Raw genomic sequence first — 72,089 nt, 5'->3', positions numbered from 1 at the left:
CTTTCTGAATATTAGATATATTAATCAAATACTTACCTTCTAAATCTAGATTTTTCTTATCTTTCTTTACCTAAAGTGTTACGGTTTTTGTCATGGTTTGATATAAATGAATGTGTGCACTTTAAAACTCTGCATTGGGCGTCAAGCACTTTGGTTAATATATTCAACCAAATTACTCGGTGTTAAGAGTGATATTCAACTTTAAGATTGCCTATTTATTTTTTTTCTTACTTTCAAAATTAATGAAAACTGTTCAACCCTGGCATTTGGCAGAGATATGGTGAAACAAGCAAGCAAAGACTTGATCGTGCAATTCTTACCTTTTTTCAACATTTTCGGAAGTCATATGTGGGTGATCAGGCCATGCATTCTTCGAGGGTAATTAAGCTTTTCCTGGCATTCTTTAAAGTTAAGTTAACATTCTTCTTGAGGCTTCTCCATTTGTTGCAGCAGTTATATGCCCGCCTTTCTGAGCTTCTTGGACTCCATGATCATCTTTTAATGTTAAATGTCATTGTTGGCAAGATTGCTACAAACCTGAAATGTTACACGGAGGTGAAATCCTTTTCATGCTTTACTCACACTAAATATATATGGATATCATTTTTGCATTTTAATTCTTGCCTATTTTCAGAACGAGGAGGTCATTGGTCACACCCTAAGTTTGTTCTTGGAGCTGGCATCTGGGTTAGTTCTTTTTCTTCTGTATATCTTTTGGGGCATTGGAGTGCTTGGTGGCTTAAGAGAGCCTAGCTTCCATTATCATATTTTGCTTATTGTAAGAGTAATTATTTTGGCAGATACATGAGTGGCAAGCTACTCTTGAAGTTGGATACTGTCAAATTTATACTTGCGAATCATACTGTAAATCCATATCTGAAATATCTTTCTTTTGCATTTACACTTTTGATTTGAATATCTTGAACAGAATCCTGTATCTCGGTTGAAAAGTTCTCACTTTGAATTTCTCTTTTCAGAGGGAGCATTTCCCTTTTCTCGAAGAGTATAGATGTTCTCGCAGCAGAACAACTTTCTATTACATAATTGGCTGGTTAATATTCATGGAAGACAGCCCTGTCAAATTTAGATCTTCCATGGCTCCACTTTTGCAAGTACTCTCTCTCTCTCTCTCTATCTCTCTCTCTCTCTCTTTCTTTCTCTCTCTCTCACACACATACAAACACAAACATGCAATAAAAAATGTTTCATATGTGCATGCTGCAGAATCTGCACAGATATTCCTGTGTGCTCTTTAAAATGCTTAACTACACACACTAGATACTGTCTACTTTGGTATTGTATGGATTGTTACTCTTGTACTATATGTGGTACTTCAGGTTTTTGTCAATCTGGAATCAACTCCTGATTCAATGTTTCGTACTGATGCTGTAAAGTATGGATTAATTGCGTTGACGAGAGACCTTAGAGGAATTGCCATGGCCACAAATAGGTAGGTGCTTTTTTCATTTTCTGTATCAAATTTCTAAGGCCTAACAATTTCTTATTCTTATGCTCTTCTTTGGATATCTTCAGTCGCAGAACTTATGGCTTTCTGTTTGATTGGTTGTATCCTGCACACATGCCACTTCTTTTGAAAGGCATCTTGCACTGGTCCGATACACCAGAGGTAAAGGATAACTGCTTCCTTTGTTGAAAAACCAAGGATACGTGCTTAAGCAAACAAAGCATAATCCAAAATTTCATACTTCGAAATTGAACTTTTTTACTAGTTGGAGAATTCTACATTTCAGAAGGCTTTTAAAATAAATAAATGAAAAAGTCTTTTGAAACATAAGTCTGTGTTTCTTGTTTGCACTATAGTTTTTAGCTATAAGAGATCAGGTAGGGTTAGATAATATTTCTTGATTGTTTTGAGCATTTTAGAATACAATGGAAACAGGAAGCAGATTTCTCTCGGCTACATTTGATTCCTTTCTTACTTCTTGCAAAGTTAATTGTGTTATGTTTTCTCAATATTTGCCCAATTAATGCTGCAGGTGACCACCCCTTTGTTGAAATTCATGGCTGAGTTTGCATTGAACAAAGCCCAACGCTTGACTTTTGATTCATCTTCTCCTAATGGAATACTTCTTTTTCGAGAAGTCAGTAAACTGATTGTTGCATATGGGTCAAGAATTTTGTCTCTTCCAAATGTTGCTGATATATATGGCTTCAAATACAAGGGAATTTGGATTTCTTTAACTATTCTTACAAGGGGTGAGTCCAAACTTCTTGTTTCTTGCAACAGTAATCACTTTGTTGGATCATCAATTGCATGGTTATTCACTAGGTATACTTGTATCTCTATTCAGTTCTGAATAGTAAGCTACTTTTTCGAGAATGTTTTATCAGTTTTGTATGACAGTTATCACTCTGTTTATACTGCACTTCTTGCATGTATATTCTTGAACATCTGATGTATAGCTGTGGGTTTTTTCTTTATTGTTCACTTTGGTTGGAAAAAAAATTATACTGCTCCCAAATGGTGTAATCTGTAGTCTGCAGATAGTTAGAATCACATTTCTGGGTGCAGGATAAGCAGTAAAACAACCTAGACCTAATGAAGGAAAGTCTATCAAGAGCATGAATAAATCGTAATTTATTAGTTGGCTAATGGACTGTTTAACTTTTTTGGTAATCCTTCAACTGTTTACAAACTTGGTGTTGCAAACTTGTCAATCTCAAGTTGTGAGTCTTGTGACTAATGTGGGTACACAGTGAAGGTTGTTTATGGTTTGTTGGTTTAGAACGGTGGTCAGTGTGACTAAACAATAAGATGTTTATGCTTAAAAAAAGTTAAAACTTTTGGCTCTTGAAAGGATTAATAGAATCATGTAAGGTTTTAGCGTTTGGATTGAATTTAGTGCAAAGTGTAGCAGCTGTTTGGTATGCTTGGTGGTGAGAGTATTAATTCCACATTGGGCAAAGAAGGGACATTGAATGTGCTCATAAGTAATTGGGCGACTCCCCATTTTGCCAATTGGTTTTATGGTGAACCTCGACTTTCTTCATGGTAATGGGCTACTCCTCATATTGCCAATGGTTTTATGGTGCCTCAACTTTCTTCACTTGGATCCAATTTTTGTTTTTTATGAAACTAATGAAGTAATGTACTATTTAGCTTCATTAATCATTTTCTGAAAACAAAAAATTGGATACCATAAGGATTCCAAACAGCCCCTTAAAGATGCTGAACATGTATTATTGATTAAAATATTAGAGGAAACCCATCAATTTTCTTAGTTCAACAGCCAAGCTCAAAGTGAATGAATTGGAATACTAAAAGGAAGCTGATGTTTATCTTGTGTTTTTCAATTGCCTTTTTTTTTTTTTTGGTCTGTGTTTTAGAAGAACGTCTCAAGTTGTTTTTTCTTTTCCTTATACTGTTCATCCCAAATTGAAAACATCAGACAAAAGAATAAAGTTCTTTTGCAAAGTTGTACTTTCAATTCATTTTTTGACTCTACCACAGCATTGTTGGTACTAGTTTTTAAATATCAATCCTGTAGTGGCTCTTCCCCTGCTTTCCCTATTGAACTAAAAATAAATAAATAGCTCCTTGTACAAATGTTATGTTATGAGCTGACTTTAGGATGTTTTCCAACTGATAGCTCTTGCTGGAAACTATGTCAACTTTGGGGTTTTTGAGCTATATGGTGATAGAGCGCTTGCTGATGCACTTGATATTGCACTGAAGATGACATTATCAATTCCTTTGGCTGATGTATTGGCATTCCGGAAGGTACATTTACTCATGCTTGTTAGTCTTTGCATCTATTAGTTTTGAGTACCTGGTTGGAGTTGTTTGATATGATTTCGGTGGAGAATGCAGGTGAATGTATGGAGCAAAAACTTGAAATTGAAAACAACTTCTTCTTTTTATTTTTAATTTTTTTTTTATTGGTAGTTTTCATTTTTATGCACTATTCCATATCGGTGCTTTTAGAGGCTAAAAACTGTTTTTCTTTTCAATTTCTAAGAAACAATGGGAAGTGAGAAAACGTGTGGCTCTGAACATTGAGTGTGCAATTTATGAAGTCTGAAATTTATGCTATCCTATTTTTTAGTTTGTCCCTGCTAAAAATTCTGTCATGCTGATGCTTTTTAACGCTTAAAAATCTTACTCTGTTTACTTGATTAAAATAAATTGCAGATATAAAACTCTTTAATTTTATCTTTCTTTAAGTTTTTCCTCTTGCGTAAAATTTGGAAGGTGTTCTTTATTTGGATTTCTTACCCTTTGCAGTTGTCAAAGGCCTATTTTGCATTCTTGGAGGTTTTATTCAACAGCCATATAGTTTATATACTGAATCTGGATACCAGTACTTTTCTGCATATAGTTGGATCCCTTGAATCTGGAATTAAAGGTCTAGATACGGGTATTGCATCACAGGTATGTGTTAGGTCTCTATTTGATAACAAAATCAATTCTATCATCATCCGCATGTCTCAAATTTAAGGCTTCACTTTCAAAGAACAACTTGTTACTGAGCTTCTTTTACATTTGTTTTCCTCTATTCAGTTCAGAACTAGAAGGCCAGATAGAAAAATGTGTCCAAGCAAAAGTAAAACTAACCTGAAATTTAGAAATCATCTTGTGCTATCGAGGACACAAGTCATGATTTGGAATAAACTTAAAACCTTACGTTGCCTGCATTTGTACTCCCTCAAGAGTAATTTCTTACCCATACCTTATCAGTCTTCGGAAACTTTCAATATGTTACCGTGAGGTAGTGGAAAAGCCCCAAATGATCAACAGTTGGCCATTGCTAAGTGCCAAGTGTTAAACTTCCAAACATTGAACGTTGTAGGAGTTTTATAGAAGACGACAACAACACCAACAACAAAGCCTTATCCCACTAAGTAGGGTTGGTTGTATGAATCCTAAAGCGCCACTGCGCTCGGTTTTGTGCCAAGTCTTCCGTTAGCTCCAAGCACTCCATGTCTTTTCTTAGATTCTCTCTCCAAGTCTTCCTAGGTCCTCTTTTACCTTCTTGCCCTGAGCCCCTGTCTTATAATCGCATCTTCTAACTCAAACATCTATAGGTCTTCGGTTCACATGTCCAAACCACATAAACCGATTTTCTCTCATCTTATCTTCAATTGCGGCCACTCCTATTTTATCTTAGTCCTATCTTTTCTCATGTGCCCACACATCCAATGATGTATTCTCATCTCTGCTACACTCATTTTTTGCATGTATTGATGCTTGACTGCCAACATTATGTGCCATAAAACATTGCTGGCCTTATTGTCGTCCTATAAAATTTTTCCTTGAGCTTTAGTGGCACACATCGATCGCACAACACACCTAATTACTCTTCCACTTCATTCATCGAACTTGTGTTCTATGTTTGAGATCTTCATCCAATTCTTCGTTCTTTTGCAAGATAGATCTAAGATAACGAAAGTGCTCACTCTTTGGTACTTTCTGATCTCCAATCCTCACCCCTATCTCATTTGGACCCCCATTCCCACTAAACTTGCACTCCATGTCTTTGACCTACTTAGGCGAAGAGTTTTAGATTCGAACACTTCCTACCAAAGGTTAAGCTTCGCATTACTGCCTCCCGTGTTTCATTTGTCAACATTATATCATTTGCAAAAAGCATACCCCAAGGGATCATCTTGTATATGTCTGTTAACTCATCCAATACCAATGCAAAAAGATAAGGGCTTAAAGCTGAGCCTTGGTGTAACCCAATGGTTATGGGAAAGCTTTTAGTTTGTCCTTCATAGTTTTTACTGCAGTCCTTGCTCCATCGTACATATCCTTTATTTCATGGATATATGCTATTCGTACTCCTTCCTTATCTACATCCTCCAAAACTTCTCTTAGGACTCTTCATATGTTTTTTTTCGAAATTTATGGTCTTATAAAAGACCATATGCAAATCTTTTTGCCTATCTCTATATCATTGATCTTGGTAAGAGATAGATTGCCTACACAGTCGAGCGCCCTAGCATGAACCCGTATTGATTGTATGAGACTCGTGTCTCTTGCCTCAGTCTATGCTCAATTACTCTCCCCCAAAGTTTCATTGTATGACTGATTAACTTGATACCATGTAGTTCATGCAGTTTGTATATTGCCCTTATTCTTGTAGATAGGCACCAATGTGCTTTTTCTCCTCTCATTTGACATCTTCGTTTTCAAAATCTTACTGAAAAGGATTGTGAGCCATGCCATACCCCTCTCCCAGGACCTTGCACACCTCGAATGGTATATCATCAGGACCCACTGCTTTTGTTTGTTTCATCTTTTTCAAAGTTACAACTACCTCCATTACCGAAAAAAAAAAAAAGTTACAACTTCCTCTTTCCTGATTCGGCGGTAGGAGTAATTTATACACTCTTCCGAGTTACTCAAGTCACTAAAGAAGTACTCCTTTCCTGTCCTTGAAAAGATTATGAAAATAAGCTCTCCATTTGTTTTTTACCACGTTCTCCGTAGCTAGAACATTTCCATTCTCATCTTTGATGTACCGTACTTGATTCAAGTCTCTTGTCTTCCTTTCCCTTCTCTAGTCAGTTTATAGATATCCAACTGTCCTCCTTTAGTCTCTAATCGCTTATACATACCGTCAAAAGCCACTAACTTCGCTTCTCTCACTGCTTTCTTTGCCTCTTTTTTCGCTATTTTATATCTTTCACAGTTTTCATTAGTTCTATACAAGGCTTTACAGCATTCCTTTTGTAGCCTTAACATTTTCTTGTACCTCCTCCTTCCACCACCAAAATTCCTTTCGAGGTGGAGCAAAGCCCTTGGACTCTCCTAATACCCCTTTTACAACTTTTCGGATACAACTAGTCATGGAATCCCACATTTGGCTAGCATTCCCCTCTGTATCCCAAATGTATTGGGCGAGTACTTTCTCTTTGAAAGTGACTTGTTTTCCCCTTTTAGATTCCACCATCTAGTTCTTGGACATTTCAAGGTCTTGTTCTTTCTTCTATCTCTTTTGATATGTGCATCCATCACCAACATGCGATGATGGTTAGCCAGGCTCTCTCCCAATACAATTGTGCAATTTACAAGCTATACAAATGTTAAAAATTTTGGAAAAAGTTATTGCACTGGAGAAGTTTTTTGACGACATGATCCTGTGTTACCAACTAGCACCAGTTTTTTTGTCTGCATTTGCCAATTTAATTTTACATTTTTTTCACTATTCACCTTTTGCTCCAGTCTGCATCTGCGGTTGAAAATTTGGCTGCTTTCTACTTCAACAACATAACCATGGGTGAGGCACCCACATCACCTACTGCGGTCAATCTTGCTCGTCACATTTCAGACTGCCCCAACTTGTTTCCAGAAGTAAGGATGTTTATGCTGTATTACTTTTTTGTTATTTGTCCTAGACTCTTTGTTAAGATGTGCATTTCTTATGGTTGAGTAATTATATTTTTGTTAAATATTAACATGGTTGTAACCTGAAAAAATATGGGCTCGTTTGGAAGTGCATTTAAAGAATTGAAAGAGCTTTTAGAAAAAAATGTTTATGGGTTCCAAAAGCACTTTGAAGTGCTTCCTGCAAGAAGCACCAGTTATGTGCTTCTTGCAAGAGGCACTTCAAGTGCTTCTCCAGGACAAACTTGCATTTTTATTAAGGATTGTTTTCAAAAGAATTTCTCTAAAAGTGCTTTCAGTAATTTAAAAGCACTTCCCAAATGAGCCCTAAATTAAATTATGTTATGGGTTATCTGTGTAATGTTTGTTTACTGTTATTCCATTGTAAATCAGACTCAGCTCTAAAAACCGTCAAGATCTATCTTCTGTGACGTTAACATATTGAAGATGCATGGGTTTTTGTTCACCAAAAAAGAAAACAATGTAGCTCTATTAGTATTTAGTTTTCTTTTTCAGTCAGCTATATAAGGTGACACTTCAGAACCTTGTTGGTGATTATCAGTAAACAATAAAACTGAAACTATGACAAGTGTAATGTACTCATAGTTTAATGGCATTGAACTCCTATAGTCACATAATAACCTGCGGAAATCCATAAGCCTAACCGGATTGTAAACATGTGTTGTGCATTGTTTTAGTTCAACTAGTCCCATGCTTGGACTTGTAAGCGAGAGGTCTTAGGTTTGAATCTTGTGGATGGCGAGTTTGATGCCAATTTTTCCCCCACTGCTTGGTGTAAATACTTTGTTGTATTAAGAAAAAGTGTGCCTGACCCTTGGGAGGATTAGGTAGAGATTTATATATGCTCTTCGGGACTTTGGTTTTGGTTCGCTTGAAGATATGTAAAGCTATTGAGAAAAAAAAGTTTATATGTTTACGTGTCAAATTTATGCATGAAATCATTCTCCATGCATGCAAGGTGAATTGAATTTGCTTATGCTTTCTTTATGTTGCCAAACTCTGATAATATTTTGTGGTTATTCTCCATAGTTACTAAACTGTTTTGGTTAGGTGACTAATCTGAGTTATTTTATATGTAAAGGTACTGAAGACACTGTTTGAGATTGTTTTATTCGAGGAAAGTAACAACCAGTGGAATTTTAGCAGACCAATGCTAAGCTTGATACTTATTAATGAGCAGGTAGTATTTTATTTGAGTGCATGTATATTGTAACTGGTTCAAGTCTTTTCTTTAGCCATATACACAACATGTTCGTCTGCAACATCGTTTTTTAAATGCCTCTTATTAATCAGTTCCACGGTCCACCTACACATGATTACGCTATATATTTCCTGTTCAGTCTGTACGCATGTGTTTGTGTTACTGCTTCCTGAAGCCATTTCTGTTTTAAATTATCTTACCTGCAGGAAAAGTAAACACATTCTTTATGCTTATCCCCTCTGCCAATTTTTAAAGTAAATCTTCATTTTTCTTTATGGTTTTTAGTTTTTAGCTTATATCTTTTAGAAAATATGGAAACAATGCAGCTGTCTCTCTCTATTTCTCTAACTGTAAATCTTGGTTACTGTTTGTCCTTTACATGTTTGACATTAGAATATTGTAAGTTTGCATCCTGTCTTAACAGTATACCGTCCTTTACTCTCATTTGTGTTTCAGTACAGAAGCTGCATCTTTGAATTCAGTGCTTTACGTCTTTTGTTCAACTCATTGTGGTCGGCCAACTTGTTTTTTCCTTCTTTTATCAGCGTCTTCAATTTAGCTGACAATACAAATTACTTGGGTTGTGTTTTATACCGCTTTTTATTTTTATGAGAGAGAGACAGAGAGAGAGAGAGAAATAAGTGAGGTAGAGACAAGGGAGAGTGGATAGAAACAAACCTTTAAAACTTACTGAACCATTGGATTTCTTTGCTAAAAGTTTCAAGCTTGCATTTGCTGGAAGGGAATTCTTTAATCGTCTTAAAATTTTTCACTTCTGATGGCTGTATTTGACTGAAAGATGGTATCTGACTTGCAGATATTCTCCGATTTGAAAGTTCATATCTTGGCTTCACAGGTTAGTTGTGCCTTCCATTCTTGGTTGTTTGAGTTATATAATCGAATAATAAAAGACTAAGCTAATATGATGAGTCAAACCTTAACTTTTGTGTTTGAGCAACGCTGAATTTATTGTTTAGCTGTTTTAAATTGTTACTGTCACGAGTACATGTACATGACACTTTTTGATATTGGCCTGCAGCAAGCGGATCAACATCAACGGCTTTCCGAGTGTTTTGACAAGCTTATGGTGGATGTTACTAGAAGCTTGGATACAAAGAACAGAGACAAGTTCACCCAAAACTTGACAGTATTCAGGCGTGATTTTCGCTTGAAGTAACCATGAATTGTACGTCCAGAAGATTTTAGAAGAATATTTTGCTGCATACTTGTAGCTGTAAAAAAAAAATGGATACTCTACTGGGAAAAAAAAGGGAGCTAAGTTTGTGAAGTTCTCGGGCTGGTGTAACGGGAAGGTGCATTGGACTTTTTTTGGTGGTGGCGGTGCTGTGTACTTGAAGAGGAACGTTAGCGTGGTTTGCTTTTCTGGTGGTTTGTAGCACAGATAGTTGTGGGGTTTGACATGTAGAAAATGGCCAGTTCTAATATTAGTAGTAAACCAATTCTTTTAGAAGAAAAAAAGGGTGTACATTCTCTCGTGTCTATGTTGTAAGTTGATCTCCTGTACATTAACCTTTACATATTCTTTGTATTTGTTGATAATAAGAAAGAAAAAGAGGTTTAAAGGATTGTTCCTGTCTCTTGGCTTTCGTTTTACTTTCTCGGCTCTCTTCGATTTCACTTGACGTTGAATTCGTGTCTCTTGTCAATGTTACTGGTAACATCTTGCGCATTCAGTGTGCCAAAATCATATATACCGAGGCAACATTTGATGATGTGCGGGTTTGTCATCTCCAGAGCAATGGGTGCCAACTGCTCGGCATGCACCTAGAGTTAATTCTTGTTTTTCTCTTGGGCTTGCTTATCTAATGCCTCTTGAACTATACCATAAGTATCACTCTACACTACTTTTGTAACTGAACCACTTTACCACCTGGATTTTCACTTTCTGTTTGACCTTACCTTCGTCAATTTGGTGATTGGGTTGTTTTCTTTTGATTACGGGATACTCGATTGTCGTTGATGTGTCAACCGTATAATTGATATTATGTTGCTACTGTGACGAAAAAGTAAACAATTAATAGACGAAGTTGATTGAATTGTGTTGTGTGTGGTTAATCTCTTAGTGAATATGATGTTGGGTTTTCACCTATACATCCTGCGTTCGAAACTCCTATTTCTCTAAATTATTTTCATAGTTTGTAAACTTTATCTGTTCCATTGATAATAATAAATGATGAATCGTACTAATGTGAGACACTTGTTAAAAGTTTAGGGGTGCGAAAGTGATAATTCAGGAGCCTTTTGATAATTAAGCTTTTTTTTTAATTCTTATTATGAGGGCGAGAAAGAATCTTAGGCTGTGCTTGGGTAGGGGATTTGCATGTACAAAGCAATTAATTGTAAATATTGTTAGAATAGACTATAACAATTAGAGGGAGGATTAGAAATGCACTTGATTGTTGAAAAGACATAAAAGAGGAGAAAAATATGGTACTTGTTGTGAAAATTAGATAACCAAAATTAACCTCATTAAGTCTCAAATTTGAGTATACAAATCGGAAGATTGTATAGCATATAAGCATGGATATCGTTTCACAAAGATTAATCGAATTGATTCTAAAAGTCCTAACTAAATTGAAATAAATTTTAATTGAGAAGCTTTAATGAAAAAGAATGAGATTTTGAATTAAACTGAAAACTAAATAAAGCTTGAAAATAAAATACATAAAATAATAAAATGAAAACATAAGAAAGGAAGACCTAGGGCATCCGAATTCACCGTAACCAATTCTATTTAATTCCCTTAATATATTATGCTCAAGTAAGTTCCCTAATATTGATGATCGAGTTCCCTAAATTATTCAATGGTCATGGCATTTGGTTGCATCAAAAGTATCCTTACATGTTAATTCTCTATCACATCTAGATGAATTTAAACAAGTAAGAACCCTTTAAACTCTATGGAAATCGTTGGAACATCACACATACCCATATTGCATGATATCTACAAATATTATGGTATCAATTGCAAGAAGCTAAATCCTAGTTAAGTATGGCATCTCTCTAACTTGCATCAAATCAACTCAATTAAAACCTAGATGGTGATCAAACATCTAAATAAAAATCAAGTGCATTATGAATAACAAAAGATACTCAACATGGAATAAAAACTTGATAATAACAATACCACAAGACAATTAAGTATTAATGATTAGGCTATATCGTAGCCCTAACAAATAAAGAAAAGTTCTTCCCTTTTTTGCTCTTCCTTGCCGCAGCCCCACTGGAAAAATTGTGTTTTGGTGGCTCACTTTTTTTTTTAATTAAGGAGAAAGAATCCTCCTTATAAAACCCATGGCAAAAGAAACTGCAAGAAAGAAAAATAACAAATAAAACCTCACTAAAAACCTATCACTAATGGACTTTAAGTCCTTAATAAATAAAAGAAAAATAAACGGAAATAATAATTATGACTCTCCTTAAATCCATTGAATAGCATTCCCATGTCTATTAGATATCCAAAACCGCTATGTTTCCACTTCTTATTGTAATGCATATGCCTTGACGCAGTTAATTACGTTCTTGTTCCTTCGAAATTACAGTATATACCCGAAATCGTCATTTCTTCTTCTTTTTCGCGTAAGTCCGGTATTAATGCCTATAAAATAAAACAATAGAATTTAATGTATTTAACCCATTCATATATATAAAATCCAAAGGAAATATATGATAAAAATATATGTGAATAAGACCGCATCAAATACCCCCAAACTTAGATATTTTGCTTGTCCTCGAGCAGAACCAAAGAAAACATAAAGACGCAACAAAAACAAAGTAGTAGTTAACTTCCCAAATTTTAATCTTAGAGATAACCAATCGTGAGACATTTGTCAAGAAATAACAAAGTAGTTCAAGACAATATCCAAGAGTTAACCAAATTTGAATCGAACCAACTTGGAGTGTAGTGTGTGTAATAGCCATGTCAATGCAATTCTAAGCTTCTTAAAATCATCATATGCAAACTCGTGAGCTTCTTACAAGGCATTCACCCATTCACACATATTTGCGGGTTAATGTGTTTCACTCAAATGATCTCATTATATATATATGCCGCCATATGCTTGCTTGTCCACCTAACTCGCTTTCAATATCAAGTAACTCCTTGGATCAGGATCAAAGGGTCTTTCACAGGATTATAATAGGGTTGAGTGTGACAACCCGTCTCTAATGTTATGACTTTATAGATACTAAAAGAGTGAATTGACAAAAATGCCCCTAGGGGTGAGATTGTAGACTTTCGTTGATCGTCATTTCGTGATGTATACAAGCTATTATTTCACCGTATTCTCGAAGTACTTAATGGTACGAATGCGTAGGCGCAAGCAGAATCAATTTCGGAGTTATGGTTAAAATATTACAAAACGCTGAATACCGAGGGCAAATTAGTAATTTCATGTCTAGAGATATTTTGTATTGTTTTGTGAGCCGCGTGGGGCCCACACCCCACTCATGCCCTATCCCGTATCCCTTCCTTCCAGAAACCTTGGTTTCTCTCTCTCTCTCTCTCTCTCCCTCTCTCTCTTTCTTTACTCACCCACTCTCTTACTGCTATATCACATTACTACTCAATTCTCTCTCTCTCTCTCTCTCTTCATTCTTCTCTCTTAGCTTTCTCTCTAAATAGACACTCTCTCCTTATCGGCAACCTGAGACCCCTACACACTTCACCGCTTTAGCGAGCCCCATCCACCCCATCGTACCACACTACCATCTTCCTTACTCTATACCCAAAATCAACGAGTTTATGAACCCCAACAGTGGCAGAGGCCACTGTTCATTTTTCGCCTGACAAACGCTGGTGATCTATGGACTTTCTGATGAGGTAGGGACCGCGCACCCTTAAATCACATCATTATCATCGTTTTGGGTTGTTTTCTGGATCATTTGTGTGAGTTGATGATGTTTGGTGCAAGAAATACCTCGGGGACCCTTCCTCGTGTTCTTCGGCAACAGACCCATGGGATTTCAAACCTTTTCCAGTCACTTTTTGACCACGGCTAGGTCTCGTGTCTGTAAATCTTTGATCTCCTTTCCCTTAGCTTCAAATTGACCTAAAGATCTTTGAGAATAGTTGAGTTTTGAACCCAAATCGGAGTTCGGGAAAATTTTCGGTCAAACCAAACCAGAAATCTACCTTCTTATTTGTTGGGTTCGGCAGGTGCAACCTGCGAGCCCAACGGGTTAACCCGACCCGAGAAAAAAAAAATCCAACCCGAATCCGAACCTGGGATCCGGCCCAGCCCAATTTCTAAATGGATTCTGGAATATTCCCTTTGGAATATTCCTTGAGTTAACTTTTCGAAATTTTCTCGGAAATCCTCCTAGGCTAATTTTGACGCCCTAAGTCCATTTTTTACATTCATTTAGTAAAATTCCAAAAGTTTTAACGTAGTTTATCATCAAGGTGTCTCAATTGACTTTTAGGGTTGATCGTTGAACTTTTACAAAATTTGATGGGGACTTTCCTTAGTGTATTTCTGTGACATCCCACATCGCCCAGGGGAGTGATCCTTAAATGTATATTCTCATCCCTACCTAGCACGAGGCCTTTTGGGAGCTCACTGGCTTCGGGTTCCGTAGGAACTCCGAAGTTAAGCGAGAAGAGGGCTAGAGCAATCCCATGATGGGTGACCCACTGGGAAGTTGCTCTTGAGTTCCCAAAAACAAAACCGTGAGGGAATGGTAAGCCCAAAGCAGACAATATCGTGCTACGGTAGCGGAGTCGGGCCCGGGAAGTAGATCCGCCCCGGGCCGGGATGTGACAAATTGGTATCAGAGCCTAACCCTGGCCATGGTGTGTCGACGAGGACGTCGGGCCCCTAAGGGGGGTGGATTGTGACATCCCACATCGCCCAGGGGAGTGATCCTTAAATGTATATTCCCATCCCTACCTAGCACGAGGCCTTTTGGGAGCTCACTGGCTTTGGGTTCTGTAGGAACTCCGAAGTTAAGCGAGAAGAGGGTTAGAGCGATCCCATGATGGGTGACCCACTGGGAAGTTGCTCTTGAGTTCCCAAAAACAAAACCGTGAGGGAATGGTAAGCCCAAAGCGGACAATATCGTGCTACGGTAGCGGAGTCGGGCCCGGGAAGTAGTCCCGCCCGGGCCGGGATGTGACAATTTCGATGCCCTGATTCCAAATCCGCATTCCGTTTTCCCAAAATTTAATTGTCTTATTGGAATTTTACTAATGGATCCCAATATTATACTTAGGTGCGATTACTATCAGATACTTCGGCTTTCTTAGCTCAAATGGACGTGATATTGCAAGTACCTATGAGTGGGTCTTTTCTTTTATATATATATATATATATATATATATATATATATATATATATATATAGTGTGTGTGTGTGTGTGTGTGTGTGTGTGTGTGTGTGTGTGTGTATTTGTTAGGTTCCTCTTATATATTTGATAAAGAATTTTCTACGTTACACCTAGATTAGGATAACGTATATAAAATTACCGTATTGATGAAATTCAGGCAATGATACTACATCCTACGGGATGCACAGGTATGCGTATTAGTATGGATGCTTTAATAGTACTAGCCTTTCTGCACGCACAATACGTTACACCTAGATTATGGTAACATATATAAAATTACCGTATTGACGAAATTCAGGCAATTATACTACATCCTACGAGATGCACAGGTATGCATATTAGTATGGATGCTTTAATAGCACTAGCCTTTCTGCACGCACCTTGCGCGTGCAAGAGGCCTTTTTTACATCACGACGTGTTACACGTGGCATATAGAGTTTTTATCCTTTTCACATTTGTGCATGCATAAAAACATCTTTACTTCAAAAACACTTCATACATGTTCTAAATGCATTGATTTTATATGTCCATAATTTTCCATATTAAGGGAGTGATAAAATTAATTTTGATTAGGGCCTATCAACTCTCCAACTTTTCCAGAGGTTGTTGCCAAATAAGAAATTTGTGTACTTCACGGCAGCAGAGTTGATAAGGGCCTCTTTAGCAGCCTATAAACTTCATTCCTGCATGGCTTTTATATTCTAGACAATGAAAAATGTAACTTAACAGAATATAAAATAGTAATTTTCTGCGAACATTTGTCCGAAGTATCTGAGACAGTTGGAACTTTTGGCTGCCACATCCGTTCGGTATCCAAATGCATAGTTGATTCTGTAAAACCACACAATCCCTCACGCAAAGTAAGGGAACATTATGAATTATCAAAAGAATATAAAGAGTTTTTATATGTGAAATAAGTGAAGAGAGACGAATCATGCATACTCCAATGAAAATAATGTACCATACAAATTAGTAAGCAAGTCAAGAAACTACCAATGATAATAAAATGATTCCACTTTTATCTTCCAACATTCTGAAAACCTATAAAATAGAAGATAAATTTTCAAAATTGTTAGGAATACAAACTCCCAAACTTGTACATGCTGATTGAACCAACTCACTCAAACATTCAACTCTGATCGAATTTGGATCCTCACTTCTTCCTTTTGCCGCAACAGTTTTCTCACCACGTTTTATATTCTTTCTAATTCCTTGTGCCAAAGAATTCTTCCTGCAACACATTCGTTTCTAGTTTCAAAAAGACGAATTAACATAATCAAACCACATCTCTTGGTGTTCATGCTTCAAAGGTGCCTGTGCAATAGAATAGCATTAGAAATAAGTGAAGAGACAGGTAGATTACCTATAGTCTGACAAACAAACGTAAAGAAATCCATAAAGGATCATCCCGAACCTGCACTAACCGAAATAGAATTGAAATTAAAACTATGATTCTGATCGACAGAGAACTGAGGAATAGCCAAGCTAGGAATACCATAAGTGCTCGACAGATAGTCGAATTGATGAAAACACAAACGAATAACATCAGTAACGAATCATGGTATTCTTTCGACTATCAGATCAAAAGGACAGAAGACCACTCCTGTGTGAGAAGTGCCTGAAGAGATAAGCAAATAATATAAGCAAAGGAGAATGGTCAAGTAAACCAAACTTAAGCAAAACTATAGGATGGTTAAGTAAACCAAACTTAAGCAAAACTAAAACTCACATAAAAACTTTATGGCTTCATCATCCTTCTAGTGTCGGCCAGCACAGCTCGATTCGGGATCTCGGTGGACATTCCGGATCGGAGTGTGTCATTGAGGATTAAGTAGCTAAACAATGATGGGTATGCAAAGCACAAAATTTAAATAACTTCTAGAGCATTACAATTTGTCTTTGAGAGATAGAGAAACTTTAAACCCATGAAGCACTTCAGAACTTGAGCACAAAATAGAACTTTATTTCATTTGGTTAAACCTTGAAATAACAATATCTTTTTTTTTTTTTTTTTTTTTTTTCTTCTCGTTACTTTTTCTTTTCTATTACAATATTTAAGCTCCGACATTTTGAGTTCTCTCCTCTTAAAAAAAAATTACTCTGCAAGCTTTTTAGATGGGTATGAAACTTTTTTACAAGGTCAGGTAGGAAATATTTGGGTTAAAGAAACAAAAAAAGGCTCAACGGGGTTAACTAGGGAAAATAATTATAAGGGTTGTCTAGAAAGGCTCAAATGAAAGGGAAAAAATGCCTATGTCATTTCCAATATTTTACATTAATTGATGAATGCAATGAGAGGTATAAAGCAAATTCTAAAGATACATGTAACATGAGATCAAGTGCACCAGAATAAATGAGATTGATGCTTAAAATAATGTTTTTTTTTTCTTCAATCATATAATAGGGTCAAAAACTCACAAGAGTCATAAAGTCACCATATTCACATATGACGCTTTAAATAATGCTCTAGTTTCACATCCAAAAGGCTATGTGCATATAAGTTTTCCAAATCAGGATCAACAAAATGACGGTCAAAACTAAGAGATAATGTAAAGAACTAATGTTGAGTTTAACTTTCTTGAAAGTTATGAGAAAATTAATAACGAAGCTCATTAGTGAATTGAGAAGTAGCTAATAAGAACAAGACACAAAGAAAAATAAAACATTTTGGGTTTTTCAAAATTTTCTATCTTTTTATGTATTTTCATTATATTTTTCCAAACTAAAACAAAAAGACTAAAAAATGATAATAAAAACAAATGAAAAAGGTAAGAAAAAGAAAAAAGAAATGAGTAAAGCTCTTGGACAAAGAAACTTCCCGGGTTCAGTCATAAGGACGCGAAGGTGCAAATGGCAATCCAACCCCAAACTTGAATTTTGTATTGGCAACAAGGAAAGTGTCCACTTACCTGCAAAACAAAAAAAAAAAAAAAAAAAAAAAAACACACAATACAATGGGTAAGCTAAACAAGATAGTTAGGAAATGACTTATTATTAAAAAAAAATGAATAATTAATATTAAAGCTAAACCAACTAAAAGATGTAACAATCCAATAATTAAGTAATAGAATCGAATTTGATCCCCGGCAACGGCGCCAGGAACTTGTTGCGAAAATTAGATAACCAAAATTAACCTCATTAAGTCTCAAATTTTGAGAGCTCACAAGTATACGAATAAGAGGATTGTATAGGATATAAGCACGAATATCGTTCCACAGAGATCAAATTAATTCTAAAAGTCCTGCTAACTAAATTGAAACTTTAATGAAAAAGAAATGAGATTTTGAATAAAACTGAAAACTAAATAAAGCTTGAAAACAAAATACATGAAAATAATAAAATGACAACATAAGAAAAGAAGACCTAGGACATCTGAATTTAGTGTAACCAATTCAACTTAATTCCCTTATTATATTATGCTAAAGTAGTTCCCAATATTGATGACTGATTTTCCCTAAATTATTCAACAGTCTGGCATTTATCTAGAAAAGTATCCTTACATGTTAATCTTCTATGGCATCTTAATGAATTTAAACAAATAAGAACCCATTAAACTCTAAGAAAATCATTGGAACATCACACAAACCATAATTGCATGATATCTGCAAATATGTGTTTATGGTATCAATTGCAAGATACTAAATTCAAGTTAAGTATGGCATCTACTCTAACTTGCATCATATCAACTCAATTAAAACCTAGATGGTGATCAAGCATCTAAATAAAAATCAAGCACATTACGAATAGTAAAAGATACTCAATATGGAATAAAAACTTAATAATAACAATGTCACAAGTTAATTAAGTATTCATGATTAGGCTACATATTAGTCCTAGCAAAGAAAGAAAAACTAGAAAAATTCTTCCCTTTTTTGCTCTTGCTTGCCGCAGCCCCACTGGAAAAATTGTGTTTTGGTGGCTCACTTTTTTTTTATTAAGGAGAAAGAATCCTACTTATAAAACCCACGGCAAAAGAAAGGGCAAGGAAAAAAAAAAAAAAAAAAGCAATTAAAACCCCACTAAACCGGACTTTAAGTCCTTTTTTTTTTAATAGAGAAAAGTCCTTATTAAATAAAAAGAAAATAAAGGGAAATAATAAAAACAAATAATTATGTCTCTCTTTAAATGCATTGAATAGCATTCTCATGTCCATTTGATCTTCAAATCCACTATGTTTCCACTTCTTATTGTATTCATATGCCATTGATGCAGTTAATTACACTCTTGCTCCATTGAAATTACTATATATACCCAAAATTGCCATTTTTTTCATCTTTTTTCGCATAACTCCGGCATTGAATGCCTATAAAATAAAACAATAGAATTTAGTATATTTAACCCATTCATGTATACAAAATTCAAAAGAAATATATGATAAAAATAAATATGAATATGACCACATCAATACTCCACCATCAATCAGAACTTGCCATGTATCAAACCAAATTAATTTAAAATTCTCTTTATTAAGTTTAATATAAAACTTGAAAAAAAAATTACTACATAAACTAAAATCGGAAAAAAAAAAAAAAAAACCAAAACAAAACAAAAAGATTTATTATCTCAAACTCACCTCATCCCTCTCTCTCTCTTTCCCGTCCCAACCTACCTAACCCATTCATCAGTGATTAATTCCTGCCCAAAAATACATCTTCCTCAGTTTATCACACTCCTTACCCAGAAAAGAGGTTGGAATTAATGAACCACTCATCAAACCCTTATTTTTTCCAGACACTGCTGCTATTTTGGGGGGAAGAGAGATTCCTATTCTAAAGTACATCCAAGCTAGCATAATGGATCAAAATCTCACGATTCTCAGGAGGTGAATTCGTCTATTCAAGGATGCTTTCGTAATCTAGAATAACCTCATGAGTTAACGATGGTAGGGTTTGAACTAGGTTCACTAGTTAGTGCCATGATGTTCTTCTTCTGGGTTTGTGAATCCTTTGAATCAATAGGTCTGCCACTCTTTTGGCTAGCAACAGATAATTGGCTAGCCGCCATTGTACTGGTTCGCCAATTAGGTGTGGCGAACCTACCTTTGAGGGTTGTCTGGTACATAATAATGGCATCTCGTTCTTCTGGGACAATGGTTTAATGTCCATTAGGCACGTCTATCTTTGCAGGGGTGTATGCAGCTGGTATCAACACTTTTGCAAGATTAGTAAAAGTATCTTGCATCTTCAGGGACATTGACGTTCTTATTTGCCCCTAACAACGGGAAGACTGTCTGAGAATCTGAGAAACAAGAGGTAAAGAGATCACCTGTCAAAGGTTCTAAGTATCTAATGTTAGAAGGAGGATCATAACCGATTTAGATTCCTTATCTTTTATGGGGACCCATTTTTGCACGTAAAAGCGGCACAATCGGCACATTAACCAAACAACCAAAGACGCATAAATGCGAGATGTCAGGCTAGTATCTAGTTACCAACTAAAGCGCAAAATAAGGTTGGTCCGAGAGGAGCCTCAAGCGAACCAACATGGCTGTGTGAAGTATTGCATGACCCCAAGCAGATACCGAAAGTTTGGTAAGCAAGACCAAAGTTCGAGCTATCAATTAAAGACGGTTAATGAACTTTTATATTAGGCTATTTTAGGTGCGAACATGGGGTACATGTTGTTCAACATTAATCCCAACTGACATGCATTAGTCGTTGAAAGTCTTTGATGTAAATTCTCCAGCAATATCTGGTCGAACTAACTTAATCGAATAATCAAGATGGTGAGCACTTAGCTTAATAATTTGTGCTAGGAGTTTGGAGAATGCAACATTGTGTGTGGAAAAAGTGCATACGTGTAACCAGCATGGAGAAGTATCAATCAATACCATGAAGTTTCGAAATAGTCTGCAAGATGGTTAAATGGGTTCACACGTCCCCCATGAATCCATTGAAGATATTTTGGTGGATCTGTTTGGATCTTGTTCGTAAATGGACAAGTAATTAGCTTGCCCAGCGACCATGTTAGGCATGTAAAGTTACGATGAACGTTGCCTAAACTTCGGGTTAGGAGATACATGTATGAACTTTAAGGACATAGCACATCACAGCGCATCACAACACGTCTAGGGTGTCCAAAACGATCATACCAAAGCATAGTTTCCAATGCAAGCCCAGAGTTAGGGCCGACCACATAGTGGACCTTAACGGAGCGGATGGTTGTAATGTACAATCCATTCGGAAGGCGCTCCATCTTCTCTAGAATACATTTTAGACTATATTCATAGGAAGTTATGTAAAGGAATTCATCTTCATTTTCTTTTAGAGGTTTCGCGTGATAATTATTATCTCCGATATCTTTAAAGCTTAATAGCGTTCTTCCAAAACAAGGTGAATAAAGGGCCTTTTTAATGGTTAATTCAAAACCATTGTTCAAAACTGATATTCTGGCACCCTAGGGCTGATAGGGTTATTACACAGACGATTTTAGTAACGTTGCAAACTCCTCTTGCAAAGGTAAATCGATTCACTTAGACTTAGGACTGGTGCTACCTCGAAGCTAATTGGATTCGTAAGGGTGTTAGTCTGACTAATCATGTGTTTTGTACGGTGTGCCTTGATCTATGTTGCAGAGTTTACATTTCGTATTCTGTTGGTTTACTTGGTGTGTTCTTTCATTTCTTGACGTGGTTTTGCTTTATTTTTAGGTTGTACTGCAATAATTGCTCGTGCCTTTGGTGTGCTGTGTTTGTGTATTAATGGTGTTTTGCCTTAAACTTGCTGTTTGGGTTATTTATTATATTCTAGCAACTGTTTGGTTTCCGAGTTACCTTGGCCACTACAAATGTGTGTGAGCCTTATATACAAGGTATTTCATCATTACTTTCTTAATCATGAGCTTGAAGACCAATCAATTGCCTTAATGCTCAATCATGTGTTTTCTAAGGCTGTATACCTGAGCAGTTATCCATTTTTTGATAGTTGGGTTCCTTCTGACATAGTCTATATAATCTGGTTTCCTTCTGGCTTTAAACCTAATTTGTCTACTTAAATTTCCTTTTTCTCCAGTGACCAATTCTCAAGTTACTGCTTCCACCAACTCCTTTCACTCCTGGAGGCCTAAAATTTGCACGAACTAGCGCATATCCCTAGCTGGGCAAACCCCTTCCATGTTCCCAATCAGGGGAGGATCTAATGGTAGTTACGAAGGCTTTTAGGACTTTTACGATGGAGCGCGGTGTAACCTGGGTGAGTACGTACACCCTTTCTTCTACTCTAAATGTTGAGCATATACAAAGTAGGGTGATATGGGCAAGATGTTCGGACAACCTTTGGAACGAAGGCCGATTAAGTGGGTGCTTGGCCTCCTCTAGAAGTATGAAGTCAAGAATACATTCTACCTAGACCACTTTAGGCGGAAGTGGTTTGCGGTTGAATTTATGAATGATGATGATAATTGAAGGTATGCCATGGGTAATCAGCCCAGGTATGTTTGTGGCCAAATATTCCATCTTGAATGATTGGACTACGGAGTTCAGTGATCTGGATTCAAATAATAAATTAGTGGTTTGGGTGAGGCTTCCTAGAGTTTAAGGAGGAAAATATTATCAACGGTGATTACACAACCTTTAGGAAACGTTTTACAAGTGGATGAGGTTACGCTGAGACTAAATAGGGTCTTTGTGAAAGTGTTGGTGGAGGTTGATCTGCGGTTCCCGTTAAAGAGGTTGATGATTGTTAATCAGGATGAGGATCATCCTATCCTGATTAACTATGAAAGTTATTTAAGTTTGTTTCTACTGTGGTCAAAGAAGAGTGGAGGGACATGCGTGTTCTGAGCTAGAAGTGAATGGTGGATGTTTCTTGATTGATAGGGTGTTTGACGATGAACCACTAATCTTTCCTGAAGATACTAAGGTTGATGATGATGTTAAGGATGAATTGCAAAAAGATGTTGTGTTTTGTTTTCCATCTGCAGTGAATCATGAGGAAGATAATGTTGAAAGTGAGGTAGTTGGACAAAGGACCCAACCACAGGAAGATGAGAAGATTAAAATTTATAGAGTTGGTAAGGAAGTAAGGAAGGTGGCTAAGAACAAATGGGTGCTACGTGCAGATTTGGTTAAAGATTGGAGGAGGACTCCAAAGAATGCTGAGAATATGCAAAAGGTAAGTCTTATTGATAACTACGATTGCTTTATCATGCGTTGAAGGCAAGATAGTTAGAATTTATTTCAGGTGGAATTTCTGTGGACCTTCTGTTCCCTCTGGGTTAGTTAATCGTTTGGTGTATGTTCAAGTTCATTGCATAGGTATTTTTTTTTATGGAGTGCTGCTATTGTCAGTTTTTTTTTTGTTTTTGTTTTTGTTTTTGTTTTTGTTTTTGTATCGTTTAGCTTGGCTAGTTATGTTAATTACTTGGTGGACTGTTATGTGTGTTTTTGTTCAAAATCAGGATAAAGGGTTTGTTGGAGGAAGTAGGGTTATTGAGAACATGGATGAGTCTTTTAGGGATGCTGTGAATGCAAGTTTGGTTGCTGAGGGGTGTTGGCTTACTCCTAGAGCCACTGTTCCAAGGAAGAGAATCTAAGAGGAGTTTGCAACTTAGGAAGGAACTAGCTATCTCAAAGAACTGGATTAATGAGGTGTCTATTGTGGAATTATAGGGGTATTGGGAGGAAATACTTTAGTAGTAATTTTAATTTTCTATGGAGTTTAGTTATGTTGGACTTTTTTTGCTTGCTTGAAGTTACGGTGTCCCTTGATAAGGTCCCTAAGAACTTTTATGTTAAATCATTTTGACAATGTGTTTTGCTATGATCCTGTGGGATGAACTGGGGGTCTTTGCTTATGCTGGAATGATACTATTGTTGCTATTAATATTATATCGTCTTCTGCTAAATAATCATGAACAAGTAGTTACCTTTATTTGTGCTTTTCCACAACATATGCAACCTTCTCTTAGGAAGAGATACTTAGTTTGAATCCAATGAATAAACCCTAGTGCCTAATATGAGATTTTAATATTATTGTTAACCTCTTTGAAAAGGCTGGTGGTTGTCAGTTTACCACTGTGGACATGAGTAACTTCATCAATTTTCTTATTCTTGAGAACCTTGTTTCCTTGATGGGCTTCTGGTGTTTAGTTTACTTGGAGTAATGGTCATCTGGATAATACAGTAATCTTTGAAAGGCTTGATAGGGTGGTGGCTAATCCTACTCTGGTTGCTGAGTTCTCTCAATTTAAGTTACATAATTTCCAATATTTGCATCTAATCACTCTGATAGAGAAGAGCTTAGTGACCTTAGGAAAGTTATCTTAACTTGCTGGCAAATCCGGAATATCAGCCCATTTCCGACTCGTGCAACTTTATTGGTTATCTTTATTGGTGATATGTATCTTAAATCCAATGCTAAGTATTGGAAAAGATATTCACCAAATCTAGGATTCTCCAAGATTGTTTAGGAAAAGATTTGTATTTAATTTGTAATTCCTTTTCTTATTAGATTTGAGATTTATTAAGATGATGCTCCTGTATATATTGTATTATTCAGATCAATGAAATCATTCATTCGAGACAATTATTTCTCGTAATATTCTTTCTTCACATGGTATACAGAGCAGGTTTAAAACCCTAGCTTTTTTTCCTTCTCCGCTGCAATCTCTTTTTGCTTCTCCGCTGCAATCTCTTTTTGCTACACCCTAATTTTTCTCGTGCTACAAACTTCGAAGAACAGCCCCGCCATCTTCCATGGGTGACCAAGAAGTTTCAAACCCTTATTTTCTTCATCATTTTGATCATTCGGGGTTGATGCTTGTTTCAAAGCCTCTAAATGGGGATAATTACGCGACATGGCACAAGGCCATGACAATTTCTTTGAATGCCAAAAATAAATTTGGTTTCGTTGATGGAACTCTCAAAGCTCATTCACCAGATTCTGGTGAATACCCGACTTGGTCGTGTTGCAATGACATGGTTATTGCCTAGATCGTCAACACTTTTGAAGGCGAGATTGGAGACAATGTTCTTTATTATACGACGGCTCGTGTGGTATGGGAAGATCTCCGAGAACGATTTTCTCAAAGCAACGCTCCCCGCATATTTCAACTTCAACGGGAGATTGCATATTTCACTCAAGACCAGTTGTCCGTGGCTGCATATTATACAAAGTTGAAAGCCTTATAGAATGAATTGGCCTCTTATACTGAATCATCTACATGCACTTGCGCTGCACATAATGATTGAAACAAACTCATGCAATTTTTTATGGGTCTTAATGAGTCTTACGGTGCAATCCGAGGACAAATTCTTCTAATGAATCCACTCCCATCAATTCGTCAAGCCTATGCATCAGTTTCTCAGGAGGAGAAACAAAGCAATATTGGTGCGACCAAGGCCACGATAGAAGCTATTGCCATGGCCGTTCGATCAGGCCGTCCTGATCATAATCGCTCCAAGGGCGATCGACAAGATTTTTCTTCCAAAAAATTTAGACAAAAAGGTTTCTCTCGTATCATCCACATTACTCTTACTATGATTAACTTGGTCATGTTAAGGATACTTGTTGGCAACTCCATGGGTATCCACCAGGTCACAAGCTTCATAAGCCAAATCAAACTCGTGGTAGTGACAATCGTCCCAAGGTAGATGGCATGAATCTATATGCTAATAATGTTTCCCAAGAACCAACCAAAGAGGAGATGAAGTCCGTTGGTCTTACTGATGCACACTTACAACAAATTCTTGCCTTTATGAATGCAAAAAGGGGTGTTGGTCATACTTCTCAAGTGAATGCGGCTGCTACTTGTTCAGGTTTGTCTCAATTGCCGTTTCACTATTGGATCATGGATAGTGGTGCCACAGACCATATTACTTCGTCTCCCCATAAGATTACTAATGGTTCTAAGAATACTTTCTGGCCACCGGTTATTTTACCTAGTGGAGAAACAATACCTATTTCTGCTACTGGATATTTGCCTCTGAACTCTACCTTTATATTACGTGATGTGCTTTGTGCGCCCCAGTTTAAAGTAGATTTGATGTCTGTGAGCAAACTTACACAGGGATTGCATTGTTCGGTAACTTTTTTCCCTTTTGGTGTATTTTGCAAGATCTGGCCACGAAACGGACGATTGGTTTGGGTAAGCAACACAATGGCCTTTATTACTTGGTGTCACTCGTGTCCGACAAATCAGGCACAAACAAGCACCAACATTCACACTAGCCCACCTGCAACCATAGCTTGACTACCACTGACCTCTGGCATCGTCATTTAGGACATGTTTCCTCATCTAGATTAAGTTTTATGTCAAAACAATTGTTACAATTTCCTTTTAATTATAGTCAACTTTGTGATGTCTGCCCTTTGGCAAAACAACATCGTTTACCTTTTGGTAATAGTTCAATTTCAACATCTGCACCTTTTCAACTTATCCATTGTGATATCTGGGGACCTTATAGACATGCTTCACTTTGTGGCGCTCATTATTTTCTTACTGTTGTCGATGATTTCACCCGTTTTGCTTGGGTGTTTTTGATGCGTCATAAAAATGAGACACAAAAGCTTTTACAAGATTTCTTTTCCCTTGTCCGCACACAATTTAATTTCACTATCAAACAGCTTCGTGCTAACAACAGAGGAGAATTTCTTTCTTTCCAAATTTTTTTTAAGGCAAACGACGTTCTTTTTCAACATTCTTGTGTTTATACGCCTTAACAAGATGGTGTTGTCAAGCGCAATCATCGACATATTCTTGAGACTGCACGAGCTTTGAAGTTTCTAGCTCATCTCCCTTCCAAATTTCGGGGGGAGTGTGTTCTTACCACCATTCATATTATCAATCGTTTGCCTACTCCAGTTTTAAATTTCAAAACCCCCTTTGAAAATTTTTTTGGCAAACCTCCAACTTATTCCCATTTGCGTGTTTTTGGCTGTCTTGCCTATGCTACTAATGTTCATATCTCTCAAAAATTTGCTCCTCGTGCAGTCGAAAGTATTTTCCTTGGTTATCCTATAGGTCAAAAAGCTTTTAAACTTTATGATTTATCCACTCACAAAGTTTTCACCAGTAGGGATGTAGTTTTTCATGAAAATATATTTCCGTATCATCTTGAACCGACTCCTACCACCCATCCATCATTAGATCCCCCTTCTAATCACGTCTTGCCTACACCACTTGACCTTGTTTTCGACTCACAATTCCATCCTTCTACTATTCCACCACCTGACATCGGCTTACCCTACTCTAATAACCATTCAATCATTCCACCAACTCACCATATCCCCCATAATCCTCTTATCAACCAGCTTTCACCAGGAATCATGTCCCAACCCATACCAGCATCTGCATCAAGCCTTTTAGTAGATCCCACTAACCCTATCCTTATCCTAGCCCCCATAGCTGCTCCAACCAACCCACCCGCCCCTCTCCGCCAATCCAACCGTGTCAAGACTCGTCCGTCTAAACTTAATGATTATGTTTGCTCTATCACGTTACCCACTTCCATTTCGTCGTCTTCATTGCTACCAAGTCCTACGCCACACAAAGGTACTCGTTATCCACTTTGCAACTATATTTCTTATCACCGCTATTCGCCATCACATCTCTCTTTTATTGGTCAAGTTCAGCAAGATATTGAACCCACTACATATGAGGAGGCAGCACCTTATATTCATTGGCAGCAAGCTATGCAATCTGAATTGCAAGCTTTATAGGATAATCGTACTTGGACTATGACCTCTTTGCCTCCTGGTAAGAAGCCTATTGGTTGTCGTTGGGTTTATAAGATCAAACGTCATTCTAATGGTTCTATTGAGCGTTATAAGGCTTGTTAGTTACTAAGGGTTTCACGCAAATGGAAGGCATTGATCATCATGAAACTTTTTTCTCCTACTGCCAAGATGGTTACTGTTTGGTGTTTGTTATCCCTCGCAGCCACATTTAATTGGTCACTTCACCAACTTGACGTTAACAACGCTTTTCTTCATAGAGATTTAAATGAAGAAATTTATGTCTCCTTCACCTGGTTTTCGATGACAAGGGGAGAATGTTGTATGTTGCCTCCATAAATCTTTATATAGTTTAAAGCAAGCCTCGTGTCAATGGTTTGCTAAATTCTTTGAGGCCATACAATCTGTTGGTTTTACTCAGTCTAAAGTTGATTATTCGCTCTTTACGCACCATCATGGAAAGTCTTTTACAGCTATTCTTATTTATGTGGATGATATTGTGATCACAGGTAATGACTCCATGGCAATAGCGGTGCTCAAAGATTTCTTGCATAGTCGCTTTCGAATCAAGGATCTTGGTGATTTGAAATACTTTCTAGGCATTGAATTGCTTGTTCATGTAAGGGTATTTTTCTTTCTCAACGTAAATATGCATTGGAAATTCTTAAAGATGGTGGGTTGCTAGGTGCAGCACCTGTTGAGTATCCTATGGAGCGAGGACTTAAACTTTCGAATAATTGTGATTTACTCAAGGATCCGTCACAATATAGGAGGCTAGTTGGGCGTCTTATATACCTTACTATTACAAGACCTGACATCACTTATTCAATGCACAGTTTGAGTAGGTTTATGCATGAACCTCGAAAGCCCCACATGGAAGCTGCTCTACGTATTTTGCATTATCTCAAGAATGCACCAGGACAAGGTCTTTTCTTCTCTTCTCAAAATGACTTGTCTTTGCGTGCATATTGTGATTCTAACTAGGCAGGTTGTCCAATTACTAGACGGTCAACTACAGGTTATTGCATTTTCTTGGGCTCTTCTTTGGTTTCATGGAAATCAAAGAGACAAAAGACCGTTTCATTGTCTTTGGCAGGACAAGGTCTTTTCTTCTCTTCTCAAAATGACTGGTCTTTGCGTGCATATTGTGATTCTAACTGGGCAGGTTGTCCAATTACTAGACGGTCAACTACAGGTTATTGCATTTTCTTGGGCTCTTCTTTGGTTTCATGGAAATCAAAGAGACAAAAGATCGTTTCATTGTCTTTGGCGGAAGCAGAATATAGGGCTATGACGAATACTTGCCAAGAGTTGTCATGGCTCAGATATCTTCTAAAAAATCTTCGTTTAGCTCATTCCAAACCCGCTTTGTTATATTGTGATAATAAAGCAACTTTGCATATTGCGGCTAACCCGTTTTTTCACGAGAGAACACGACCTATCGAAATTGATTGCCATTTTATTCGGCAAAAGATTCGAGAAGGGGTTGTTGCAACAAGGCATGTTTGTTCTTCATTTCAATTAGCCGATGTGCTTACTAAAGCTTAGGGAAAAGAAACGTTTATTCCTCTTGTTTGCAAGTTGGGTGTGAATGATATTCACTCTCCAACTTGAAGAGGAGTATTGGAAAAGATATTCACCAAATCTAGGATTCTCCGAGATTGTTTACGAAAAGATTTGTATTTAATTTGTAATTCCTTTTCTTCTTAGATTTGAGATTTATTAGGAGAATGCTCCTGTATATATTGTATTATTCAGATCAATGAAATCATTCATTCGAGACAATTCTTTCTCGTAATATTCTTTCTTCACACCAAGAAGTGTAATAAAAGTACTTGTGATAACTCCACGATAATTAAGTGACATCCTCTGATCATGGCTACGTCAAATTAAATTTTGATGGTTTGGTAGCTCTGGACAAGGCAACAACTGGTTTTGCTATCCGAAATGACATTGGACATCTTATTAGTGGTGGTGCTATTAACTTTGATGGGGCTAGTATCTCGGAAGTGGAAGCGAGGGGTTTAAGAGTGGGGCTTTTGTATGCTCTAAGGAAAGAAATTTTGAATATTATGGTGGAAGGCGACTCCAGTCATTCATGCAGTTTAAGGTCTATGTTCGATCCCATTGAACCTTGTTCATATCAATGAAGATATCAAGTGGCTGGCCCCCAAATTTAGTAGCATCAAGTGGAACCACATTTTCAGAAAGACTAACTTTGTGATTGATACTTTTGCCTGTTAGGGTATCTGGATCTCGGATTGTCATATTTGGGATTATTGTACCCCAAGTTTTGCCTCTTCTGCTCTTTCACATATAGTTCTGGAAACAATTGTATTCATAATTTCTCTTTTTAATGAGTTGTTCTTCAAAAAAGAAATTATATTTCGAGTTCGATTATTAATTGAAAGTTCCCATGACGGTGAGGTTAGTCAAAAACTATAAAAGGAAAAAGAAAAGTACACACGAAGACACATTTTAGAGAACTTCGACCACCAAAAGAAAAAGCAAAGAGATGATGGGTTTGCCGTTTACAAAAAGAAAAGTTGCTTAAATACCAAAAATAAAGTGATGTGGGTTTTTGTTGGACAGCATAAAGCTAAACGGAATCAGCAGCCCTTTCGAAGTTGATGGAAATTTGAGTGCTAGCTACTTTATGCTACAGGATAACACCACCTTCTTTTGAAGAATACTATTTCGTATTAAAAGACAAAAAAAGTTGAGGGCATAAAGCTTTCACAAGAATATTAAAGCCAATACCAATTTGTGGTCTTCCATCATAATGATTATGCATTCTCCATATCTTCAAAGAAAGTGTCTCTCCATCCCCTTAATTAACTAACCTGTAAGCATGATTAATTCCCATAATCAATGATTGATTAATGATAATATACACACACACAATTAATTACTAAAGTGGAGGGAGAATATTTGTATTTTATTTACCCATCGTTTTCCTGCAAATTGAGAGAAGAACAATTAGAATAGCTAAACCTGCTACTGCCCCAACAATAATGGCCACTGTCTTTCCCGCATTGTCTTCGTTAGAGAAATCTAACAAACATGAAAAGAAAAAGTGAGAGGAATAGTAGTATTGATCCATAATACGTAAACATTTGATTGAAGATAAGCGAAGCTGCCACCACCACATATATCAGAGTGATTACGACTTTTCAATACTCTCTTTTTACTTAATAAATGTGTAATTTCTATCTCAAGAATTGCTACTCAGCCTCTCTTAAAAGCAATTTGAGCGGAACATATTAACATCTAATTTTGCCTTATATAATGTTCCGACCTGAGTGCATTCATAATAACACTAAAAATGAATAATACACGTGTCAATAAGTCACACATAATCTTATTTTAAGGCAGTCTAAATAGCATTTTTGAAGCACTCATTCTCAACAAAATGTAGCTTTAAGCAATTCACTAATAATCTTAATCGAAGAAAACACGGGGATATATATATATATATATATATAGAAATCAGTGAGTGTGGAATATGTGGACTTTTCCTTCTTTGCTACTTAAAAGAACAGAGCAACACATTTTGATCAGTCCATCAAAGCTTATAATCAACTATAAGCTAGCAAATTGGTAAAGCAAATCAGAAAATGATATATTGTCAAGTGATGTAGGTCTCCAAAAGCAAGAAACTACTACTACTACCCCGTTTAATGCTTTGACCTTTTACTTTATTGACCTTGGCTTGATGAATTTTTCCTGTTTTGCTTTCAATAATTAAAGTGGTCAACATGTTATTTTAATTAAATAACATTTTGGCCCTAATAATTGAACTATCTTAATTTCAAAAACTTATCTAACAAATTAAGTTAGTCACAATGGTCTCTGAGATTACCATAACAATTCATTTAGTCCTTAATATTAAAATCGGTACAATTGGTCCCGTTTGTCCACCGTCAATCGTTTTTGTCCTTCTATGAAAAATCTCTTTTAAATTGAGTGTATTTTGTCCAATCAACTCATTCACTTGCTTTTTCCAATTAACAAAGATTTTCTACAGAATGACCAAAATGATTAATGGTGGACAAACTTAGGGACAACTTCTATCGATTTTCAATGTCAAAGACCAAAGTGAGAAGTTATGCCCATCTTAGAGTCTATTTTGGCTAAAAAGCGTAGATAATTTCCTATTCTCTATGACATCATTCTTAATTTATGATCCAAAGGACAAACTTAATCTGATTTTATCATGGTTTTGCTTTCAATGCTGCCACTATAGAGAAGATGAGTGTAATTGTACCTGAGGCTTTATAGTAACCAGACGCCCAATACCGAGCATAACACTGAGCCAAGAACACATCAACAGCTGCTGCTGATCCACATAAACTCTTCAGCTTTCCAACAGCATCAGCAATGCAAGAAGAGCAGTCGTTTTGGGTCAAATCGCCCAAACACTGAGCAAACCCTTCAACCAAACCAGAGCTAGTAACCCTAAAACCATTTGCCCCTTGCAAGTCAGCAAGCACATCATCCCTTCGCCGAAAGAATTCAACATCATCTTTCACACCACTTTTACTGCATTTTCTATACCTTAGGCTTGTATCAAGCTTCCCCAAGAAATCAACATGCTCATATCTTACAAGGCATCCGTCTAACTGCAGGGAAGCCCCATACGAGTAGGGACATACCAAAGTGATTTGATTCACTGCGCTTACGATGCATTTTGAGCAGTCGAAAATCTTTAAGTCACCTCGGCACTGGTACAAACCGTAGATGGATCCTTCTGGTGTTGAGCTTCCATCTGGTGTTGAGCTTCCATTTCCGACTGCAAAATTGTTGTAAGAGACTTGAGAGGATGAGCTGACAACTGATGATAGGAAAGAGTTGAGGTTGGCTTCAAAGGGTGAGTTTAGTTGGTATTTTTCTTGGGAGCAGCCTGCATAGATGAAGATGCGGGATTTGATTGGGTAGCCATGGATAGTGATTAGTGTAGAAAAGAGAAAGAAAATAGAGGAGATTATTATTCTCTGGGCTAAGATTGTTTTCTGTGTAGAGTAGTGTAAGTGAAGGTTGTTCATGACCATTTTTTTTCCTCGCTTTTTTTTGTCGTTTTGGTATCACTTTCCTTTTGTATGGTTTTTGTTTTGTGGTTTGGTGGTGATGGTTTGAGAGAGTGAGAGTGAGGGATTGGTTGCTTTTTGGTCTTTCTTCATTTCTCATGTGAACACTTTGCGATGAAGAAAGGGCCCATATTTTCTCTTTAAGACCATATTTTTTCTTTAAGGGTCTACCTGTATGTGTTCTTAGTTAAAGCATCTGCTCAAAAGTTATACTCTTTTTATTCTGAGATGCTCAAAATTATTCTTTGATCTAGAATAGATAGTCATAAAGATGAGCACGCAGACTGGTTCTTTTATTACTAAACATATAACCCTATCAAGTGCCGTGGGGAACGTCAAAACACAAGCCGACATGTGATAAGTTTAAAACAAGTACCGTAACTTGGCGTGCCTAATTGATGTATCTATATATGATACAAAATAAACTGTCATAGTATAGCTGCATTCTATTTTGGGATTTTATAACGAATGATCCTTGAAATTGACTTATCTTTATTTTTGTCCCTCAATTTCAAAATCGATAAATGTAACACAGATGAGACCCATAATTTCAATAACATATATGGTGATATGTGTGGAACTTACCAACAAAAAAAAAAGCAAAAAAACAAAAAAAACAAAAAAACAAAAACAAAAAATTGTTATAAGTATATAAAAATTTAACAAACAATTTAAAAGTAAAGAGGTGTTTTTATATAGGTACATTTCATAATTTCTCATAATTTTGATCATGGATACTTTGTTGTTATTTTAAGTATGTTGGATATGGAGTTTTTGCCATAATAAGCATGATATGCTTTGACTAATTGTCGAATACCCCAAAAAAAAAAAAAAAAAAAAAAAAAAAATAAATGCAAGAGAAGAAGGAGAAAACTTATGTGGGCCTCAGCTTGCTACTAGACCTAGTTGAATGACATTATCACCCATTTAAGAGTTGCTATTTAGAGTAACTCCTGCATTGCGAAGGCCCCCTAGGGCTACCACTAGTAACTGCCTTTAATGAACAGTATCTGTCTTTTGCATCTCCACCTCTAAACTGAATAGCCATGGCAATAGGCAATAAAATATTAGTATTTTTTATTTTATAAAATAATACAAAATAATTTTATTTGTAATTTCGAATAAGATTTCTAATCGTTCTCATTGCGCCACGTGTCATTATCCGAAAAGACAATTATTAGTGATAAATTTCGATAAGATTTTTATCCAGTGTCGTTGTGTCACGCGTCGTTACCTTTTTAGAATCGTTGAGGATAGATTTTCGATAATATTTTTAACCAATCACGTCGCACCACATGTCACAATCTGTTTACAATCTTTGAAGAAAGATTTCGATTAGATTTTTAATGAATGACGGCATGCCACGTGGCATTATCTGCAACCTAATCCTTTCTTTTTCCTCCATATAAACTCACCATCCATCCTAAGAAATCACACACCAAAATCAAAATCTCTATCATTATTCATAGTTTCTGCTTCCTTCTAACAATGTCTTCTTCTTCAAAAATGTTATGGGAAATCGAGGAGTAAGAGAAAGAATTGTTTAAACAAGGGGAAGAAATGTTTAATCTCTAGGTGGCCCAAAATGAGATGGAAGAGGAAGAGGATGAGGAGCGTAGAAAGAGAGATGATGAAGCAAAAAGCCAAAGAGCCTCACATTCCCGTCGAGTCATCCAAGCTGTGGCTCAGATCTGTAGGTCCAGCCATTCCGCAAATATTGATAGATGCAAGTAAAGATAAGGTAAGGATCTTTTGGACGATTATTTTGTCTGTAACATTGCATTCCCTGATACGTACTTTAGACGTCGTTTTAGAATGGAAGGACATTGGTTCAACAAATCATGATTGCTATTTGCAATCATGATTCTTACTTTGTGCAAAAGAAGGATGCTTTTGGTGTTACATGTCTCCTTCCTGAGCAAAAAATTATTGTTGCCTCGTTGATGCTTGCATATGGAGTATCTACAGACCAAGTGGATGAGATAGCTTTGATGGGGAAATCAACCATTCTTGAGTCCCTAATGAGGTTTTGCTACGCAATCAAATTTATCTACACTGCAAAGTACCTTCGGAAACCTACTGAGATGGACTTGCAAAGTATTCTGAAGAAGGTCGAGATGCGAGGTTTTCCTGGGTTGATTGGAAGCATCAACTGTATGCATTGGACCTGGAAAAACTATCTAAGTGCATGGCAAGAAGCTTATGAGGACATAAAAGGAGCAAAAAGTATCATTTTGGAGGCGGTGGCTTCATTTGATACATGGATTTGGCACGCTTTTTTTGGTGTTCCGGGGGCTCAAAATGACGTTAATGTCCTTGCCCAATCCCCAGTGTTCAATGATGTCCTACAAGGAAAAGCACCAAGAGTCTCGTATTGGGTCAATGGACATAAGTATCACTAGCCATACTACCTAGCAAACGACATTTACCCAATGTGGTCATCGTTTATCAAAACAGTGCCACGTCTGCGAAGTGCAAAGGAAAAACACTTTGGTCAAGAGGGGTGTAGGAAGGATGTGGAGTGTTATTTTGGTATCCTCCAAGCTCGTTGGGCGATTGTCAATGGTGCTGCCAAAATGTTTGATTTAGAGTCGCCTCGATTGATCATGATGACGTGCATCATTCTTCACAACATAATTGTGGAAGATGAGTACAATTATGATGTCGTTGATAAATATGAGCCAAACACGATGAACAATTCCAAAACACAAATATATTCTGCTCATGACGCCACCGAATAACCCGTGAAACACAAGCTATTACAATGGGATGGACGTTACAATGAAAGGCTCATCCAACGATATACTACACTTTAGGACCCATATATGCACAATTCCCGGCAAATTGACTTGATAGAGCAAAATTGAAACAAGCTCAAGAAACTTAAGTTCATTCAGTGAGTTTTTTTATTTTTTTATTTTTTATTTTTTATTTTTTTTTATAATTTGGTGTGTTTGTAATTGTATTTGGTATGTGTATGTAATTTTATTTGGTGTGTTTGTCCTTTCAATAAAGATTCTCTTAGTTTAAATAAATTACCAAATTAAATAAATATACTCTTAGTTTAAATAAAGTACTAAATTCAATAAATTGGAAATAACATAAAGTACTCTATTCAATAAATAAGAAATTACAACCCAAAGTGATTGGAAAATTATGGGCTTCGATTAAAAACAAATTCCCTAGTCTCTCATGAATGGAAAATCATCACCTAACCAATTTGTGGTGCTAGGATTGATAGGTGCATTATTTATCATATTTTCATAGTAATTATCCCTATGTTTTGTTAAGGAATTGATCTTAAAAGAGCCTTATTACTTTCCTTTTCTCAGTTTCAGCCATTCTGTGCACTTAGGACGTTTTTGGTGATAATTCTACTTTCCGGAGGAGTTTTGATGCAAGGCCAATTGGAGAAAGAAGCTAAGAGGCTGAAGATCATTGTATCCAAATTTAATAATTTTCCATGGAGCCATTCATTCCAGTTTTACAAATCAATTCCGCAGAAGTGGTTTTCCCGTCAGAATTGCGCAGCTGTAGGAGAATGAAGATTTGAAGTCTTTCCCTATTTTTCCTAGTGACATGCGATATATGCCTGGAAAGATAAGAGATAAAGCTACGTTTCTTATATTTTTACAGAATTTTCCAGAAGATAAATCAACCCCAAAACTGGGGTGCAAGGCAGATGACGTGTTCCCCAAGTCAAGAAGGATTCTTTCCTAGTTTGTGTTTAGGAGTTTGTTTTATTTTAGGAGACTTTCTTCCAGACCTTTTAGGGTTTTTCTAGTATAAATAAGTGCCCTAAGCTCTCTTTAAGATATCCATCCATCCATCCATCCACCCCCGCATAACCCATACCACCACACCGTACTACCAATCACCATCTCCGCAATTTGTGAAGAAGATCTAAGGGACGTGCTTTGCCATGGATTCCGGGTTCTATCTTTCTTTTATTTTTATTTCTATGTGTAACTAAGTTATTTTCTAAGGTTTATGATGAAGTCATGACATGAATATTTGTGAAGTACTTTGTTGATTATTATCCGATTATATGCCATGTTAGATTCTTAATCTTTGTGGGTATTTTATTCTAGATTCGGGTTTCTAATGACTGATCACCTTTAGGAATTTTGCATCTAGATAGATACATCTATGAGGATGACCAATCAATTAGGTTTATTGGAACTAAGATTAAGAAGAGTAGACAAACTAGTGACGATGACCAATATCAAGCTAGTCCTGCTTGGTTGACGTGATTCTTCTACACTTAATGAGTTTTTATGTGTTTAATTGTATGCCTAACCAATAGGATATAATTATCATGTAGAGATACAAGAGTTGATGTCTGACCACAGATTAATTCATACCTTAGAAAGAACAACCTTTAACATTGGCATGGTAATTGGATAGTAATTGGCTCTAGGAAAAGCAAATAGGATTGTTATTGGTGGATTCATAACCTTAGGCTTTCTTGTGTCGTGTGTTTATTTTAATTAATTGTCTTTTCTTTTTCTCGTTAATTATAGTTTTAATCAATTATTCAATTCAATATATCCTTTGTTTGTTTAATTAAGTCTAGCGTGATTAATCGGTTAAATTGGTGTTAAAGCAATCCTTGTGAGATCGACCTCATATTTGCATATATTACAACAACTAATTCGTGCGCTTGCGAGTTTAATTTGGTTTAGATTAATCTATTATTTAGGTTAGTTTAAATACACATCAAGGATCATCTCCTCTTGCTCTCGTTTCCCTTGCACGCCTCCTTCGCACCACGTCCACTTTCTCCGAATTCCAAAAATATTTAGAATTCAGTGACTTCCCCTCTACAGGCTTCTTCATAATGTCACAATCTTGTTGAGCCCTTCTTTCTTCTTTATGCTCTTCCCTTTCTTGCCTAAGTAGCTCTCTTTCTCTCTCATTGGTTTGAAATAATTTCTCAGCATCTGCAGTTTTTGCCTCATTTCTAGCCTTATTAGCCTCAAATTTAGCCATTTCTCTCACCAAAGTCAATTCACCTTGGCAAGCAAGTTCTTCCATATATTTTGCATAATCATTCTTGGAAGCACTCCCTTTTCTCTTTGAAGCCTTCTTACCTTAAGGCCTAATTGGATAACGGGTCGACCTTGATGCTTGTTCAAGGGGCATTTCCAGCACTTCTTATGTGTTGGTTTCATGAACATGCGAGTCATGAACGGGTGTAGAGTGTAGAAGGGTGCTGTTCATGATAACTTTTGGACCGACAAGCACAACTCTAAATTTAGAACAATCTTTGACAATATTCCAACATTCTCACTGGGTGAATGATTTATTTTTGTTTTCGATTTTGACATTATACCAAGCTTGTGCTTTAAGTATCTACACAATGCAGGAGAAGAAATAATTATAATCAAAGTAGCTAATGTAAATTTGGGTATAGTATAAACAAATAAATAATATATTGTTACCTGATTTGCTAAATTTTCCCCACTTCGAAGATTAGCACGAGCTTGTGCCAAGGCATCTCTCCAAAGACTAAATGATTGGCTGAGTATTCTCCAAAGACTGAACATCAATTCTTTGGTTCTTTTCCCACCAATTTTCTCAAGATAATTGGTATGAATAAGAATCCACATTTCTCGCAATTGCATCTCATTACCCGTAATCGGATCATGAGTAACTTCAACCCAGCTAGAACATAATGTAACATCTTCAATAAGCGTCCAATTTGTACCTGCATCATTAATCATTTTGTTAGAAACCAATTGGATTGAAACTTTGAGAGAAAGATTGGAATATGTTTAAAAGTATTTGAGAAAATATGAAGTTGTGGTGTAAGATAGAAGATAATGAGAAGGTATTTATAGAAAAGTAAAATCATTTTTTTTTTAATTTGTAATTATTTTTTTTTTGGATTTTTAATTAATTTTTTTATTCACATAATTAATTTCTGCCATTGGATTAAAAAAAAAAATTGAAATCCAACCCTCTAGATTGTGCCACATGGCACAACGGTAAAATTTCATATTTTTTTACTGTTATTTCTTTTTTTTTTATTTATAAAGGCAAATAACGTCAACTGTTGATCTTAAATCCAATAGCTGAAATGAATGAAGGTTTGATTTTTTATTTTTTTATTTTTTACTGTTGGAAATCCAACGGACATGAAGGTGCCACATGGCCTCCAACGGTAGCATTACTGAGGTCAGCGTCGCTGGCCCTAACGCCTAAAAACCTGTCGGGGACACACCCCCATTCGTGCATGTTATGCACGCGCCTAACGCAAAAAAAATTAAATCGTGGCTGACGTCGCCCTGACGTCAGCGTTGTATCACCTCCACCTCGAGCTCTCAGGCCACCGATTCGAGCCGGGCCTCTCACTCGGGCCCCTTCCTGGGCAATCGCCTGCATAGGCTAGACTTCATTGCTGGGGCTATTGGCTCATGTCATCTCATCCGTCCATCGGGCTACTTCCACCAGTGGAGTTGCTCTTAGCTGATGGCAAGAGGGGTTTCTCCAAAACTCAAACTCGGGTGAGTTGGAATCAGTGTTGGTTCACTTCTTCAGTTGCTACTTTGTGAAAGTAGGATTGTGTTCGGGCTGTGCTCTATTTTGAGAGAGAAAGAGAGAGACATATATATGTGTGTGTGTGTGTGTGTGTTCGGGTGTTGAATGAGTACAAAACAGCCATTGGATGGACCTTGCTCGATATTAAAGGGATAAGTCCTACAACATGCATGTATCACATACTTCTAAAGGACAATGGTGGAAGTTGTGAAGAAAGAGATTATCAAGCTTCTTGATTGTGGAGTGATTTATCCAATTTTGGATAGTCGTTGGGTTTCACCAGTTCAAGTTGTTCCAAAGAAATTTGGAGTCACTGTGGTAAAGAATGAAGAAAATGAGTTTGTGCCCACTTGTATCCAAACAGGTTGGAGAGTTTGCATTAATTATAGAAATCTCAACGCCACCACAAGGAAAGATCATTTCCCTTTGTCGTTCATTGACCAAATGCTTGAAAGGTTAGCTGGTCATTCTTTTTATTGTTTTCTTGATGGTTATTCGGGATATAATCAGATTGTTATAGCTCCAGATGATCAAGAAAATACCACTTTTACTTGTCCATTTGGTACTTTTGCTTATCGTCAAATGCCCTTTGGTTTATGTAATGCACCAGCCACCTTTCAAAGATGCATGGTAAGTATCTTTTCAGATTTTGTTGAGAAGGTTATTGAAGTTTTCATGGATGATTTTAGTGTTTTTGGTGATTTGTTTGATGATTGCTTAGCTAATCTCACTTTAATCTTGAAATGATGCATTGAAACTAACCTTGTTTTAAATTGGGAAAAATGTCACTTCATGGTAAAACAAGGTATAGTTTTGGGTCACATAATTTCAGAAAAGGGAATTGAGGTTGATAAATTGAAAATAGATCTTGTACGCTACTTACCCTCTCCCACTTTGGTGAGAGAGGTTCGTCCTTTTCTTAGACATGCAGGATTCTATAGACGATTCATCAAAGATTTCTCGAAGATCTCCACACCCCTATGCCGACTCCTACAAAAGGATGTGCCATTTGTGTTCGATGAAGCATGTGAGAAGGCCTTTAATCACCTCAAAGAGATGCTAACTTCGACCCTCATCATAGTTACACCAGATTGGAGTCTTCTTTTTGAGCTCATGTGCGATGTTTCTGATTATGCAATAGGAGCTGTTTTAGGCCAAAGAAAGAACAAGCAGCCACATGTTATTTATTATGCATCCTGGACCTTGAATGACGCTCAATTGAACTACTCCACCACTAAAAAAGAACTCCTTGCTGTTGTGTTTGCTTTAGATAAGTTTCGTTCTTATTTACTTAGCACTAAAGTTATCATTTATTCTGATCATGCAGCCTTGAAGTACTTACTCACAAAGAAAGAGGCCAAGCCAAGGCTAATTCGCTGGATGCTTCTCTTCCAAAAGTTCGATATCGAAATTCAAGAAAAGAAAAGAAGTGAAAACGTGGTGGCTGACCACTTGAGCCATTTGGTGCACAATGAGGAGCCACTACCTATCCAAGAGACGTTCCCAGATAAGTAATTGCTGACCATTGAGGTAAATGAACCATGGTATGCTGAATTGGTGAATTATTTAGTGACTAAACAAGTTCTAAGCACCCTAAATAAGCACCAATGTGATAAAGGTTTTATGTGTGGGATGACCCATACTTGTTGAAATATTGCCCTAATCAGATTCTTCGTAGGTGTGTGCACGATTCTGAGTTTAAATCAATTTTAACTTTTTGTCACACTTATGCATATGGGGGTCATTTTGGCACACAACGCACAGCCCTTAAAGTTTTAGAATGTGGATTTTATTGGCCTACTATCTTTAAGGATGCTAGAACTTTTTGTATGACTTGTGATCGTTGTCAAAGAACGAGCAATATAGGTGCAAAAGATCACATACCTCAAAATCCTATCTTCTCTGTCAAAATTTTTTATGTTTGGGGAATTGATTTCATGGGTCATTTTCCTTCATCTCATGGTTTTAATTATATTTTACTTGCAGTTGATTATGTATCGAAATGGGTGGAAGCAAAAGCCACCCATACTCATAATTCCAAAGTGGTTGCAAATTTTGTCAAAACTAACATATTCCAGAGTACTTATAAGTGATGGGGGTTCCCATTTTTGTAATCGAACCATAAAGGCGTTGTTCAAGAAGTATAACATCACACATAAGGTTTCAACACCTTATCATCCTCAAACAAGTGGGTAAGCCGAGGTTTCTAATCGAGAAATCAAGCAGATTTTGGAGAAGACAGTTGGGCCAACTTGAAAGGATTGGAGTTTGCGTTTGGATGATGCATTGTGGACATATCGTACAACCTAAAAAACACCAATTGGGATGTCTCCATTTCGGCTCATTTATGGGAAACCATGCCATCTTCCCGTGGAATTGGAACACAAAGCACATTAGGCAGTCAAAACACCCAATATGGACATAGATGCGGCTGGACTTCATAGGAAGCTTCAATTGAATGAGCTTGAAGAGATTAGGAATGAGGCCTATAAGAACGCTCGTATTTACAAAGAGAAAACGAAGGCATTCCATGACAAGATGATTTGTAGCAAGACATTCTCAAATGGGCAGAAAGTATTACTTTTCAACTCCCGCCTTCGATTGTTTCCAGGTAAGTTACATTCTAAATGGATTGGTCATTTTATTGTTACTAAAGTTTTTCCTTATGGTGCAGTCTAAATTCAAAGTTTAAAGACCGGACAAGAATTCAAAGTGAACGGACACCGTTTAAAGCCTTACTATGAGTATTTTGAGGAGCATGTGATGGAGGATATACCCCTCCATACCGTTGGCCCTAGTGAAGCTTGAATGGAGGTATCGTCCGGCTGGAAGACGTTAAAGCAAGCGATTCTTGGGAGGCAACCCATGCATTCAAATAAAGAAGACCTAGGAATCTTTGACTCCACAACCAGATTTGCGTTCCTTAACCCTACTCTTTATTGTTTTTACTTTGTCATAATTGTCATGTTTGTTAGTTGTGTTGTTCGATTGTTTGTGTATGAGTCTATGTTTGGTTTAAGTGTATTGGGGGGGGAGGGGGGGGGGGTAAATAGATGCTTTTCATGATTTATTTTCGAATTTTATCACCTATCACTTCTAAAAGTTGTTACTCACTGTTTTTAGTATGTTTTGAAGTGTTTTAATGTGTCCTATAACAGAAAATCTAAAAATTTTGAATAAAATTTCGAAAAAGCTTTGAAAAACCCAAAAGATTCGTTTTTAGAGTCGTTTTCAATGTGTGTTTGTGTCTTAAGGTACCTTCCAACACAATGATGAGGATTTAGTTTTTAATTGCATGACTGTTAAAGAAAGTTACAAACATGGATGGAAGTTTGATTTGCTCTTTGGTTTATGCTTAGTTGTAGTTGTCGTTTACGAATTCACATATAATCACAAAAAGTAAAAAAAAAATCAGTTTTTGTAACATGCTTGAAGGAAGAAACTCAAACTAACGCTACAACCCTGAGAGACTTGAGCCTAAACTTTATTTGGAGAGTTATTAATATGTGATTTCTTTCTAAAGTCATTGCATGATCTCATTATTTCTTTGCTTGGTTGCTACTTAGAATGCATTTTCATCATTATAGTTCCAAATACGAGAACTCATGCCCGTTTCATTCAAAGCATAAAATTGATTGCATAACATACAATAAGATGAAGTTGTTTAGTTAAACCAGAGCCAAAAAGCCTTACCCTTTGCATATGTGTTGTAGGTTTAACCCCTTTGAGCCTTATTTAGCCTATTTTCTTTGTTAGCCATATTATCCTTACCTAGCCTAGAATAGGACTATCCATACCCTTGTTCTTAAAAGATAGTGAAGCATGACTTAGAGGGAATTCCTTTTGATCCACATTATGCAGAAAAACAAGTGTGGGGAAGGTTTTTTGTTAGAAATGTGAAAAGAATAATAAAAAAAAAAACGTGAAAAAAAAGAAAGAAAAAGAGTTGAGAAATAAGTGAGAATGAACTCACAAGTATTGGTTGTTGAAGAAAGGGTCCAAAAGCTGAATCTGGCCCTAAGTGTTGTGTGAATCTCCCATGGGTGTTTAAAGTTGATTTCTGCATTCAAAAGTGAATTCTAAGTGTTTATTTCATTACTTTGCTTGCTATTACTTTAAGAACCCTTATTTATCCTTTACCTTTCTTTGTTAGCCAGTACCTTAGCCCCGTTACAACCCTTAGACTTCTATCTTGATTGTTATGTGTTTCAATATATGGAGTTTGAAATTGGTATGAGCATATCCTTTACCTTTCTTTGTTAACCAATACCTTAGTCCCATTACAACCCTTAGACTTCTATCTTGATTGTTATGAGTTTCAATATATGGAATCCCTGGTTCTCACTTCTAAGTAGTGGCATTCCGTTCATGAGATCATATACATGTTTATATTAATAATTCCAGAAAGTGCTTTCTTTGTTATAACATATGTTAGTGCTAGTCTACATGTTTACATCAATCTTCTCACATATACTTAGTGTAGGGAGTGTAGTCAGAAAATTTGTGTGAAAATAAAGAGTATATCCGGTGAGGAATTGAGGGAATTCTCTAAGGCATGTTACTACTTTTAAAATGTTGTTTTAATTGATTCAATGCGAGCTAGTGAGTGGTGACTACGGGTAAGTGTTTACTCAAGAGTAAAGAGAGCAAAAATCTGTGGGAGTACTGATTTTTAACATGTCATGTTGCATTAAAAATCCCTGAGGCAAATGTTGGAAGGTCTAGGTTGTGTTTTGTTTGTTTTGTTTTGCTCAAGGACTAGCAAAAGCTAAGTGTGGGTGAATTTGATAGCAGCATATTTATGCGACTTTGTTAGCTTATTTCCTTGTATTTATTCAGTTAGTTTATATTTATTTGAGTGTTTTAAGCTATTTTCGTGTGTTTGTAGGTTCAATTGGCTAAAGTGGCAAGAAAAGGCAATTTAGAGCATTGTAGAGCAGTTTTGGGCTTGGAATTGATAGCACATGAATGGAGCAAGGTGGATAGACGAATTTGAAGTTCAAGAAAGGCTAAGAATATGTTAAAGACATGGAGGAATTAATTCAAGACAAAGAAGATTTGGAGCTCAACAAAGAAAGAAGGAAACATGAGCCAAAATACCTTATCTTCTCTTAGCCAATCCTAATCCTACACTACTTATGTTCCAGTTGCTAGGGGGATCCCTAATTATATTAGGACACTTAAATATATGTTTCTAGAAGGCTTAATCCTAATTCTACAAGGGTGCCGCACCTATTCCTTCTAGAATACCCATGCCTTGCCATGCACTCCCTTTCCCTTTCTCTCTAGGATCCGGCCGCATCTCCTTTCCCTTTCCCTCTTGGATTCTGAATTTAATTAGCCTTTTCCCTTGTGGATTTGGATTGCAAATCCTTCTCCAAAATTAATTAGGGTTTCTTTCTTTAAATAAATGCATTCTGCCGCACCAATGATCCATCTCTCACCACAATTCGCACCACCCATCCATCTCACACAATAACCCAATTTCAGAGAAAAACCTCTTTGTGCCGCCGCCTTGCAAGGAGAAAGGAGAGGGGACCCTTGGAGCCGTGCCCTGACATTCAAGTTTGGATTGTTGGAACATTCTTAGGTGTATTCTATATTTTGTTTTCAATGCTTAATTTAAGTTATCTTTGTTTAAGTGTGAACATGAGGAGCTAAACTCATTTTGGCTAGAGGAGAATTCAAAGCCATGAACATATATGTGATATGAATTGATTTCATCCAATTATTGTTTCGTAAATTTACTTATCTCTTTAATTGATAACTTATTCTTGTATGTTGATTAAGGATGCATACTTAGTTTGCATGCATAAATTTGATGCTAAAATATAAGGGAATTTCACCTAATCGTTATGAACTTATATTTATAAGTAGTGGAAGTCACTAGTCATGATTGTGTTAAGTAAATCCATGGCAGGAGTATCATGCTTTTCATAGTTACGAATGCCTTGTCAATGCTTATGATTGATAGGAGCATATTTAGGCGACTTGATTAGCTTGTTTTCTTACATTTATGTTGTTAGTTCATAGTTATTTTAGTATTTTAAACTATTTTCGTGTGTTTATAGGTTCATATGGCTAAGGTAGCAAGAAGGTGCATTTTGGAGCCTTTTGGAGCAAAATTGGACTTGGAATGGATAACATATGCTTGGAGCAAAAGGAATGGACGAAATTGAAGACCTAAAGATGTTATTCCTAATCAAAGAAGGTTTCCTACTTGAAGTAGGAAAGTTAAGCCAAGGTTTCCTATTTTGGTTTGACCTTTCCTAATCCTAAATGTCCCTAAGTTCCAGCAACATTGAAGGTTTCCTATGCATTTTAGGACACAAACCAAAGTTCCTTGCACTATCCTAGTCCTTGCCGCATATCTCCTTACCATTTTCGTCCAAAATCTGCCATATATCTTCTTTGCCCTTTTCTCAAAGTTGTGTCGCACCCCACATTCCCTTATTTCCCCTTTCCTTGCAATAAAACACCTTTCCCTTTCTCCCTAGGTGCTGCCACACCTTTTCCTTCCCTTTTCCTCTTAAGATTATGATTTGTTACCCTTTTCCTGGAGGATTTGGAGTCTTAAAACCTTCCCAAATTAATTACTTAATGTCTTAACCTTTCTCCCTCTATATATACACAATATGCCGCACAAAATAGCTCTCTCATTCTCTCTGTTCATTCAGCGATCATCCACCCCCTACCACCATCCAACCTATCCATCCATCACCATAATTCATACCCAAACACCCTTGTGCCGCAGCAAAGAAGAAGAAAGAAGAGAGGAGAAGCCTTGGACATTTTGGCCATTCAAGCTTGGATTGTTGGAGCGTTTCTAGGTGTATTCAATCTTTGTTTTCAATGTTTAATTTAAGTTTTCTTTGTTTTGTTGTGAACATGAGGAGCTAAACTTGTTTTAGCTAGGGGAGACTTTGAAACCATGATTATATTTGCGATATGAATTGATTAATTCCAGTTGTGATTTCATAAATTGTGAATGCAATTTACTTAACCGTTTGATGGATAACTTATTCTTGTATGTTGATTAAGGATGCATACTTAATTTGCATGCTTGAATTTAGTGCTAGAATATAAGGGAGTTTCGCATAATCGTTACAAACTTATATTCACTAGTAGTTAAGGTTGTTTTCACAATCATGTTAAGTTAAATTCCTAGCATGAGTATCATGATGTCATAGTTACGAATGCTTTGTCAATACTTATGATTTTCATAAAACATAATGATCTTTGATTGTATCTCTATTATGATGTCATGTAGGGAACTTTTGAAGAATGCTTTGGGTTGTCGCATGATGTCATCCAATCCAATAACTAAAGGAGAATCTGAGGGTTAATTAGTGATGTCACGGTAAATCTGGGGTGTTGAGGTTCATGGTTAATTGAGAAAGCAATTGGAAATCAATTTGTGTTCAAATGTATCGAGTGTGGAAAAGAATCCTCTAGCTAGCTAATCATCCATAGTTTTTCCCCAAATTCGTCCAAACTTTATTTGAGTTTTTAAGTTACTTGTTTTCACTTTAAATTCGTCCAAAAACCCAATCCTCTTGTCTTTGTTGTGTCTAAATAGCTAGAATCTGTCCAAATTGTGTTTTGAAGTGTTTTGAGTCAAAACCAATTCTATTTTCGTCCAAATTAAGTCCTAGAGTCTAGTTTGAGTCTATTTGATTGTTTTGTGTTGTTTTGAGTTTTTTGAGTTTGTTTTGAGTCATATAAGTTTAGTTAAGAGTCTTTGAGTTTGTTTAAGTGTTTTTAAGCATATTTTTGTATCTTTGAGTCAGTTTTATTAGATTAGCAATCCCTCCTAATCCCCAGCCTAGAACGAACCCTACTTACATCTTTAGTACAATTGTCAATAAGAGAGTTTAATTTGTGTGCTATCTTTAGCCAATACCTTAGCCTCACTGCACCCCTTAGACTCCTATCTTGATGTTATGTGCTCAATATGTGGAGTTTGAAATTGGTATGAGCATATGGAATCCCTGGATCTCACTTCTAAGTAGTAGCATTCCATTCATGAGATCATATACATGTCATATTAATAATTCCAGAAAATGCTTTCTTTGTTATAACATATGTGAGTGTTAGTCTACATTTTTACATCAATCTTCTCACATATACCTAGTGTAGGGAGTGTAGTCAGAAAGTCTGTGTGAAAATAGAGAGTATATCTTGCGAGGAATTGAGGGAATTCTCTAAGGCATGTTACTACATTCAAAATGTTGTTTTAATTGATTAAATGTGAACTAGTAAGTGGTAACTATGGTTAAGTGTTTGCTCAAGTGTAAAGAGAGCTAAAATCTGTGGGAGTAGTGTTCTTTAATATGTCATGTTCATTGGAAATTCCTGAGGTAAATGTTGGAAGGTATATATTGTGTTTTGTTTGTTTTGTTTGTTTTGTTTTGCTCTAGGACTAGCAAAAGCTAAGTGTGGGGGAATTTGATAGGAGTATATTTAGGCGACTTAGTTAGCTTGTTTTCTTACATTTATGTTGTTAGTTCATAGTTATTTTAGTAGTTTAAGCTACTTTCGTGTGTTTATAGGTTCATTTGGCAAAGGTAGCAAGAAGGTGCATTTTGGAGCCTTTTGGAGCAAAATTGGACTTGGAATGGATAGCATATGCTTGGAGCAAAAGGAATGGACGAAATTGAAGACCTAAAGGTGTTAGGATTCCTAATCAAAGAAGGATTCCTAATCAAAGGAGGATTCCTAATCAAAGAAGGATTCCTACTTGAAGTAGGAAACACTTAATGCTCGAGGAACTTAATGATCTTTGATATGTATCTCTATCATGTTGTTCATATAGGGAACTTGATAAGAATAATTTGATTGCGTCGCTGAGTCCAATTCAATGAAATTAGGGAAATCTGAGAGTTAATTTGTGCAGTTCACAATTAATTTAGGGCATTGTCATTCATGGTTATTTGGAATAATAATTAGAAATCGATTTGTATGCATATGTGTCATGTGCGGAGAAGAACCCTCTAGCTAGCCTGTCACCCATCAATTCATTCCAAATTCGTTCCTTTTACTTAGTTTCTGTAACTTGTTTGTTTAAGTTTTAAATTAACCAAAACCAATCCCCCCCTTTAATATTTTGTGTTTACTTAGCTAGGACCTGTTTAAATATATTTTCATTAGTATTTTGAGTCAAGTTAAGTTAGAATTCGTCCAAAATCACCCTTAGTTTCTGTTTTGAGTCAATTTGCTTGTTTTGTGCTGTTTTGAGTCGTTCTAGTTTATTTTGATTCATTAGAGTCTAGTTTTCTATTTTTGAGTCTAGTTTAGTGTTTTAGATATTAAAATTGAGTCGATTAGCATCCCTTCTAATCCCCGGCCTATAACGATCCCTCCTTATTCATACTAAAACTACAATAAAAGGGTTTAAGTTTGTGTGCTATTTATATCACATCAATGAGGAATGTTGCATGGGTTTCAAGCCCATTCAAGTAATAAAATTATTTTTTTTGCCCCATTAAAATACGTTCATGATATTCTCTCCAAAAACACATCTATCTTCTTTCCCAAAAAAACCTCTCTTTTCTGCATGTGAAGTTGGTTCTTTGTGCTAGGTTCCTCTGTAATACAACCACCACTACTCCTTTGGTTTTCTGAATTTGCCAAAAAATATTGGTGTTGCAGCCTGTGCTGCGCTGATGCGCCACAAATTCAAATTCTTTTACAGAGATGGCTCCTAGAGCTTCGCTAACTTGCTTTGCTACACGTTTTCCAAGTTATATCTTTGAAGATTGGGGCATAGTTGAGGGCTGACTGGGTAAGAGTTTGAAGGGTTAAATAATTAGAGGTTGGGGAGTTTGACCTATTATTGTTGCTTGCTTGTAATAGAATGTGTGCCCACCAACTATTTGTGTTTATGTATGTGAGAAAGAGTTTTTTGGGATTGAAAGGATTTTTTTCAGAATTCCAAAGTTCCATAGCTAACAAGTTTTTGGATTGAAAGGGTTGTACAAAGAAATCATAAATTTAAAAACAATCACAATTTTGAGTTAAAATTTTGGAACATAATACCAAATGGCCTTGAATTTCTTGTTTACGATTTGCGTAGTTTTAACAACGTAAGTACTTCAATTGCCAACAAGAGAGAAGCGGGGGAAAGAGAAAGAATGGAATATTGAAATCAATTTTAACATATTTCCAATTTGGTATTATTTTTAGAACGTGCAAGTTGGTTTTCCACGAGGTGTGAAGTGCACGATTGATGATAAAAAAACATAACTAGGAAATGGACAATGCAGTGCAGTGTATGAAACAAAATATAAAAAAAAAATAGGACCAGGAAACAGACATTGCATTGCAGTGTTTGAATCTAAACGTAAAAATCAAGAGTCGTGCAACGTAGGAGGCTTGTGAGTGATGAAAAAACAAAACTAAGAAATAGACACTACAATGCAGTGTTTGAATCGAAGTGTAAAAAACGGAATTAGGAAACAGACGTTGTGAATCCAAACGTAGAAATCAAGAGTCGCATAGCGTATAAGGCGTGTGAGTGATGAAAAAACGGAACTAGGAAACGAACATTGCAATACAACATCTAAATCCAAGTGTTAAAAACAGAATCAGAAAGTAGACATTGCATTAATCCAGGATTGACCTATTCCAAAATATAAAAAAATATGAGAAAAGGTGCGTCAGTTGAAGTAGGTGCCAGCTGTAGTGGCAAATTTTGTAATTTTCATTTATTTCAAATGCATTTGAATATGTAAGTGTACTAAATTGGAAGCTCAAATATTGAACAACATGATTTACTTCATTTGCTAGTTGGTCAAGACTTCATCTCTCCTCAAAACCAACTGTATTTCTTCAGCTCTTTTTTCTTGGTGAGAATGGAAATTTTTATTTATCTTTCAAAACTCTAAACTGGTTGTCCTTCTCATATGAAAAATGAGCACTTTTATAAGCCAGTTAAATGGTCCCATGATTCAGAAGCCTAATCAATGTATTTATCTTAGACATATTACTTGAGGAAAAATGTATGAAGTACTGAATGGTAGTGTGAAGAGTTGGGACATGGAAAATGAATATATTTTTATGTGATTGTACTTATATGAACAACTTAATCCACAACTTTTTCTATGTAATGTATTCTTCAAATACCTATCTTTTGTTCATTATTACGCATAAGGATGCAAATAGACTCTGGATATGCAAATAGATTTTGTATGAATGGAGTTAGGAAGTATCTTTTTATATGCGCAGTTCGAGATATGTGGTATATGTAAAGAATGTGAAATTCATTAATTGTGATGCTAAACCAATGATACGCTTATATGATGCTCCAATTGGTGGTTGTTTACTCAAGTATAAAACAATATTCTTCTTGCTCTAAAAATTGAAGTATTGGCAATAGTTATTTCCTTAAAATGGGTGTTGAAATTTCAACAACAAGACACTTGTGAAGACCACTAAGATAGAAGTGGGATGTAGTCAACCTCTTCGAGTGATGTGATTTAGAAGTTCTCTTTGTGACGTGATCAAAAGTGGAAGTAGGGAAGAGATAAAATCGAGGCTTCCTTTGATGTGTTTTAAATGAATCCTCGCTCTAGATGGACCTTGCTTTTGATTAATGTTGTGAGGATATTAAGGATATAGAGTTCAAATTTTCTGGACAACTACAATTTTCTAATTGCGTCCAGAGGACGATGACTTTTTGAGAAAACTACTCCTAGACTTTTATACAAATTCAGCAAACAGAAACCTGACAAGATTATCATCTTGGTGTATTTATATTTCATCGTGTTACATGTTTCACTGCCAAGCCTTTGGAAGTCGTTATGAAGGTTTTGAGTATTAGAAGTTGTTCAGTATCGCATTTCTAACCCTAGATTAACGATTAGTTTGAAATGAGTTACTCAGACCTTTGTGGACGAGTTGCATCTTGTTTGTCCCACCAGTAGCATGGCTGCAGTATATCCTTATCTCCATTCTAGTCACTTGTAACCACGGTTACAATTTCGGGTTAACTATGGTATCATTGGGGTTGATGTATGGAGATTTTACGTACAACGCATATTTAATGGACGCATACTTTTGTTAGAATTATGGATAACTACGGTTACATTCCTGTTTAGGAGTATGGTATCCTTCGAAATATAATACAAATATTGTATGTGCAGCTTGTGATTTACAACAGATTATTGCGAACAAATATTTGATTGAGATTGTGATGTAGAAAATTTATGTTATTGACGATGTTGCCTTAGAAGGTAATGAATGAGTACGATCGAGGCTGGTAGATGTATTTCCCATTGAGGGGCAAGATGGTAATATTGCACCCTCGGGAATTGTTACCTGCTTATCAAGACAACAGTGAATTGTTGGTTTTGTGGGGTGCATAGCGTAATATTAATAGCTTATTCGTTGGGTTGCTAAGCAAATAAACAAGTAGATTATTCTACGTTAATATTTGTATTTACTTATTTAATTCGTTAATTGTTGTTTAGGCTTGACCCAAAAATACTACATGCTAAATTTCGAAGTGCGTTACGCTTTGAACACGTTTATGTAAAAGAGAAGGAAAGTAGGAATTTGGAGGCATGAAAGAAGAGTCACTACACTCCAATCATGACGGAATGTCATCCTCTTTTATGTAATCGCTATCACTTTGTGTCTTCCTCGTGTATGTATTTACATACATATATCTCTTTAATTTTGAGTATTCTACTTGGACTTATGATTTTAAATTTCGAGGACGAAATTTTCTTAAGGTGGGTAGATTGTGACAACCCGTTCCAAATTTTACGTTTTTATTTTATTTTAAAAGCGTGAATTTACGAAATTGCCCTAGAGGCAAGGACTTTGACTTCCGTTGACCATCGATTTGAAAGATGTGGGACTTATTCTTTTAGCATATCCTCGTAGTACTCATTGGTACGAACTTATAGGCGTAAACCGTTTGCGAGTCCGGATTATAACGGTATAGTTACGGACGTTCGAAATTGGTTATTCAAGGTTAGTGTTTATTTAAATTAAATCCCCACTTTGTGGGGGAAGCCCAATCAGAAATGGAGGGAGAAAAGAAAAAAAAAAAAGGGAAATGGGTTTTCGTCCACCCGCACCCACCGCGGGTGCCCATTTTCCAAGGCCGATTCCGGCCAACTCCGGTGGAGTTTTTCTATGCCACCACCACCATCTTGAAGCTCTCATTCCCCTCTACAAAACCCACCCAAGAACCACCTTGATTAACCAAGGCATGTGGAAGTTTGAGGCCACGAAAGTTGACGAAAATCAATGGTGCTCCGGCCACCCTTCTCGATTTTCCGGCAAATCGGCAAAGCAATGGCCAATGCCACCACTTGGGCTTTGTAGCCCATCATCCCAGCAGCAAAACCCAACCAACCTTGACCCCGTTGGACCACCGTAGACGACGAATCGACGTCGGGAAGTTTTAGGCACCCGCCGGCTTCGTGGGCAAAATTGACCATCTTCCGTCCACTTTTGGACTTCGTGGCAGGTATGAAAGTTGCTCCACTCACTGAGATCTTCATTTCTGTGAAGTTTGAGAATTTTTGGAAATAGTTGGATTTTCCGGCGAGTCGGGGCGGCCGACCGCCACCCGCGGCGGCGCGTGCGGCGGCGCGTGGCCAGTGAGCCGCCAATGCTATTTTTAGGCTATGTCGAATGTTTTGAATTCAGTTTTGTCATTTGAATGACGTAGGTTGATCGTTGGAACCTAAATTCGTTATGATACGTTACTTGATAAAAATGTGAATCGATGATCCGACCGTTGGATCGTCACCAAAATTGGATATATTATAATACGTAATATTTAAAGATTATAGGAATTTACGGATCGGGAATCCGACTTACGGATCTTCCTGAATTGGATTTGTAAGTTAGTAAAATAAATGTTCACGGCCACTTGTTTTAGGCAATTGGCGGAGATCTGACCGTTGGATCGTAATGAAATTTTAATATGTTATTCTAGAAACATATTGTGGATCGTTGGGAGTTGTGGATTGAAAATCTGATATGCGGATCTTCCGGGTCAAGTTATACAGGGTTGTAAACCCTACCGTCGATCTTTGATCGGCGGTTGACTTGTGGTCAATGGGTATCAAACTATTTCAGAATGTCGTTGAGGTTGTGTTTTATGTGAATTGCGTATTCTACGGATAAGAGTTCTGAGATGTGATTTGATAATTGGCCACAGGGACCGATCATTCAGGACGCCTCGATGCGCGTGCTAGAGAAGTATAGCGTGGACTCCAGGTGAGTGGATCTTTTCCTTTTTATTGTGCATATTATTGAGAGTTCTATCGATACTTTTAAATTGATTAGGTATATTACCTTCATATAATTATTGTGAATGCTTGAAGTACCTATATGAACTACGAATGGCTTGATCCCTATTTAGGGTACGTAGGCAGTTTAACGAGACGTTAGATACAGCCATACAATATTTGAGACAAAAGCCTTGCTTGGGAAATTGAGTAATGCGAAGGAAATTGGTAAAGACAAGTTTTAGTTTTGTGAATTAGTTAGTTAAATTAGAGTTAATTGGGTTGTCATGGATAATTATCCCTGAAAATAAGTAGTTTGGGAGTAGGGCGTTACTGATTGTACACTTCACACCATATTGTTTATAATTGAAAATGCTACGACATGGTTGAGTAGTAGATTGCATCATGATATATCCATATGTATATTACTTGCATATAATTATTGGGAATGCTTTCAAGTGCAAAGGTGAACTCAGGACACCCAGGTAAGTTCAGGTGAGTTTATGGTACTAGTTGAATCGATTACGTTATCACATGACTACAGTTATGAGTTAGGCAACTTCGATACTGTCGTACTGGTTGCCATGAGTTGCACATGTTATATTGAGATGCATTGAGAGCTCATAAACCTGCACCCCGGTGTTAGTGCTCCCGCCCGTGGCCAGGGCACAGTCCTTCACGTGATGTTCACCTCTCGCACCTTATGCTCACCTTGGATCCAAGGTAGGTGCACAGTTCTGTCGTACAGACCACCTTAGGTGGTTCCGACTCGTAGGTGACCCGCGATTATTCGCCCAGTCTTCACGTGATCGTAGCACTCGAGCGTATTTATTTACACCCAGTCCTGTCGTACAGACCACTTTAGGTGGTTCCGACTCGTGTGCAGGTATACTTATTGAGCTATATGCTAGCCAGGATTGATGAGATATAGATAAGTCGTACAGGTCACTATAGGTGACTCCGACTTATATGCTAGCCAGGATTGATGAGATATAGATAAGTCGTACAGGTCACTATAAGTGACTCCGACTTATATGCTAGCCAGGATTGATGAGATATGGATAAGTCGTACAGGTCACTAGAGGTGACTCCGACTTATATGCTAGCCAGGATTGATGAGATATGGATAAGTCGTACAGGTCACTATAGGTGACTCCGACTTATATGCTAGCCATGATTGATGAGATACGGATAAGTTGTACATGTCATTTTAGATGACTCTGACTGATATATATTACTTTGTATTGATTTAGTTCATTTGGCCTACTTATTAATGTATGGTGGATTTGATGGCAAACCGTGGTTTTGGTCATTTCTAAGTATGGTTTGGATATATGTATATATGTTGTACTGTCTTATGGAAAACGATATGGGTTTTACATTTAGGGCATTACTTTTAGAGAGGTAATAACTTTGGGAAGCTTGGTTTTATTGCTTACTCACACCTTCTGTTTGGTGCCCTCCAGGTTTTAGCTGCTGAGTTTGTATCGACAAGAATCTGTGGTGAATTTAGTATTAATGGATATTTCTGAGGGTATGATTCTTACCCACACTACTGTACCTTACTTATGCTCTGACATCGCGTGTGAAATGGGTTCGCTCCCACTCATAGCGCACTCTGGTACTTAGACACTTTTAGATTCAAATTTATTCACTTTTTATACACTATCACATTTTATGGCTTCGTCACCTTCCAGGTGTCGGCCAGCACAGCTCGATTCAGGGTCCAAGTGGATTTTCTGGGTCGGGGTGTGTCAGTTTGGTATCAGAGCATATGTTGGGCAGTATTGTGTTCATCACACGCGTGATGTGAGCACTCTTGGTTTTTGTGTTTGACGTTCAAATGATGCCACCTCGTCGAATATGGAAAAGTATGCTAACTTTTCTTAAGTTTTGGACAATTATGTTGTCTTCACGACATTTTATAAAATCATTTTGGCGGTTGTCCTTAGAATTAAAACGAAGATTTTCCTTGTGGAGGAAAGGTATAAAAGTGAGGCGAGTTGATGGCCTAAGTAAATGTTTTGATAATCATGTATCGCCAGAGATATTACCAAATAATTCTATCATTGTCCTACCGCCGTTAGTATTGATTCTTTAAAGATTGGAAATCTTAGTTAGTCTTGATTTCTTAGTAACATTTCGCGGAAGATCATCTGAGGGATAATTATTGTTCGGTCCCTATTAGCACTAATATCTTCAAGCATACTTGGGTTCATGTTGGATCTTTAGGAGGAAGATCGAATGTCGATGAAGTCTTTTTGAAAGTAGATCTTAGGCAAGGTCTTTTATATATATGCTTTCACATTTTTGTAGACTTGTACACTAATGTTTAGGAATTTTATTTATTTTGAACTCCTTAAAAATACTATTTATGAGGGTTTGTATGGTTTTAAAAATTCAAACGACGATGTACCCATACTTAAAGAGCATAGAGGATGCGATCACGAGTTTTTGCATATTATTTCTGTCACAACCCGTCCCGGAATTTTAATTCCGAGGACGTGAAGTTATGAAAATGCCCTTAAACGGGACTAAGGGGCGTAAAATATGTTGTAACTTGATGATTTGGGGATTGGGTAGGATCCCACCTCCCTCAAATCTCTCCCTCATTCCCGTACCTTGTCTCTCTCTCTCTCCTCCCTCACAAATCTCTCATTCACTCTCCGTTCTCTCTCTCTCCTTCGAACTCACACGGACCACCCACAAACCACCCTAAAACTATACCAACGAAGGATCTAAGACCACCATCGTACTCCTGAGGACCACACGAACACGATGGTACCAATTTCAGGTGAGTTTCACTTCGGAAAATATGGATTTCAATTTCACTGTGCGTGTGCACTGTTCATGCACACGTAAAACTTGATGTTTTCTGGGATTTTGAAGCTTGTAGGAAGCTTGGTGAGGTCCTAAGGAAGCTCGGAGTGCTTCTTTTGAAGGATTTGGACGTCGGGATCACGAACTGTAAGTTCGGCCGAATTTTCGTATTTTTGGAAAAGTTTGATTCCGTTGTTTTTAGGCCCTAAAACTAGTCCAACGTGGTAGATTATGATTAGGGCTTCATTTTGGTATAAATTACGTGAAAAATGGACGTAGGAACACGGAGAACGACAAGTTCAAAGTTTGGCCGGAGCTTTCGGGGCTTTTTCCGGCGAATCCACGGCGAGTTAGGGGTCAAGGCAGGTATGGATCTGTTCGTCTCGTCAATACCTTCATTTTGATATATAGTACGTCGAAAATGGTTAAGAAATGAAGAAGTTATGACACTTTAAAGTTTACCCAGAAATTCCGGCAAAACACCCACCGCCGGCGAAACCAGTCCGGCGACGCGAGGAAGAAGACGCGCGCGTGGGCAGCGCGTGAACAGGGCGCGTGGGGGCGCGTGACAGCTGAAAATTGTCACGCGTTCGTGACGTCGTGTAGATCACCGTGGTATATTCATACACCCAAATTGAGCAACGTATGAGAAAGTTATGGACGAATGTTTGGTGTATGTGCGTTAAATAACGTCAATTTGGTTACTTTTTGTATAGGTGAAAATTATACAGAAGAAGAATGTAACCAATCTAGGGGAGGCTCAGGGACCTATGAGACGTCGATGTGATCAGTGAGTGGGCAGTTATTTTTCAGTATATATATATATATACGTATGCTTGACGTATTTCCCAGAAAACGTATTTTAAAAGAAATACGAATTATATATCCTGTCATATATGCATCATATTTTAATATGTGCATTACCATAATTATGCATACTGTTGCATGGTGCTGAGGAGGCCCAGGTAAGTGCCAGGTAAGTGGTATTCATGTTTGTATTCAGTAGTCGCTTGAGATGCTTAGAGAGCTCATAATCTGCACCCCCGGTGTTAGTGCTCCTGCCCAGAGAGGGGCAGAGTCCTTCACGTGATGTTCACCCGCACCACACGCTCGCCTTGGATCCAAGTTAGGTGCAAGCCTTGTCGTGCAGACCACATTAGGTGGTTCCGACTCGTAGGTGACCCGCGATTATTCGCACAGTCTTCACGTGATCGTAGCACTAGAGCGTATATATTACACCCAGTCCTGTCGTACAGACCACGTTAGGTGGTTCCGACTCGTGTGCAGATTCAGATATTGAGTTGAGATTGGAGCTCTATCTGCAGCCGTACAGGTCACGTTAGGTGACTCCTGGCTGCCAGATTATATGTTATTGATGTGAATTATGCTTGAGCATTTACATTTATTATGAGATTCTAATGTGGCATATTCTCAAGCATGAATGGCATATTTTGGAGCATGTTTGGCATATTTATACATACGTATATATGTTTATTTTCTGGGAAATTATACTTGTTTTACGGGGAGGGGTTAGTATATTCAAAGAGAAAAGAAGGTTCTGAATAAGTTCGTTTTGCTGACCCACTCAACTTTGTTTTGCGCCCCTCCAGGTTCAAGAATTGCAAAGGTGTGGTGACTACGAGGAAATTCAACGGAGTTCTGACAGAATGGACCAAATAAGGACTCACCTTCGGGTGTTTCATTTTAGAAGTAGTATATTTTAAAGCTTCCGAACTGTGCAAATGGTTACGTCACTCTCACGTGACGGCCAGCATGCCTTCCTTCGGGACAGGGTGTGTCAATTTCACTTTTTCAGCACTTGTACATTAATTATTATAATTTTTAATGTATTTGATAGTTTTAAATTACTTGATATTTTTATTTTTAATGTGTTTTATAATTTTTTTATCTCACTTTTTGCCTATAGTATACTATAAAAATAAATAAATATGTAAATAAAACTTAACTTTTTAAAATTTATATAGAATAGTAATACAATAATACATATTTGTTATACAATATGACTATTGTTTTTTTAGTAGTTTAAAATTAAACTCATCAAAATAACTTTTTCCTTAACGTGTCAAAGCGGTTATCTGCGTGTCACCTTCGTGTAAACTTGTTAAAGACCTGTTATTAACGGGTTCTTATCGTGTGACCCAATAATGACCCAATTATTTATCGTGTTGACCTAAAAATCCGTTAGTTCTGTGTCGTTTACGTGTCGTGTAAGAAATTACTAGATCTAACCATGTATGGCAATTTCAGCGTTGTATAGGAGTATTTTGTTGTAAATAGGTCCATGTGTTGTTATTGTTATGCAGTCATGTGTTATTACAATGGTGAATGCAGGTTGGATATTGGGTTTTGGTGCAACAGATCATATGACGTATGATAAAATATTGTTTCAATCTATGACACGTCCTCATAAAAAGTGTGTGACAACTGCCAATAGTACTACCTCTTCTATTGTTAGAGCAGGAACGTTGTGTCTTACATCCTCTCTTCCCTTACACAATTGTTTATTGGTTCCGTCATTGTCCCACACTTATTGTATGTACCACAAGTCATGGAACAATTGGATTGTGTTGTATTAGTGTATCCTTTATTTTGCTTGCTTCAAGATATTAAGATAAAGGAAATCATTGGGCATGGCACTAACAGAGAATGGCTATATTAAGTGGATAACGTGGTTCCTAGAAGAGTCAATTTGGGTCAGGCATCGCGTAATAGTAATCTACAGAAGGTGTTGTTGTTGCATGCATCGTTTGGTTATTTGAAGCATATGTTATCTGATTTGTTTAGTGGTATTGAAGACTCAAAATTGAAGTGTGAAGTATGTATTTTAGCCAAAAGTCATCGTGCTTCATTCCCTCCAAGTATGAATAAAAGGTTTTCCCTTTGTGCTAGTACACTATGATGGGTGGGGGCCTTCCCTTATTAGTAGTACTTCGGGAAGTAAGTGGTTTGTTACTATCGTGGATGATTACGCCAGTATGACGTGGTTGTATCTATTGAAAAAATAAAAGTGAAATTTGTGAAATGTTTCGTATATTTCATCAGATGGTTAAAACTTAGTATTCCTCTTATATTAAAGTTTTGCATTCAAACAATAACAAAGAGTATATAAATTTTGAGTTATCTTGGTTTCTGCAAGATCATGTGATTGTTCATGAACTACCTCTCTACATACCCCACAACAAAATAGGTTGCAGAAAGGAAGACTTGCCATATCTTGGAGATAGCTCGTGTTTTGCTTATTGGTGCATTTGCTCCTAAAAGTTTCTGGCCTAAAGTAGTAGTATATGCAATTTATGTTATAACTTCATGGTTTTGAATTATCGAACACCACTTCAGGAGCTTGCTCAACATGTTCCAGTAGTTTCTACAAATACTTTGTCACCTCGAATCTTTGGTTGTGTGGTCTATGTTCACATTTAGAAAGCTCATCATAGTAAGCTTGACCCATGTGCATTCCGCTATGTCTTTCTTAGTTTTTCCCTGCATTAGAAGGGATTCAAGTGTTATTGTTTTGCTAGTCAACGTACATTTGTAACCATGGATGTGACCTTCTCGAAATCTTAATACTTTCATTTTTTATCTGTATCCAATTCAAATTACTAGGGGAGATTAGTGATATTGGTGATCTAAGTTGGTTGGAATATACTTTAGGGGGAGAAACCGAAGTTGTGAAAATCTGCCTAGATGTTCACTATGAGCCTACCAAACTAATAACTCAGTTCGATAGGCTCTCACTGAACCAAACAGCCCATTTCTCTAGGTTACAACAAAAGAAATCAAAGAAGTTCGGCTGGGTCTTACCGAAGAGTACCACTTAGCTTGTCGATCTCGACCTCAATTTGTGGGATAAGCTCAGATTGATAGCGTCTTTGAGTTTGCTTTATCGGTCGTGTTCCAGGCCTGACCGCAAGATGATGAACAGCGATGATAGGGTCCAGGCCGGGAATTTCTTTGTAGGTCCAGGCAAAGACGTCTTTGTACTCTAACAACAGCTGATAATACTCCTCTATCTCATCTGTACTTAATAATGCACTTACAAAGATAGGCTTTGGTTCCTTGCTTGTACCTAAGTTGAGTTCCTTGAGATCATCGACTGTGGCTTGCCCCCCATCTTCGAGCTGTGGTGGTGCAGCAGTGACATCTTCCTCGGGGATTTCGTCTTCTTTACTTTCTTGAACCGTGATATGGAAAACATCTTGGACCTCCTCTTCAGTGCTGTCTTCTCGAGCTTGTTGGCATAAGGATTGTCTGGTGTGGATGATAGTACGCCTTCTTACTTTCAGCGGTCCCTTTGTGTCGACCTCTAGGATTGCTTGGCGCTTCATCCTTGAAGGAATCAAGCTTCGAACGTCCTCTTTTTCTCCTAACCCATCGAGCTTTTCTTCCTTTGGTGTTGTCTTCCTCTTTCCAAAAGGCTTCTCATTATCTTCAAATCTTTCTGAAGCTGATCGTCGCAGAGGAGAGATAACTGTGTTGCTTTGTTTCTTAAGCTTTAACAACCTTTCAAAAACAGAGCTTTGGGATGTTGGCGCGTTAAGCCTCTTGAAGATAGAGGTTCGGTCTTGACCACCAATGAGATTAAGCACGGAAGTTCTGGAGCTTGAATGGCTCATCCTATCGAAGACCGACGTCCGAGGGGAGGGTTTAGGCTCTTCTTGGTCTTGTTCAATGATCACGCTGACGTATTGAGTGCTAGTGTTTTTCGCTTTGTTTGAAATCATCACAGGTGCATTTGGTGTGAAACCAAGTCCGGCTTTGTTGTTGTCAACTCCGTAACCATGCTCCTTCAACTTCTTTTGAGTTTTGGTGAGGTTACGTTCTTCGTCATTGACAGTGTTTGAAACCTTCTTTCCAGCCACCGCAGAAGAAGCAAAGTCGTACCCGGCCTTTGACATGAGTTTGTAGGCGTTAGGGTCGAAACCTTCCTCGGTCCTCTTGGTTGGAAAAAAGCTTGATTCCACCTTCTTTGGTAGAGTTTTTATGAAGCCTTGTGGTAGTCTTGCGACCTTAGCACCCCCTAGCTGTGTCAAAGGCAAAACTGCATTTGTCTTGAGCAACTTCACATTATCCGTGTGCCACTGTGTGTCGGCTTTTCTTGTTCCTGTTTCGAATGGAGATTGACGAGGTAGTCCCCCTCTGTCCCAGCATTGTTGCAAGTTTCAATGAAATGGGCGACATGTTGCTTCGGGTTGCCTTTTCCATCGAACTGCATAAATTTTGGGGGTTGATAACCCCTTGGCATCTTCAAAGCATCGATCTTCTTGGAATAAGGCTTTGAGTACAATACGGAGTCATGTGAGCTTCCTTCGTACTGTGTCTTGATAGTGCTTGCAATCATCTCCTGTAGCTGTTGGATAGAGAGAGATCCCATGAACGCCGTTGCTTGGTCTATCTTCAGCTTCTCTTCGACTTTCTCCGATGGAGGCTCCTCTTCTTCGTCAACTTCTTGATGCGAACTAAATAAGCACACAAATTAAAACCCTCTTGTGACAATTGTGGTATAAGTATAAGTAGGGATCGTTCTTAACCGGGGATTAGGAGGGATTGCAAAATCACTTGGAAACTGACTCAAAAACGTAAAACAAAGGTTAACACACCAAACTAGACTCAAAGAATGCAAAACTAAACAATAAAAACACTAAAACAAATCAAAAGACTCAAAACAGCACCAAAACACTCAAAACTGCCTTAAAAACACTTTCTGGGCAGTTTTGAGCACTTTGGTGAATTTGGACGAATTTGTGTAAAAACTTGAATCAAAACACTTAAAAACACAAACTAAGACACTTTCTAACTAAATTGGACACCAAAGTAAAGGGGGATTGAGTTTTTGACGAAATTAAATAAAATGCACAGATTGTAATTTAAAGGCAGAATGTAAATATGAATGTGATGAAAATATGGATGAATGCTAGCTAGAAGGTTCTTCTCTACACATGTCACACTTGCATACAATTTGATTTTCAGTTGGTCTTTCGATGAATTATGAACCTCGACACTCCAAGTTAATTAGGTCCGCTTAAATTAACCATCAGATTTCCCTAGAATCATTGAATTAGATGAATATGCATCGCAACCAAATTATTCCTAACAAGTTCTCTATATGAACAGCATGATAAAGATACAAGTTAGAATCATTACGTTCTTTGGAAATCATAAGCATCGACAAGGCATTTGTAACTATGAAAAGCATGATACTCTTGCCAGGAATTCATTTAACGCGATTGTTTATAAGCAACCTCCACTACTTGTGAATATAAGTTCATAACTATTAGGTGAAATTCACTTATATTCTAGCGTCATATTCATGCATGAAAATTAAGCGTGCACTCTCAACAAACATACACAAATAAGTTATCGATCAAGCAGTTAAACAAATTGAATTCACCATTCATGAAATTCCAACCAAAGGTAATCAATTCATATTGCAAGCATAAACATGGTTTCGAATCACCCCCTAGCTAATTAGGGATTTAGCCTCTCATGTTTACAGAAAGAGAAATACAATTGAATTTAAACATAAAGCACAAAGGATTGATTACACCTAGAACGGCCAACAAATCCACTTGAATTTCTGCGCGTCTAAGTCCCTCTTTCTTCTTCTCCTTGCTGCGGCAGTGAGGTTAAATGATGTTTTTGGATGATTTTCTGGTTTTGGGATGGATTTATGGAAGTGTGGTGGTGCGGCAAGGTGGTGGAGTGATGGAGGAAGGTTTGTATGGTGGATGGAAGGGTGGGGATGGCTGCAGCAATGGTGGAAAAGGTGTGGAAGATGGCTGGAATGAAGGGCGAATGCACGGATTGAATCGTTCTTTTGTGATGGTTTTCTCCCATGAAGAGTGAATGGGAGAATATATGTATGATGGTGGCTGAATTAATTAATGGGAGAGAATGGGAGTGACAGCTAGGGTGAATCATTAAAGGGTGCGGCTATGTTGGTGGAAAGTGTAAGGAATGGAAGGGGAATATGTATGATGGTGGCTGAATTAATTAATGGGAGAGAATGGGAGTGACAGCTAGGGTGAATGATTAAAGGGTGCGGCTAGGTTGGTGGAAAGTGTATGGAATGGAAGGGGAATATGTATGATGGTGGCTGTAATATGAAAAGAATGACTAATTAATGCATGTAGGGTGCGGCTAGGTTGGAAAGGTGTGGAAGATGGCTGGAATTAGGGGAAGGAAATAGGTTTAATTCACAAATAAAAGGGCAAGGTGACTGCAAGGAAAAGGATTAGGGTCTAGGTGCATAGAATGGGCCTAAAATACCCCCCCTTGCACGGCAAGGGAAGGGGAGAAGGGAAAAAGGCACGGCAAGGGCTGGAATTTGGGGGAGGGCCTTTGTTTTGTGTCCTAAAGTGCATACAAAGCCCATAAAATGGCTAGAAAATATGGACGTTTAGATTAGGAAAGGCTACCAAAACGGGAAACTTAGGATTAACTTTCCTACTTCAAGTAGGAATCCTTGTTTGAGTAAGAATCCTCGTTTTGGTAGGAATTCATCGTTGGAGTAGGAATTCATCGTTTCTTCAAGTCTTCAACTCATTCATTCCTCTTTTGCTCCAAAAAGCTCCAATTTGCATCTTCTTGCACACTTTGGCCTTATAATCTGAAAATGCACAAAAGTGACTTTAAACACTAAAATAACTAAGGAAACACAACATAAATGCACGAGAACAAGCTAATTAAGTCGCATGAATATGCTCCTATAAAATTCCCCCACACTTAACTTTTGCTAGTCCTCGAGCAAAACAAAACAAAACAAAACAAAACCTAAACCTTCCAACGTTTGCCTCAAGGATTTCCAATGAAACATGACATGTCAAAGATCACTACTCACGTGGCTTTTAGTCTTCCTTCCCCTCAAGCACATACTTAATCATAGTCACCATTCACTAGTTCGCAATTAATAACTTAAAACACATTTTGAATGTAGTAACATACCTTAGAGAATTCCCTCAATTCCTCACTAGTTATGCACTCAATTTTCACTCAGATTTTCTGACTACACACCCTACACTAGTTATATGTGAGAAGATTGATGTAAACATGACAGACTAGTACTCACATATGTTATAACAAAGAACGCAATTTCTGGAGTAATTAAACATGTTTAGATATGATCTCATGAATGGGATGCTACTACTTAAATGCGAGAACCAGTGACACCATATGCTCATACCAAATTCAAACTTCACAATTGAAATGCACAACACTCAAGATAGAAGTCAAGGGTTGTAACGGGGCTTAGGGTATTGGCTAACAAGGAAAGATAGGGGTAAACAAAAGTTCTTTAAGCAATAGCAAGCAAAGTAATGAAATTGAGTCTTAGAATTCACTTAAAGTGCAGAAATCAACTTTTAGACAAATAGGGGAGATTCAAACAACTCTTAGGGCCTAATTCATTGTTTTGGGCCCTTACTTCAACAACCAATACTTTTCAACTCTTTTTCACTTATTTTTCTTTCTTTTTCTTTTTCTTTTTTTTTTTTTTTTTTTTCTTTTTTAAATTCTAGCCGTGCCTATGGCACAGAACTCACATCAATAATCTTTCCCCCACACTTATTTTCTGCAACACATTAATCAAAAGGAATTCATTCATGCTTACTATGCTTCAAGAACAAGGGTACGGATGGTCCTAATCTAGGCTAGGTGAGGATGATATGGGTTAACAAAGAACATGGGCTAACAAGGCCCAATGGGGTTAAACTTAAACACAAAATGAGTGAAGGGCACACGGCTATTTGGTTTTTATGGTGGTCACTACACAACTTCATCTTGAATATGTGTTATGCAATTCAATAACATGCTTTGAATGAAATGGGCATGAGTTCTAGCATTTGGAACTAAGTGATGAAACGCCTTCTAAGTAGTAACCAAGCAAAGAATAATGAGATCATGCAACGACTTTAGAAAACAATAATGCACAGATTTTAACTCTCCAAATAACGTTTAGGCTCAAGTCTCACAGGGATGTAGCGTTTGTTAAGTTCCTTCCTTCAAGCATGTTACAAAAACTAATTTTTTCTTTTGTGATTACATGTGAATTCGTAAACTATAACTACAAACAAGCATAAACCAAAGAGTATGTCAAACATCCATCCATGTTTGTAACTTTCTTTAACCATCATGCAATTAAAAACCAAATCCTCATCATTGTGTTGGAAGGTAACCTACGACACAAACAAACACACAAAACAACTCTTTTTGGGTTTTTCAAAACAATTTTTCAAATTTTTAGGTGATTTTCGAATTTTTAAGTCAACACACACTAAAACACTCTAAAATAGCTTAAAAACACTTAAAAACAGCAAGGAACAACATTGGAAGTTATGGGTGATAAAATCCCACTAATTTGCATCAACAACATTAGTTACCCCCCCCCCCCCCCCCCCACACACTTAAATCAAACATTGTCCTCAATGTTTCAAGCATAGACTCACACAATTAACAAACCAACAAACAAAACAACAACTAAACAACCTAACATGGCAGAAACGAAATAGCAACAAAGAGAAGAGTTTAGGAACGCAAATCTAGAATTCGAGTGCTTTCTAGGTCTTCCTTTGTTGAATGCATGGGTTGCCTCCCAAGTAACGCTTGCTTTAACGTCGTACAGCCGGACGAAGAACCCAATCACTCCAGATTGGAGCCCACGGCACCCAAGGGGGTGTCATCCACAATGTGCTCCACAAAGTTCTCATAATAGGGCTTCAAACGATGCCCGTTCACCTTAAATTCCTGTCCCGTTTTCAAGCTTTGGATTTGGACTGCACCATGAACAAAAACATTAGTAATAACAAACGGTCCAATCCACTTGGAACGTAACTTACCGGGAAACAAACGTAAACGGGAATTGAACAATAGCACTTTCTGCCCAATGGAGAAGGATTTCCCACGGATCATGTTGTCATGGAAAGCTTTGGTTTTTTGCTTGTAAATGCTTGCATTCTCGTACGCCTCGTACCGTATTTCATCAAGCTCATTCAATTGGAATTTCCTATGACTTCCCGCTTCATCTAAGTGCATGTTGAACTTCTTGACGGCCCAAAGAGCTTTATGCTCCAACTCCACAGGAAGATGGCACGCCTTGCCATAGACAAGTCGAAAAGGGGACATCCCAATGGGGGTTTTGTATGTCGTACGATATGCCCAAAGTGCATCATCCAACTGTAAACTCCAATCCTTTCTTGTTGGCCCAACGGTCTTTTCTAGGATTTGCTTGATCTCTCGGTTGGAAACCTCGGCTTGGCCATTTGTTTGAGGATGGTAAGGTGTAGAAACCTTATGGTTGACACTGTATTTCCTCAATAATGCCTCAATGGTCCGGTTGCAAAAATGGGACCCTCCATCACTAATGATCACTCGTGGCATGCCAAACCTTGCAAAAATGTTAGTTCTAATAAAATCTGCAACCACTTTAGAATCATTAGTCTGGGTGGCTTTTGCTTCCACCCACTTCGACACATAATCAACTGCAAGCAAAATATACATAAAACCATATGATGACGGAAATGGACCCATGAAGTCAATACCCCAAACATAAAAAATTTCAACATTTAGGATAGAAACCTGCGGCATTTGGTCCTTTGCACTAATACCACCCATTCTTTGGCATTTATCACATGTTAAGCAAAATGTTCTAGCATCCTTAAAAATACTAGGCCAATAAAATCCACATTGTAACACTTTGAGGGCCGTGCGTTGTGTGCCAAAGTGCCCTCCACATGCATATGTATGACAAAAACTCAAAATTGAATGACATTCAGAATCATGCACACAACGACGTATAATCTGATCGGGACAAAATTTCCATAAGTATGGATCATCCCACACATAAAACTGTGCATCATGCCTAAGTTTGTCACGTTGGTGCCTATTGAACTCACTTGGAATACGTTTTGACACCAAAAAATTAACTATATCGGCATACCAAGGTGTACTAACCTTTATAGACAGCAATTGTTCATTGGGGAATGTCTCTGCAATGGGTAGGGACTCCTCATTATGCACCATTCGGCTTAGGTGGTCAGCCACCACGTTCTCCACGCCCTTCTTATCCCGAATCTCAATGTCAAACTCTTGTAGAAGCAACATCCATCGAATTAGTCTAGGCTTGGCCTCTTTTTTTGTGAGCAAATACTTGAGAGCTGCATGATCAGTAAAAATAATAACTTTAGTACCAAGTAAGTAGGATCGGAACTTATCTAATGCAAATACCACAGCAAGTAATTCTTTTTCAGTGGTTGAGTAATTTAATTGAGCATCATTTAGTGTCCTGGATGCATAATAAATAACATGATGTTGTTTATTCTTTCGCTGCCCCAAAACAGCACCAAGTGCATAGTCCGAAGCATCGCACATCAACTCAAATGGAAGGCTCCAATCCGGAGGTGTGATAATGGGAGCCGAAGTGAGAGCCTCCTTAAGGTGGTTGAATGCTTTCTCACACGCCTCGTTGAACTCGAAAACCACCTCTTTTTGAAGCAATCGGCATAGTGGCTGCGCAATCTTGGAGAAATCCTTTATGAAGCGCCTATAAAAATCTGCATGACCAAGAAACGAACGAACCTCTCTAACCGAAGTTGGAGAGGGTAAGTGACGAACAAGGTCTACCTTAGATTTATCTACTTCAATACCTTTTTCAGAAATAATATGTCCTAAAACAATACGTTGCTTAACCATGAAGTGACATTTCTCCCAATTTAACACAAGGTTTGTTTCAACACAACGGTTCAAAATCACACTAAGATTATTCAAACAACCATCAAATGAGTTACCAAAAACACTGAAATCATCCATAAAAACCTCAATAATTTTCTCAACATAATCTGAAAATATGCTCATCATGCATCTTTGAAATGTGGCAGGTGCATTACATAAACCAAATGGCATGCGACGATAAGCAAATGTACCAAACGGGCATGTAAAAGTGGTCTTTTCTTGATCATCCGGGGCAATAACAATTTGATTATAACCAGAATATCCATCAAGAAAACAATAAAATGAATGACCCGCTAACCTTTCAAGCATTTGATCTAGAAACAGCAATGGGAAGTGGTCCTTCCTCGTGGTGGCGTTTATCTTCCTATAATCAGTGCATACATGCCAACCGGTTTGGATTCGGGTGGGCACAAGCTCATTCTCCGCATTTTCCACCACCGTCACTCCAGATTTCTTCGGCACACATTGGATAGATGACACCCACTTACTATCCGAGATTGGATAGATGACTCCACAATCAAGGAGTTTGATTATCTCCTTCTTCACTACTTCCATCATCGGAGGGTTAAGACGGCATTGAGCCTCTCTAGTTGGTTTGGCCCCCTCCTCAAGAAATATATGATGCATGCATGTGGCAGGACTAATACCTTTGATATCGGCCAACGTCCAACCTAGGGCAGATTTGAACTCGTTCAAAACACGCACTAGTTTCTCCTCTTCTTGTGCCGTGAGTGATGAAGAAATAATGGCCGGTAGTGTCTCCTCTTCCCCCAAGAAAATGTACTTCAAATGGCTTGGTAGTGGTTTGAGATCAAGGATGGGTGCCTGAACTATGGATGGAAGCAGCTTATTAGTCGAAATGGGAATTAACTCAAATTTAGAAAACTTACCCTCATGCTTAGGCATTGACTCAAGGGCAGCAACCAACTCAAGGCATTCCTCACTAGGAGGCACGACATGGACTAGAGAGTGTGTGCCGTGGGCTAGCATCAATCCCCCTTGCACGGTTTTTAGTTCCATGCTTTGTGTAATGACATTTTCTAGCGCATCGGCATTCAAATCTTCAAAGTGTCCCTGCGCCAACGAGTCAACTATATCAATGGAGAAACATGAATGATCCTCACTAGGATACTTAATAGAATTAGAAAGACTAAAATTAACAACTTCCCTATCAAATTCCATGGACAACGTTCCATTAAACACGTCAATCTTTGTCCGAGCCGTCTTCATGAATGGCCGTCCAAGTAGGATTGGCAACGTAGAGGCATGGTCAGATTCATCCATCTCGAGCACATAGAAATCCGCCGGAAAGATTAATTGATTAACCTGCACTAACACATCTTCCAAAACTCCCTTTGGATAAGCATTAGATATTTCGGCCAATTGTATAATTACACCATCATTTTTCAATACTCCTAAGTTCATAGATGCATAAATTGAATATGGCATAACATTTATAGAAGCACCTAGGTCTAGCATAGCAGATTCAAAACGAGCATTACCTATCACACAAGGAATTGTAAAACTACCCGGATCTTTGCATTTGGGGGGTAGTTTGCGTTGCAAGATGGCGGAGACATTTTCACCTACCTTTACCACCTCCTTGGTCGACATCCTCTTCCTTGTGGTGCAAAGCTCCTTGAGAAACTTGGCGTACCTCGGGACTTGCTTGATTGCATCCAAAAGGGGTATGTTTACTTGAACTTTCCGAAACGTCTCAAGGATGTCCTTCTCGGCTTCTTCTTTCTTCGTTTGCATGAACCTACTAGGAAAAGGCACATTCGAAGGAACAACATTAGTAGGAACCAAATTTGACACATTCTTACCCTTTTTGGCCGAATTGGACACTTTTGGATCAATACAAACTTGCGGCAAAGGTGTTTCCTCCTTTGCCGTGGGTTGGCTTGCTTCCTCCTCTTCCATTCTTAGTTTTTCGTCCTCGTTAAGACCTGATGGTGATGGTGTAGGACCTGCCCCGACTTCTTTTCCACTTCTCAAGAGTATGGCCTTTGCACTTTCGAAGCCTCCCTTGGGGTTTGGAATGGTAGAACTAGGAAGTTGGCCTTGCTCACGGAACTTCCCTACAAAATCTGCAATCTGCCCAATTTGTTTCTCCAATTGCTCCACCCTCTTGTCTTGGTTTTGCATGGCTTTGGCTTGGTTTTCTTGCCCCTGAGACAAACTCGTTAGTAACTTAAGAAGTGTATCATTGTCTAAAGTGTTACCTGAACTTGTTTGGGCAGATTGTGGAGTTGCTTGTGTGGGTGCGTATGGCTTGTTGTAGAAGCCCGGGGGTTGTTGCCTAAAGCCTCCTTGTTGTGGTGGTTGTTGGGGCTCCCTCCATTTGAAATTCGGGTGGTCTCTCCAACCTGGATTATAGGTGTTGGAATATGGATCGTTCCTCGGGTTGTTTTGGCCTTGAAATCCAATTGCATTTGCGCTCTCCCATCCACCATTTTCAATGAGTTGTGGGCACTTCTCAGAAGCATGTCCTTGGATAGAACACACTCTGCACACAATTGGCCCTTGCATCCTCATTCCTTCGGCCATCTGAGACACAATGGAAGTAAGATTAGCTAATTGTGAATGAATGTCGGGTGTGGAACTTACCTCATGTACTTGCTGCCGTGGGGGTCCTCTTTGGCCCACTCCTTCGTATTGTTGAGCGTTCAACGCTCGGTTAGCAATCAAAACCTTTGCCGCCATAGGTGTCTTGTCCACCAATGCTCCACCCGCCGAGGCATCGAGCATTTGACGTTCGATTGGTAGGAGCCCCTCATAGAAGTATTACAGAAGTAACTCCTCTTTCATCTGATGCTGTGGACAAGAAGCAACAAGAGATTTAAAACGTTCATAATACGTAGGAAAAGACTCACCTTCATCTTGTTGAATCCCACTTATCCTTTTACGCAAAAGGATGATTCGAGAAGTTGAGAATCCCAGTTAAAACGTTCACAATAAGTCGTACAACCAATCCTTGGCTTTGTCCATTAAAGAGAATGGAAAAGCCTTCATCTTCAAAATACTTCCGTCGACGTTGACGGGAGTCATGCTTGAACACACCACATCGAATTCCTTCAGATGCTTGTTCGGATCCTCCATGGACAATCCATGGTACTTCGGAATGTGGTTGTAGACATCGAAATTTCAGTAAAATAAATGTTAACCAATGTATTAAAATTACAACATTTATTTACTTCACCTACAACCTCACACACTTACTTCACCCACAACATCCATTTACTTCACCAACCTCACACACTTACTTCACCCACAACATCCACTTACTTCACCTACAACCTCCACTTACTTCACCCACAACATCCACTTACTTCACCTACAACCACAACATCCACTTACTTCACCTACAACCTCCACTTACTTCACCCACAACATCCACTTACTTCACCAACAACCTCCACTTACTTCACCTACAACCTCACACACTTACTTCACCCACAACATCCACTTACTTCACCCACAACCTCCACTTACTTCACCCACAACATCCACTTACTTCACCTACAATCTCCACTTACTTCACCAACCTCACACACTTACTTCACCTACAACCTCCACTCACTTCACCAAAAAAATGAATGGTGGTGATTCATTCTCAAAACCTATAAATAGGCTTCTCCATCAAGAGGAATATCACCAAGAAAACCAATTCACAAATACATTTCTCTACTCCCAAATTGGAAGAGAATTCCCCAAATCCTTGAAGCTTTGAAACTCCAAAGCTCTCAAGCATCCAAATTCCCACGAAATCCCGAAGGATCAAGAAAGCACTCTTCGTTCTTCGTCAAATCCTCCTTCAAGATCAAGCCCCAACGGCCCTTGAAAAACTTCCACCAACTCAAGATCAAGCCCCGACGACTCCTTGAAGAAATTGTTCATCATTCATTATCCGTTCATCCTAAGATCAAGCCTCAACGGCCCTTTGGATCAACAACCTCAACAAACCCATACACCCATTCTTCAAGATCAAGCCCAACACCCCTTGAAGATCCGTTCATCAACTGTTCATCCTTAGATCAAGCCCCGACGGCC

The 72,089-nt window shown here is 37.6% G+C and overlaps 2 protein-coding genes and 2 long non-coding RNA genes across 7 annotated transcripts in view; 3 read left to right on the top strand and 1 right to left on the bottom strand.

Annotated features, from left to right (window-relative positions):
- LOC137734033 (uncharacterized) overlaps positions 1-10,160 on the top strand; it is a 17,365-nt gene extending 7,205 nt beyond the window's left edge. The window contains exons 16-29 of one of the 3 annotated variants that reach the window (XM_068473279.2): positions 274-378; positions 454-555; positions 635-687; positions 801-864; positions 978-1,112; positions 1,338-1,450; positions 1,534-1,627; positions 1,998-2,217; positions 3,612-3,742; positions 4,247-4,393; positions 7,190-7,318; positions 8,454-8,552; positions 9,391-9,429; positions 9,613-10,160. In XM_068473279.2, the coding sequence (XP_068329380.2) occupies positions 274-378; positions 454-555; positions 635-687; positions 801-864; positions 978-1,112; positions 1,338-1,450; positions 1,534-1,627; positions 1,998-2,217; positions 3,612-3,742; positions 4,247-4,393; positions 7,190-7,318; positions 8,454-8,552; positions 9,391-9,429; positions 9,613-9,750 (1,569 nt within the window). In that variant the 3' untranslated portion in view covers positions 9,751-10,160. Of the gene's footprint in view, positions 1-273; positions 379-450; positions 556-634; positions 688-800; positions 865-977; positions 1,113-1,337; positions 1,451-1,533; positions 1,628-1,997; positions 2,218-3,611; positions 3,743-4,246; positions 4,394-7,189; positions 7,319-8,453; positions 8,553-9,390; positions 9,430-9,612 lie in introns of all 3 variants that reach the window. The other 2 variants (XM_068473278.2, XM_088698045.1) reach the window with 2 other exon arrangements.
- Positions 10,161-30,071: 19,911 nt separating this feature from the next.
- On the bottom strand, positions 30,072-32,824 carry LOC137735685 (plasmodesmata-located protein 8). Of its 2 annotated transcripts, XM_068475130.2 has the most exons (3): positions 31,863-32,824; positions 30,542-30,649; positions 30,072-30,438 (listed from the first exon to the last, which is right to left on the bottom strand). In XM_068475130.2, the coding sequence occupies exons 1-3, from the start codon at positions 32,644-32,646 to the stop codon at positions 30,434-30,436; spliced, it is 897 nt and encodes a 298-aa protein (XP_068331231.1). In that variant the 5' UTR covers positions 32,647-32,824; the 3' UTR covers positions 30,072-30,433. The 2 variants fall into 2 exon arrangements, with proteins under 2 accessions (XP_068331231.1, XP_088552601.1); XM_088696475.1 differs by lacking the exon at positions 30,072-30,438 and having other exon boundaries at positions 30,534-30,649; positions 31,863-32,782.
- A 19,448-nt stretch (positions 32,825-52,272) lies between these two features.
- LOC148695712 (uncharacterized) lies at positions 52,273-53,857 on the top strand. The gene is made up of 2 exons (XR_015964130.1): positions 52,273-52,705; positions 53,405-53,857. It is a non-coding gene; the product is annotated as an uncharacterized LOC148695712 (long non-coding RNA).
- Positions 53,858-56,866: 3,009 nt separating this feature from the next.
- Positions 56,867-57,978, top strand: LOC148695711 (uncharacterized). The gene is made up of 3 exons (XR_015963868.1): positions 56,867-56,909; positions 57,011-57,084; positions 57,905-57,978. It is a non-coding gene; the product is annotated as an uncharacterized LOC148695711 (long non-coding RNA).
- The last annotated feature ends 14,111 nt before the right edge of the window (positions 57,979-72,089 follow it).

Source organism: Pyrus communis, chromosome 7 (genome assembly GCF_041283825.1).
Source record: "Pyrus communis isolate YQ-2024b chromosome 7, ASM4128382v1, whole genome shotgun sequence".
Classification (NCBI taxonomy): Eukaryota; Viridiplantae; Streptophyta; class Magnoliopsida; order Rosales; family Rosaceae; genus Pyrus; species Pyrus communis.
This window is presented reverse-complemented; position numbering and strand designations above follow the sequence as displayed.

What these genes read in the sequence shown, in the direction of transcription:
- LOC137735685 (XM_088696475.1), bottom strand. Translation starts at nt 32,646, where the DNA reads ATGGTCATGAACAACCTTCACTTACACTACTCTACACAGAAAACAATC. An exon ending in TGGTTACTATAAAGCCTCAG is followed by an intron (nt 30,650 to 31,862) that starts GTACAATTACAC and finishes CATGTTTGTTAG; the next exon opens with ATTTCTCTAACGAAGACAAT.